This window comes from Brienomyrus brachyistius, chromosome 20 (genome assembly GCF_023856365.1).
Source record: "Brienomyrus brachyistius isolate T26 chromosome 20, BBRACH_0.4, whole genome shotgun sequence".
In the NCBI taxonomy this organism is placed as follows: domain Eukaryota; kingdom Metazoa; phylum Chordata; class Actinopteri; order Osteoglossiformes; family Mormyridae; genus Brienomyrus; species Brienomyrus brachyistius.
This window is the reverse complement of record NC_064552.1, coordinates 19,176,481-19,237,428: the sequence shown is the minus strand read 5'-3', so window position 1 is coordinate 19,237,428 and position 60,948 is coordinate 19,176,481. Positions and strand designations below refer to the sequence as shown.

General features: G+C 43.7%; 2 protein-coding genes, 1 long non-coding RNA gene and 1 pseudogene across 5 annotated transcripts; 1 reads left to right on the top strand and 3 right to left on the bottom strand.

Moving 5' to 3' along the window:
- Window positions 1-3,012: 3,012 nt before the first annotated feature.
- Window positions 3,013-9,202, bottom strand: LOC125716041 (zinc-binding protein A33-like; annotated as a pseudogene).
- Window positions 9,203-15,871: 6,669 nt separating this feature from the next.
- Window positions 15,872-31,966, top strand: aars2 (alanyl-tRNA synthetase 2, mitochondrial (putative)). Of its 3 annotated transcripts, XR_007384156.1 has the most exons (23): window positions 15,872-16,143; window positions 18,088-18,276; window positions 18,488-18,633; window positions 20,380-20,571; window positions 20,937-21,081; window positions 21,408-21,553; window positions 21,839-21,947; window positions 22,413-22,451; window positions 22,555-22,666; window positions 22,735-22,862; window positions 23,180-23,324; window positions 23,759-23,928; window positions 24,577-24,690; window positions 25,183-25,323; window positions 25,413-25,550; window positions 25,737-25,840; window positions 26,978-27,086; window positions 28,472-28,594; window positions 29,644-29,754; window positions 30,198-30,281; window positions 30,365-30,475; window positions 31,101-31,330; window positions 31,589-31,966. XR_007384156.1 is itself a non-coding variant. In XM_048987579.1 (22 exons), the coding sequence occupies exons 1-22, from the start codon at window positions 15,907-15,909 to the stop codon at window positions 31,266-31,268; spliced, it is 2,961 nt and encodes a 986-aa protein (XP_048843536.1). In that variant the 5' UTR covers window positions 15,872-15,906; the 3' UTR covers window positions 31,269-31,524. The 3 variants fall into 3 exon arrangements, 2 of the variants coding, with proteins under 2 accessions (XP_048843536.1, XP_048843537.1); XM_048987579.1 differs by lacking the exon at window positions 31,589-31,966 and having other exon boundaries at window positions 31,101-31,524; XM_048987580.1 differs by lacking the exons at window positions 26,978-27,086; window positions 28,472-28,594; window positions 29,644-29,754; ... (2 more) ...; window positions 31,101-31,330; window positions 31,589-31,966 and having other exon boundaries at window positions 25,702-25,828.
- LOC125715723 (calpain-2 catalytic subunit-like) lies at window positions 31,386-43,804 on the bottom strand. The gene is made up of 20 exons (XM_048987581.1): window positions 43,551-43,804; window positions 42,715-42,784; window positions 40,726-40,844; window positions 40,052-40,185; window positions 39,633-39,801; window positions 38,972-39,055; window positions 38,807-38,892; window positions 38,385-38,459; window positions 37,460-37,620; window positions 37,123-37,304; window positions 35,631-35,842; window positions 35,288-35,324; window positions 34,560-34,625; window positions 34,302-34,359; window positions 33,998-34,062; window positions 33,520-33,588; window positions 33,146-33,224; window positions 32,022-32,138; window positions 31,823-31,881; window positions 31,386-31,645 (listed from the first exon to the last, which is right to left on the bottom strand). The coding sequence occupies exons 1-20, from the start codon at window positions 43,791-43,793 to the stop codon at window positions 31,622-31,624; spliced, it is 2,109 nt and encodes a 702-aa protein (XP_048843538.1). The 5' UTR covers window positions 43,794-43,804; the 3' UTR covers window positions 31,386-31,621.
- Window positions 43,805-55,223: 11,419 nt separating this feature from the next.
- Window positions 55,224-56,756, bottom strand: LOC125715728 (uncharacterized). The gene is made up of 2 exons (XR_007384159.1): window positions 56,572-56,756; window positions 55,224-56,260 (listed from the first exon to the last, which is right to left on the bottom strand). It is a non-coding gene; the product is annotated as an uncharacterized LOC125715728 (long non-coding RNA).
- Window positions 56,757-60,948: the final 4,192 nt, after the last annotated feature.

Below are 60,948 nucleotides of genomic sequence, written 5' to 3'. Positions count from 1 at the left end.
ACTATCGATGTAAATGTCTGCTGCAACAGTGATGGATCAGTCCCTGACAATCCCTAATCCACCCAGGGATTACAATTAGAACTAAGAATTAGTTTTCTTTATATACCCCATCCCTCTGCTCTCCAGTACAATACATCTATATTTATTATTACCCTATATACATCAATGGCTCTACTGTCAACTCAGCAGAGTATTACATTTCTGTGTATGAAGCATGCTGTGGAGTCAGCGTGTATCCTCCCCGACCAAGAAGGTGTAACAGCTGGCTCATTTCCTGCAGCACTTGAGGCAGGCAGGACTGCCACCTCTGATCTTGTTCATCTTGTACAGATGCACTATGGAGAATGTCCTTACAAACCATATCACAGCCTGATTCAGGTCCTGCAATGTCTCAGATCACCAATCCCTCTAGTGGACCATTAATACAGCAGAGAAAATTGCCAGGCCTACTTTGCTTTCTCTGCTGGACAATTACAATGGCTGTTGTGTCCAAGGGACCACTGGCATCCTCAGTGTTGTGAGTCCAGAGCTTTCAGTCCTTTAACAGACTCAGACTTAAACTGGGAAGGGCACAACAGTTGAATAATTTGAGGGAAAGAGTAGTTTTTAAGATGGGGATGTACAGGGGGTATGGTAGGTCCCTGATGATGTGTAGGGGATATGATGGGTGCCTGATGATGTGTAGGGGCATGATGGGTCCCTGATGATGTGTAGGGGGAATGACGGGTCCCTGTGGATGTGTAAGGGGTATGATGGGTAACTGATGATGTATAGGGGGTATGATGGGTTCCTGAGGATGTGTAAGGGGCATGATGGGTCCCCGATGATGTGTAGGGGTATGATGGGTCCCTGATGATGTGTAGGGGGAATGATGGGTCCCTGATGATGTGTAGGGGGAATGATGGGTCCCTGATGATGTGTAGGGGGAATGATGGATCCCTGAGGATGTGTAGCGGGTATGATGGGTCCCTGATGATGTGTAGGGGAAATGATGGGTCCCTGAGGATGTGTAGGGGTTATGATAGATCCCTGAGGATGTGTAGGGGGTATGATGGGTCCCTGAGGATGTGTAGGGGGAATGATGGGTCCCTGAGGATGTGTAGGGGGAATGATGGGTCCCTGAGGATGTGTAGGGGGAATGATGGATCCCTGAGGATGTGTAGGGGGTATGATGGGTCCCTGATGATGTGTAGGGGGAATGATGGGTCCCTGAGGATGTGTAGGGGGAATGATGGGTCCCTGAGGATGTGTAGGGGGAATGATGGGTCCCTGAGGATGTGTAGGGGGAATGGTGGGTCCCTGAGGATGCCAGTGGTCCCTTGGATGCAGCAGCCATTGTAAATGTCCTGCAGGAAAAGCAAAGTGGGCCTGGAAATTTTCCACAGCTCTAATGGCAGAATTGAACATGGCGGAAGGAAGACGCATTGAGCTGCTGTGATTCACGCAGAAACTAGAGTCGGGATGCATTAAAATTTGTTTGTGGATTTTACTGGAAAAAACAAGACTACATGGGGCCAAAAAGAACAACGACAGCTGAGGAATGACTTTTTAGCTGAAGAAATTTCTGCTGTCAGGCTACAGTAAAGTCGCTTCGCATTCAGAATGCAGAGAAGGAGAAGCGGATTGCTTACCTGGAAAGTAGGGTCGCAGACCTGGAGCAGTACACTAGGATGAACGACGTGATCGTCACTGGACTCCACATAAAACCTCTGTCATATGCTCGGGCCGTGACTGCTGACAGCAGAGAGGAGCCCTGGGAGCTGGATGTTATTTCCACGGAGCAACAGGTTGCTGCTTTCGTGCAGTCAAAAGGGATCGACCTGGACTGTGGTAACATCGAGGCATACCACCCTCTGCCCAGGAAAATGCTAGCGACAAACCAGCTGTCATTGTCTGATTTGTAAATAGGAAGCACAAAACTGCACTGCTGAAGCAGGGGAGAAAACTAAAAGGATCGAACGTGTATACAAACGACCATTTAACTAAACACAACGCTGACATAGCTAAGAAAGCACGAGACCTGAAGAAACTGGGTAAAATGAAAAAAAAAACCTGGACTACAAACTAAAATATTTATTAAACTAAATGAAACACCAGAGGAAGTCAAAGTGCTGGTTATAAGACATATCAAGGATCTGGAAAAATACTAATGATCATCATGTGATACACCATCCACAAGAAAATACAAGCCACATGTACCATAGATTGCAAGGAGCTGAACAAATAATCTACAGTCATCAGAATATAAAGGTAATTATGTGCGTTAGCATGCCACTTTCGAGAGTGTTAATGCAAGTACTGCTGACACATTCTGACCCTTTTGGTCTTCCATAGACACACAGGTGGAGCATAGTAAGTCATCAAAGATGCAGGGCTGCATCCCAAAACTGTTTTTTGACGGCTCCCTCACTCCATCTCCTGACGACTTGCTCTTTAATGTTGAAATTTCATGAAGCTGACTAGGAATGGAACAAGTGAGTGAGTAAGCAAGGTAGCGCAGACAAAAAGCAGTATTGGGAGACAAGTGCATCCTACAAGTACTTACTATGCTCTACCCATATGTATTAAGTCATCACAGGAGTAAATGCTTTTTATGCCCCCGTCCCCTTTAAAAAAACAGCTGTTTAATAGGATTCAGTTCCCATTTTTCTTTCCCTCCTTTTTTGCAGTTTCCCCTTTTCTTACTAAAAAAACGTCCAATTAAATGATTAATGAGCATAACCATTAATATATAGATCTTTACTTCAGAGAGACACTGCAACTGTAAGATGCTCTTTTTATACCCATGCAGTCATGTTACTGACCCGTTGCCAATTGACCTATTTAGTTATAAATTGTTCCTCCAGCTGTTGATTTTTCGATCACTAACGTTTCCAGCCTCTTTTTGCCCTCGTCCCAACTTTTTTGAGACAAGTTGCTGCTATGAATTTCAAAATGAGACAGTATTTTTCATGAAATAGCAAAATGTCTCAGTTTAAAAATCTGATATGTTTTCTATGTTCTGTTGTGAATAAAATATGGGTTTGAGATTTCCATATCATTGCATTTTCTTCTTATTTACAATTTGCACAACATCCCAACTTTTTTGGGATTGGATTTGTATATTTTAACGTCCTAACATACCTTAGCAGCTTTAATATACATTAATAATAAACATTATATGGTTTTATGATTATAATGTCTTATCATGTTATGTTTATTAACAGTGAAATTACAACTGTATTATCAGTATACTTTAAAATGTATTGATTTGGTATATATCGGTACAACAATTGTCAGTATTAAAAGGGAAAAGCATAGCTGAACTCACACAGCCCTAGGGCACCAATATTGGCTGTATTAACAGATGAAAGAGTTTTTTTTACCTTTACAATCTTAAATTTGTTTCCTTGCTAACAGAGTTATCAATAAATAAAAAAGGGATTCAATTCTCTCTGGGTCATTTTTGCCACCAAAATGTATATTAGTATTATATTAAAAGTTAATGAGAAATCGAAAAAGAGGGTTCTCACATAATTATGAGGTTTATCTAAGTGTTTAGAAATTATATGAACCAGAGTAGCCACAGGACCCTCTGTACCACAACCCTGCCTATAAGCAAATTGGTTTGCGGTAAAATTCATTCTAATGATTTCATTACTGAGGTAAGAGATCTTGGTATAAAATCCTTAAGTTCTTTTGGACATGGAATTTTGCGTAATGGTTTTATATGCAAAGTAACAGCGGAATAGTACGTGTGTCTACAAAAGCCTGAAAAATTGGTTGCCACACTGGAGCTAGTGCCATTGCAAAATTCTTCAGAAGAAACGCACTGGCATCACCGACGGCATCACTGCCACAGACACCTTTACTGGGCAGATCTTCAGGGCTCCAGGGTTGCTTCCATTATCATTCACACAGGGAGAGAAAAATGGAAACAGGGTCCCAGTGAATCTGTCTTTAAAGGTGTAGATGAGTGACATGTCAGTGGGATTAAAGAAGGACACCTCCCCCCTGTTATAGTCCAGCTGCACTCTGATCCTCTGCGGTTTCCTCTCCAGTCGGAAGGAGACTCTTGGTGAGGTACCTGCAAAATACTCATTGCCATTCCTCAGATACACAACCCAGAATCCATTCTTTGGGCTGTATGTAATGTCCCCCTTCCTGCCAACAGACTCTTTTGCTACTCCTACATCCCACTTGGGTTTGTCTCCCACCTCCACCTCCCAGCTGTGTTTTCCTGAGTTAAACCCCTCAGAGCCCAGCACACCCACACAGGGAGAGAATCTCTCTGGATTGTCAGGAAGTTGCTGTTTCACTCCAGTGTTTCTCACGCTGGTCAGATCATCAGACACTGAGAGCCAGGGGGCTGCAGTGTTTGGGTCCAGAGTCACTGGAGCTGCGGGTTCAAGAGAGAAAGCTGCAGTTAATGATCTTATATAATGCAGTAAAATCAACCTTATAAGACTTACAATTTACAATGAGGTAGTATTATGATATATTATAATGTGATTAAATGGAAACTAGAAAAATAAGAATGGGTGAATATTATTTTGCATTATGTAACATAGAATATAAGCATTATGATATTATTAACAAGTATGCCAAATATCCATGATGTAATTAGTACAATGTAAACATTATAAAGTAATCAATACCGTATAATCGACTGAGTAGCTACTTCATGTTAGTCCCGAATCTATGAATATCCACTTTTATTAGCGTATATTTTATCACTATGTTAAAGGACAAATATATTATCAACCTTCTAGTTAGACAATGTACAACAGGCTGAAGCTGCCAAGGTTACTACTGAAGGGATTCGCCTGAGTTCACTAGAAATTCACGGCTGAGCATTTTTAAAAAATCAAGAGGAGATGGTCACACCGCCATTATGTTCAGCCGAGGGACCAAACGGTAAAAGAAATGACTGACAAACTTATCACCTAGGGATGTGGATCAAGGGAAAAAACAATGTGAATGGTTGAAGGAATGATGATGCGTAAGTGAAGAGATATTGTTAAATGATAAGAACTTGTATAAAAATTGGTGTAAAATAGTTTTTGACACACTCTAAGTGTCCGGCCTTGGTTGTAACTTCATTGTTGCAATAAAGACAGAATCTGGATCTACGCAAGCGGCTTCTGACTTCTGATTTAACGGGGAAGGAAAAACCACAACAGTGATAATAGCAGGGTACTTTAGATTAAAGTGTCTATTAAGGTCAAATACTGTATGATGAACATTGATAAGTTTGTGAGCAATCTGGAAATTATGAAGCATGTAAAACTTTTTGAACTATTTCAATATGTCAGTATTTTTAGAATGCCAATAATTTGATGAACTCTACTAATACTAATATTAATACTAATAAAATTAGATGCAGTCAGAACAACGTATTTCCAGGACGTCAGGGTTGGGGCCATTGCGGAATGCATTGATCAATTCCAATCCAAACCAGGAAATGGTACTAGAGTTGGGATTGGGGAAAAAACGATGGGGAACAGAATTGGAGTGGAATTTGAATTTCAGGGAGGATTAAATTCCAGCTCCAGTTGCATTTCCTGATTTGGACTAGAATTGATAAATGCATTTCGCAATGGCCCCAACCTTGCTGGACATACTTGTCACCCCCTATCCCCCCCGCTGTACTCCTCCCACCCCCTCAACCTCTACAATCTCTAGCCGCCCCCCCCCCCCCTCCCTTGCACTCTGCCAAGCCTACATTTTTGGAGAAGCCCAGCTTTGTGTGACCTTTTTAAAACATTCCTAAACATATTTTATGTTCGGTAATAATCAATGAAACATATTGAAGTTAATGTGTACAGTGAAGTTAAATATACAGGTATAATGGATAAGACATATTGCTACAGTTAAATAATCTAATGAAACATATTCGGAGATGAGGTTTCGTATGAACGCTGTCATTTCTCAAGTTTTCCAGAAATTACAGAAATAACGAAAACGGAGTAGCTGATGATGTATCTCCATAATTTACAGGCTGGATTTGCACGTTAGGAGAGCTAGCTTTTGTTTTCTAGCTTTTTCTTTTTGTATGTTTGTGTTTTGCACCTCAGAACCGCTTGTTATTGTTTTTGTGCTTTGCACGTCATTGTCACTATAGTGTAAGAATAATTACAGAATAATTTTGCTGAGATCTTGAGAAAATGAGAATTATTTTTCATAATAGCAGAATAATTTTCTTGGGACCTCATGAACAACGAACACTGTTTTTTCTGATAGTGGAATCATTTTGTGGGCTGGTATAGAGGTTAGCACTGTTGTCTCACAGCTCTGGAACCAGGGTTCAAGTCTCTGCCTCTGCTTTACCTGCATTGATTTGCATGTTCTCCCCGTGTCATTCTGGGGTTTCATCCAGGTTGTTTGGCTTCTGCCCACAGTTCAAAAACATGCTACAGTGAATTGGAGTTACCAGATTCCCTATAAACGTGAATGGTGTGTCAGTGTGTCCGGCAGTGGGTTGGCACCCTATCCTGGGTTGTTCCCTGACCTGCCTCTCTAGCTTCCAGGGTATGCTCAAGACCCCCATGACCCTACATCAGACAAGCAAACATAGGAAGTGGATGCATGGAATGATGCGGCAGCACAGGCTATATGTTCTGTTCATTAAATCAAACCAAGGATCCCTGCATCACTGCCTGGAAAGACAGAGGGATACCACAGGAAACCCTAAAAAAGTTACAAGACTAATAAGTCCAAACTCGTGGACACAAGTGGAAATTAGCGGGAGAACATTTTAAAACAAATTTGAGGAAGCACTTCTTTACACAGCATGTAGTAAGTAGTATGGAATAGTCTTCCTGATATTGTAGCACCAGCTAAAACCCTGGGTTCCTTTAAATCAGAGCTAGAAAAGATTTTAATAACTCTGAGCTACTAGTTAAATTCTCCCCAAATGAGTTTGATGGGCCGAATGGCGATAACACATCACAGGCATACAGCTGTCAGGGAGCCAGCTAAGGTACCAGTGCTGCTAGGCTGAGTTCCCAGTGAGTGACAATATAACCCATTCAGATACTTTTCTCTTTATATAGCAATTTCCCCTAGTACTCAGTGTACCAATGCTGCTAGGCTGAACCCCCAGTGAGTGACAGTATAATCCACTCAGAAACTGCTCTCTGCTTTATACTGCCATTTCCACCAGTATTCACTGTACCAGTGCTGCTAGGCTGAACCCCCAGTGAGTGACAGTATAATCCACTCAGATTTTGCTTTCTGCTTTATATTGCAATTTCCACCAGTATTCACTGTACCAGTGCTGCTAGGCTGAGCTCCCAGTGAGTGACAGTATAATCCACTCAGATACTATTCTCTGCTTTATACTGCCATTTCCCTCAGTACTCACTGTACTGCACAGTCCACAGCATCTTTTCCCAGACTCTGAAGTTCAGACAGCCCAGGTGTTTGGCCACATCTATCAGCACCCCTGAAGCCAGCTCTGGGTCCTGCAGTGAGCACTGGGCTCTGCAAAGACAGTGACAGGCAGGAGTCAGTGATGTTGTGGGGTCTGAAGGGAGTCAAACACACGTTGGGAAGGTGGCTGAGAGCCTTCAGCATCACTAACTGCACTCAGTCCAGAAAGCTTGCTGATTGGATTAAATACTGGCTGTGCATTTGTCTGACAATGAGAGAGAGAGAGAGAGAGAGAGAGAGAGATGGGCAGACTGGGCGTTTTCATCTCATTCTCTACAAATCATGGTATCGTCTACTCCTGATTTCAAATTTACATAAGTAGTAGCTGAAAATATATAAATGATTACTTTTCATTGGTGTCCTTGTAGGCCTGAAAAAGAGGAAAACAAATCAGAAATATTTTATGAAAAATATTCTATAGTTTTTCATGACAGATCACCGGGGAACACAAGGAATGAAATTACATGGTAAAAATGATCAGTGTCACTGAGATGTTGAAACTTCTTATATCTGCTTCAGACACACATAGAACTGTATAGCCAGCAAACACATAGAACAATGCAGGAAAATCATCTCCTACCTCGAGGAAGGAGATGTGCTCAACTTCCATGACCTTCTCAATTTCTCTGATTTTCTCCGACAGGGTAGAGACCTGTTTGGAGTCGTTTTCTATCTTCTCCTTCATCCTCTGGCTCTTCTGCACCTCTTCCTCTCTCAGTACAGCCAGTCTGGTTTCCTCTTCCACTCTCAGGAACTGATGGAGTTTCTCAAATTCCTCCTTTATCTTCTTCTCAGTTTGCTGGGACTGGCGCTGAAAGTGAGAAATTATGCGTAAACCTGAAGGTAATTTTCACAGTGAAGTTTCACTTTCTCAGAATAAATCTCCATACCTTGATGTGTTTGGCTGTTTCCTCAAACTCTTGTTTAACTTTTCTAAACTTCTCCAGCTTTTCCTTTAATTGAATCAATAAAACCCAGAGGTCCATCTGAAATAAAACATAGCAAAATGTAATAAGAGATAGATTCAAGATTTTATTGCCATGAGGTATACAGTTTGCTTATTTAATATTATTGTTGTGAATAGAAACAAAATTAGAGCCATCCATTTTCCACACACACACACACACACACACACACTATAGGCAAATTCAGTAGGTAAATCAGCTCAAACAAAGCTAATTCCCAGGGTGATACATGGGTGAAAGTAAATAACCTATGTTTTGCATACAGGTATTTACAAACTGACAGTGAGACATGATGCCTCTTCTCAGTCACGAGTCACACCAGGACAAAGGTCACTAAAGTAAAAATTAAGTTAAACCTCCAATAAAACTTTATCAATGTATGATATAGAAGAGAATACCTCCTTATCCTCCGCAGCTTCCTGCAGTGGACATAGCTGGTGGTTTCTGTGTTTTCTTGAAGTCTGACAAACAGCACAGAGGAGCTCCTGGTCGTCCTCACAGAAGAACAGAAGCTTCTCTCCATGGTGACTGCAGCGAGGTTCACTCTTCTGTGGAGTTTCTCTCTTCTCTGCTACCTCTCTTTCAGTCTTCTTCTTTAAATATGACTCCACAACATTTCTTAAGACAATGTTGACAGGAGGAGCTTCCACAGAGGACGTCCTCCTGCATAATGGACACTCCCGATAGCTTCTCTGTGCCTAGAACCTCTGCAGACAGACTCTACAGAAGCTGTGGGCACAATTCAGGATAACAGGATCCTTAAAGAAATCTGAGCAAATGGAACAACAGAGCTCCTCATCCAGGTATGAAGCTTCAGCAGCCATTTTACAGGTTCTGTCATGATACGTTGACAGTCATGGAGGAGTGTTTTTTATTGTTTCACTTTCATTTAACTGTTAAGACACACCTTTGTGATTGAGCTATATGATAAATATATTAGCATATTCAGAACAACCTATTTTGATTGAGCTAATTAACTTTTTGAGTTTAACCATTTAGGTCAATCAGGAATTAAGCAGTTCTGATAGTAATTCCCATAATTTCCCCTTATGTTACTGTTAATAAACCAAAACATATTTTTTACATGAGTACATACAAAGTGCTGAATCATTTAGCAACCTTTGGTCTCTAGTGGCAGGTATGAAGCAGGTCAGAACAGAATAAGCAGCACGTGGTCTAAGCACAGGATGAAGATAACTGTGAATTACTGTATTATTATAAGATTTCGCATTTAGTCCTGATATCAAATGTACAGGTTAATGGATAGGGAATCCCATCACCTAGAACAAGAAACCTAAGATATTTATTTATATCCATCCATTCATCCATTTTCCAAGCCGCTTATCCTACTGGGTCGCGGGGGGTCCGGAGCCTATCCCGGAAGCTACGGGCACGAGGCGGGGAACAACCCTGGATGGGGGGCCAGCCCGTCGCGGGGCAGTGTAATAAACAAGAAGATTTTATCCTGCATTTAATTGTAGTTGCCAATAATTCTGAATAATTCAATCTAAAGTTCCAACTGTCATGCCCGGCTCGTGCGATCCTCGTGTGTGCCACGCTCCCTGATTATCCACATGTGCTTCTCCAATCTTGCCCAGCTGTGTCCGATTATTTTCACCCAGTCTTGTCTATTTGAGTCCACGTCTTGCCCTGGTTTCTTGTCGGTCATTGATGTTAGGTATTGTCAGTGATGTCCCATTCCTTCCCCTAATAAAACCCCAGTTTTCCCAGTATTCTGCCTCCCTGCTTTGCCCCCCTTTGTCCTGCCTCCTTCCTGCCAGCCTGCCCGTCCGCTACCCACAACTCTGACACCATCCATGTCAGCAAACTTCACACATTATAAGACTGAGATACTGCCAGATATAAAGGGGTGGTTGACAGGAGTCCCGTTTGCCATGTGGATGACTCTTGCTTTCAATGCTTGCATGTCTCTCCTGATCTTAAATTCTTCCATTCCTTTGGATATGGATGTTATTCACTGTGTCTCAGCGGGGTTGGACACACCTCTGCTCTGTGTATATGGAGTTTGCCTGTTTTTTCTTTGTCAGTTGGGTTTTCCATGTGTACTCCGGTTTCCTTCCATGGTGGAAAGACATGCATTTCAGCTAATTGGTGCCTCTAAGTTGGTCACAGTGTGTGACATGGTTGTGCATCATTCATAACTGACTCAAGAATGGACCTGAAATTCCAATTCAATTCATGAATCTGAAGTGAATTTGAATTGTGGTTGAAAACTAAATTGAATCTGAATTCAACCAAATTCAAGAGATATAATCTCTCCAGCATGTCTAGGGTCTGCCTTGGGGACTCCTATCAGTTGGAAATGTTCAAAGCACCTCCCTGTGGAGGCGTCCAGGGGGCATCCTAGATAGATGCTAGAACCATCTCAGCTGGGTCCTTTTAATGTGGAGAAAACAGAGGCTTTACTTTGAACCCCTCCCAAATGTTTGAACTCTAAGGCTCCTAAAACACATTTCCGCAGCTTGTATCTACAATGCCATTATTTTAGTCACGACCCAGAGCTTGTGACCTTAGTTGAGAGTAGGAACATATATTAACCGTTAAATCGATAGCTTCACTTTCTGACTCAGCTTTTTCTCTTCACTATGACAGACTAGTATAATGTCCTCATCACTACTGACAGTATACTGACTTGTCGGTTAATCTCCTGTGCCGTTCCTGCTTCACCCCAAGTTACTTTAATTCCTCTGCTTGAGGCAGTAACTCATCCCCCACCAGAAGAGGACAATCCATCCTTTTTCAGTTGAGAACCATGGCCTCTAGCTTAGGGCGCTTTTCCACTGCACCAGGTACCTTAGTTTTGATACAGTAGTTTTGGTATATTCTCTTTTCCACTGACTTCTGCTCGAGTACCAATATCAAAAGTTCCAGGACGTAAAGTGCCAAACCAGCTGGGGTACTTTATGGTACTTCAGGGTGGAACTTTTTTTGTCGATTAGTTACGCAACAGCCTTCCTCTGAAACACAACAATTGTTTTGAAAAAAGTTATAAACTCAGAAAACAATGATGAATGAAGTAAAAAATGAAAAGTAATAACAATGGATGCCTGGACAAATGAAGAGACCCAAGCTTAAATTACAATTTCAAGATCAGGAATCATGTCTATAAATTCAAGGAAAAAGTATTTTGTATAATATACTGCATTACCCGGCTCGTACGATCCTCGTGTGTGCCACGCCCCCTGATTATCCACGTGTGCTTCCCTGATCGTACCCAGCTGTGTCTGATTATGTTTGCCCAGTCTTGTGTATTTCAGTCCGTGTCTTGCGTTGGTTCCTGGTCCGTCATTGATGTTTGTCGATGCCTGTGTTCCGTTCTGCCCTTGCCCTTAATAAACCCCCAGTTTCCCCTGAAGTTTGCTTACCTGCCTGTTCCTTGCTCAATCGCTTGTCCGCGATCGTGACAGAATGATGGACCAAAGAAAGAAGAGACGGCAGAGGAGAAGGAGACCGGAGGAGCCAACGATCCTGGGGGGCTTGCTCTCTCGCCAGGCTTTGGCTCTCGACTCGGAGCGAGGAGGAGGAGGAACCCCTCCTACTCCGGGAACCGGAGCCAGTCACCGCGGAACTGCCACCGCCCCTCGAGCGGTACTGCTTCAGGCCCGAGCAGCTGGCCAACAAGGGGGCCAGCGCTGTGCTGGACGCTAATCCTTAAAGGGGCCACGCCTGGTTCGCCCGCACGGGACTTGCTAGTACCGCCGCCTGCGGCAACGACCCCTGAAGCGCTCCCTTCGCATCTGCCTGCTGTAACCGCTGCACTCCCGCTGGAGGTTCCAGCTACGCCCACGGCCCTCGCTAACCAGTACTTCACCCTCCAGGGACTTTATTGGAGGGTGATGGACGACCCGGCCGTGCAGGGCTCCCCGGAGGAGGACCAGCTCGCCGCACAGCTGGGGCAGGATTTCACAGCATTCTCTCCCGCCTCTCCTCTAGGCGACCTGGAAAGATTGGCAGAGGATCTCCAGAGGCTGATCCTGCTCCGGAGAGCAGCAGCTCCGGCACCCATGCAGCCCCCTCTGCCTGTGGCTCCGGCACCCATGCAGCCCCCTCTGCCTGTGGCTCCGGCACCCGTGCAGCCCCCTCTGCCTGTGGCTCCGGCGCCCGTGCAGCCCCCTCCGCCTGCGGCTCCGGCGCCCGTGCAGCCCCCTCCGCCTGCGGCTCCGGCGCCCGTGCAGCCCCCTCTGCCTGCGGCTCCGGCGCCCACGTCCGAGGCGCTCCCTCCGCCTCTACACCGAACTGTAACCCCAGTGACTCCTGTTCCTTGCCCCATTCCTGTCCCTCCTGCCCTATTCCCCAAGGAGGTCCCGGACAGTTCAACCACCGCTCCTCCCTCCTTGGAGGTAGAGGAGCTGGAATGGGACCCCTCAGGGACCCTCTTGGTAAGCCCTCTGCCCTCACCTTGGCGAGCTGGACCTCGGCCAAGGACCCCCATGTCCGTGTCCCGGAAGGGGAGAGGACACAGGCGCGGGGTTAGGGTCCCTCCCGCCCTGCCCCCTGGCTCGCCCTCACTTGCCTGTGCTGGGGCTTGGAGAGCGCCTGCGGGTCCTGGCCCCCCGGGTCGGACGTCGCCTGCAGGTCTCTCTTCAAAACCTCGTCACCCTGCCTCGGTCCCACCGCTGACTCCTCGTTGGTCGCCTGCGGGCTCGCCCGCTGCGGCTCCTCAGTCGCCTGCGGTCCCCCCCCCTCCAGTGCATAGGAGGACATCGCCGCCTGCTGCGGCTCCCCCCCTCTCCTTGCCCTCGCCAGTGGTCCCTTCAGCTCCCTCGTCCCCTTCCCTAGTTCCCCCTTCGACTTCCTCCTCGTCCCCTCCGTCGGTCCCTTGCCCTGCCTCCTCAGCCCCTCCGGCTCCAGCCTCCCGGCCGCCTGCAGCCCCTCCGGCTGCCACCCATCGCCCGCTGGGGCTCCCTCGGGCTCCCCTTTATTCCCCCACCTTCTCTCCCTACTCTCCTGCCCTTTGTTCCTCCCGTCTCTGCTCCTCGTCCTCCAATGTTCCATCCGTTCACTCCTGGCCCTTTTGTTCCACCTGTTCCCTCTCTGTCCCCATTCCTTATCTGTCTATCTGCCTTCCCCATCCTTAGTCAAGTCCTGTCTTGGTTTCTTCCCTTGTGCCAGTTCTGTCTGTCCGTCCTGTTCCCTGTCCCTTGTTAATGGGTTTTTTTTTTTCTTGTTTTTCAGGTCCTGGTTCCCCAGTCTCGTCTCGTCCATCGCCTCCCCTGAGGCGCGCCCAGAGAGCGCGCCTTTGGGGGGGGGGTTCTGTCATATCCCGCTCATACGATCCTCATGTGTGCCACGCCCCCTGATTATCCACGTGTGCTTCCCTGATCGTACCCAGCTGTGTCTGATTATGTTTGCCCAGTCTTGTGTATTTCAGTCCGTGTCTTGCATTGGTTCCTGGTCTGTCATTGATGTTTGTCGATGCCTGTGTTTCATTCTTCCCTTGCCCTTAATAAACCCCAGTTTCCCCCAAAGTTTGCTTACCTGCCTATTCCTTGCTCGATCACCTGCCAGCGCGATCGCCCGCTTTGTCCGCGTTCGTGACATATACTAGGGCAGCACGGTATTGAAGAATTTTCAAATATTGCAATGTGATTTTGTTGTAATAAATACTGAGGTATTTGTAAAGCAAAAAAAGGAGGACAACATAAATTTCTCACAAACCGGAGTGATTTAAACCGCAAAGATGAAAATGATTATGATTGTCTCTGAGAATCAGCATTGTGCTCAGGCAAAAGCGATGGAGTTAAATTATATACTAGACAATCTTGAAAAGAAATAATCATTAAACTTGAAAAGCTTGCTATGTTATTTTCCCTATGACTGAGTAATAATGTTTTAGTGAAACTTGAAATCGCCTCACACCTCTGGGACCCGGGTTCGAGTCTCCGCCTGGGTCATATGTGTGTGGAGTTTGCATGTTCTCCCCATGTCGTCATGGGGTTTCCTCCGGGTACTCCGGTTTCTCCCCACAGTCAAAAAACATGCTGAGGCTAATTGGAGTTACTAAATTGCCCATAGGTGTGTATGTGTGAGTGAATGGTGTGTGTGAGTGTGCCCTGCGATGGGCTGGCCCCCCATCCTGGGTTGTTCCCTGCCTCGTGCCCATTGATTCCGGGATAGGCTCCGGACCCCCCGCGACCCAATAGGATAAGCGGTTTGGAAAATGGATGGATGGATGGAAGTTTTTTTTGTGTGTAATTATATATTTAAACTTACCTGGCAATTGCACTTGTTTTAAGTGAAGGAGGCATATTTTTGGTATTATCACAACAGCTCAGAGCAACGTACAGTATGCTCTGCGTCATTACGCTCTGCGTAGGTTGGCGAACTGTTTTACAAGTCGCCGTGAGCGAGCGGGGTATAAGCTGAGCGTTGCTGCCGACAATTGTGGCGCCTAAACTACTATTTCGCTATCAAAATCTGCCTCCCTTGCCAGCCTCCTTTGTCAGGACGAGCGGCTGAGGAAACGACTCCGTCGCCATTTCGTCTCTCCCTTCCCGCCGAAAGACATCAAGAGTGCCAGTCTTAATTTTTTTTTTTTTCGGACGGGACAGTGAGGAGCTGGCCAAATTTTCTTTTATATTTCACGCTTGGATACCCAGTGAAAACTATAAATATATATATATATTTGTATTTTAGTTATCGGACTATTTTTTTTACTTAATTATTGAAATTATATACGATTTTGTTTTTGATTTATATACTGGGATTTTATGTTAAATTAAATGGTTAATTGAAATGTTATATTAAAAAGATGGCTTTGCAGTAAGGCATATCGTGTCCACATCACATTTCTTTCCAAAAACCCCAGTGATTGGACTCAGACTATATAAAGAGATTAAAGGACCCGGTACCCTACCCCTGTTTTATTTTATCTATATTTCTTTTGGTTCAATAGAATTAGGGGTTACCACAGCACACTGGGAAATGAAGCTTTTAATTGGAATAAAGTGCTGTGACGCTACCTACACTCTAGTTCTTTGTAGATATTACCTAATCACTTTAGGGAATCTTGCAATATTTCGGCAACTATATTTGAGCTTGATCAAACGTTCGGTGCTTGGACCAATAAACATTTTTGTAATGAATGACAAACCTGCAATTTGATGGAGCTCTCCTTTAATTATCCTCCGAAGTTTATGTCCGTGAGAACAACAAAAATATTTAGCAGCATTTGAATTCTAAGCATACTTTGCAGGCAGGCCGATATACTGTTGCTTTGCCGTATTATATAAGTGCAAAAAAATACATCCGGCATACTCCAAACCCGTTTTGGTTTCACGAACACTCCCGCCATGACTCAAACGCGACACGTGCCTTTTGTTTTGGGATTTTACGCTTCTTCCTTTGGGGCATGTTATTGGTCAGTACGCCACTCCGTCCATTAGGGCGGGAATAATTTACAGAAATATCCAATCATAACACGAATATCTTTAACGTTTAAGCTTGATTGGTTACAGGAAAATGTTAACTTTGACCCCTTAGCAGCTCCGGCCCTTCTACTGTAAATATGGCCGCTGTCGTTCCTTTTAGAATCTCGCGTAAATATATTTCTACGATAACATGTACGAATGGACGTAGATTATATTCATCCACACAGAAGAACAGTGTACTTACATCGAGGGATGTGCGGCGTATGTTTATAGATTTCTTTAAGGATCGACATCAGCACAGGGTCGTGCCGTCCTCCCCCGTGCGCCCGCGCGGAGACCCAAGCCTGCTGTTCGTCAATGCCGGCATGAACCAGGTTGGTCTCAGCTCTCTGTTTATGTGGCCGGGAGTTTGACAGCTAAGTTGACGGAGTCAGTCTGTTTTGTGTTAGCGGTATTGGAGCTACTAACCTGCACGCCTGGAGCATGTTATAAAGGCATATCAAGACTGATCTCTTTGATATTGTCAGAAAGCAATTCTCACATAATAGGAATTAAGGAGTGTTGTTTAAAATCACACCGAAGCTCTAAGCATTCGATTTGATCACCTATTAAATTGTTTGCTTCGCTCTAACATTTTAGTCTAAATGTTTTTTTTATCATGTTTTATCTTTATTTTCTGGCATTTTTAAGTTTTTTTTTATCATTCACAAAAAGCATTCATAAAGAAATGAAAGCAGTTCATCCATTCAGCTTTCCTAATTATTTAATGTAACGTTCATTTCTTATATTTACCCAGTTCAAACACTGAATCACTGTTATACTGTATATATGCGTGCTTAATAGGAGCGTCAAAAGTCAAGCTAAAGTTTCTTATTATCCGCTTCAGAGACATGATTTGTGGAGTCATATAATGAGGTTAATATAAATATTGGGACATATACTCTAAACATGACTGTTACAGGTAACTACCTGATTGGTGGGGAACGATTGTGCAAGTTTTGTAGGAAGTTCGGCATGGAGAAAAATGTAAAAGAAATAGGTTTAGATTCAGAGCTATACCTCCAGTGTTCCAAGTTCCTTTAACAGACCCAGTCTTAGGCTGGGAGTGGCCAGACTGCTCAGCAGTCCAATAGTCTGAGGAAGCCAAAGTTTTTAAGCCTCGCTCTCCTGGCTTTTAGGCTGCAAAAACTCCTCCCAGACTTGAACTTTATTGTCATCTCAGCTGTGTACATGTATGAGACGAGATGAGAGAGCTCCAGTTTATACAGATTACAATAATAAAAAAGGCACAGACAAATAGCAAGAAATATGTAAATAATTGTAATAAATACTCTCCACAAAAGTTTAAGACAAATGTGCAGTTAAGTATTCAGGAGTTGTGCAAATGTTGCATTCAACGGCTAGAGTAAAGGACAAATGCAAGCATAATGCAGTGTAATTTTGTGTGCATGTGGTCAGTATCATTTCAATACAGTCTACAGTACCCGTAACATTGGTGTGCTTTACGCATGTAGCACTGTAGCGGCATATAGACTGATGTGTAAAGTGCATAGATGAGGTCAGAGTTCAGGTATGTTCAGTAGCGCAGCAAATAGCCTGTGAGAGGGATGCAGCAGAACCTGGAAGTGTCCAGCAGAAAGGCAGAGTGGCCTCTGTCACCAGTCTGTCAGGCTTTTTACATAGAAACGTTGATGTAATGTGTAATATTTTAAATTTGAACAAATACTTAAGAAAAAAAACTTTAAATGTTTTTTCTAAAATGTTAAAAATGGGAAATGTGTTTTGTTGGCTTAAATTTTATTGTTGTATTAATTCTTTAACTATTGATGTGAAATGAAAATGAAATTATGCTTTATTTGCCATTTGTTCAAGTCTAAGTACAGATACATTGGACTTATCCAGTTACTGCATATCACACCTTGCTCTCGATTTTACGACATAAACACACATACAGGTGAGAGGGCAAAGGCTACGCTATGGTGCACAGTCAGGCCGTTTACCCAGGACCACTGGCACATTCTTCAAGGTTAATGACCTTGTTCATGAGCCAAATAGAATCACAGCTACTATTCCAACCATACAGAGTATGTTTCCCAAAAGTTACCATTAGTGACTTAGATGGTTGGAACGTTTCAGTTGAATGAGAAAGGTACCTCATGGGATTCTAACCGGCAACCTTCCGATCACAAGCACAGAGGCCTAATCGTCTGAGGTGCATACTGATGCTCCATCGGGGTTTTAGCTCAGGGCAGCGTTTGGTGAGGCGTGTTCAGCAAGTGGCAGCAGGTGACTTGATCCTGTGTCCCCCCCCTTTCCAGTTCAAGCCCATCTTCCTGGGCTCGGTGGATCCCCGCAGCGAGATGGCGAGGTACCGGCGAGTGGTGAACAGTCAAAAGTGCGTCCGTGCAGGAGGCAAACACAACGACCTGGACGACGTCGGCCGGGATGTCTACCACCACACCTTCTTCGAGATGCTGGGAAACTGGTCCTTCGGCGACTACTTTAAGGTTAGGCAGTCTGACATGCTGTGGTCGCCATAGTAGTGTGACCAACCACCTGTAGAGAAGTGGCCAAAAGGGCATGGAGGACGCTACCGTGTAGGACTGCAGTGTTCCTTTGGGCTCCCCCTTGTAAATATTCAGCCATTCTCTCAAATCGTAGAGCTCTTTCATCTGTTCATGGTGAGACTACAGAGCGCCCTGTTGTGCAAACCTCTAGGAAGAGTCCTGCGCCATGGCTTGGCAGCTTCTGACCGAGGTTTACGGCATCCCACCGGACCGGCTCTACGTGTCCTATTTCGGCGGTGACGAGAGACTGGGTCTTAAGCCTGACAGAGATACACAGGAGATTTGGCTAAGCATGGGGTATGTGTTACATGATCTCGTCACATGATCTCACCCCTTCACATGTTCCTTTTGTGTGGACCTGTACTGAGGATTTTTCTCAGGTGTGTTTTATTTGATGTCATGCAGTTTTTAATCAGAGTAATTGGTATGTTTAGGGTAATTGCGGCTCTATATCATAAGGAGCTTTTCCACCACACCAAGTACAGTACTTACGGTATGGTACTTTCGGTACTTTCGCTTTTCCATAGACTTCCAGTCGAGTCTCAGTACCAAAAGTTCCAGTACCAAAAGTGCCAGACCAACTGGAGTACTCCTATGGTACTTTGGTACTTTGGGGAGGGACTTGAAACGCTTTCTTTGTCGATTGCTTATGCAAACAGCGTGCCTCTAAAACACAATACAAACGCCGCCTTCAAAACAGTCGCAAACTGTATTATTATAATAACAATGATAAACGAAGTAAAAAAAAAAAAAAAGAAAATCTATTTGGTCGTAAGAACAAATACAAAAAAAGACCCAGATGGCATGACAAGAAATTATAAAGTATTTGTTGAATAGACTAATACAACAGGCGTGTTGTCCTAGCGATGTGATTTTGTTGTAATAAATATTGAGGTATTTATAAAACAAAAAAGGAGTTCATAAATATCTCACAAACCCGTCTTCGAGTGATTTAAAGGATCAAATGAGGGCGGCACGGTGGTGCAGTGGTTAGCGCTGCTGCCTCGCAGCAAGAAGGTCCTTGGCTCAATCCCTGGGTCGGTCGTAGGACCTTTCTGCTGTTTGTGTGCGTTTCCGCCAGGGGCTCCGGTTTCCTCCCACAGTCCAAAAGTGTGCGACTCTAAGTTGGCCCCGTAATTGGTTGTGTGTGAGTGTGTGTGCCCTGTGGTGTGTGGGCACCAGCAGATGGTTGGTTCCTGCCTGCACCCCTTGTTCCGACAATAGGCTCCGGTACCCCCTCCACGACCCCAGTTGAGATTAAGCGGTTACAGTGATGGATAGAATATGATTACGATTGTCTTGGAGAATGTATGCAGCGCTCATGCAAAAGCAGTGGAAGTAAACTTTAAACTGATTTTTAAACGTATTAGAATCTATAAAAGGTATAATAATTTAAATTGCAAAGCTTGCCAAATTTTTTTCTTTTTTCCAGTGACAGAATAGCAGAGTAAAAATATTTTTGCAAAAATGTAATGCCCTGCGGTATAATTTTTGTATGGAACTGAAAGTAAGAAAAAGCCTTATTTTTATATAGCTGGCTAGCAGTGCAGAACTGGAAGTGCATATCATGCGATGTGGGCATTAATATCGCACATCGCTCAGCCCTATAATACACTACAGCCATTTTTCAATTTCAGTACAAAATACTCGCCTCACGTTATGATGTCATTCGGCACCGGTACCAGTTTTTACCCCAGTGGAAAAACACCCACAGATAATTCAGTCAGAACTATGCAATGCATAGTTAATGCAATCGTATTTCTATAAAGACTAAAGAGTTTAAAGACTGAACTCTGTTTTATGTTAAGAAGTTAGAATTAGGGCTAAGCAGTGTGGTATATGGTGGTATGTGGCCTCACATCTCTATGGTTGTGGGTTTGATTTCTGATTCTGCTCTGTGTGTAGAGTATATCTTATAGTGTGTGAGTCACTGCCCTGTGATGGACTGGCATCCCACCCAGGGCGGCCCCCTGCCTTTCTCCCTCTGCATTCTGGGATAGGTTCCCTGGTTTATCTCTCCCTTTGTTCTCCCCTCACCTGTAGGGTGCAGCCTAATCGAATTTTGCCCTTTGGGATGAAGGATAATTTTTGGGAAATGGGCGAGACAGGCCCTTGTGGCCCTTGTACGGAGATTCATTACGATCACGTCGGGGGGAGAGATGCAGCCCGCTTGGTCAACGGGGACAGCGCAGATGTGGTGGAGATCTGGAACTTGGTCTTCATGCAGTACAACAGGTAGGAGAGCGGTGACCCTGCCCTGCTTTCGACGTCCATTGACACGTGTCCTTACTGGATGATGTTCTTAAAGCACCACGTGGGGTAATCGCTACAGCAGGTCAAGATGGAGTCTGGGTGGCATCATCATCCTGCCACACCATAGGCCAATTGGCACCAAGGACAGCTGCTCCGCTCTGATTGGCGTTTAGATGAATGTTTCTCCATCAGAGAAAATGTGCTGATCGGTAGCGAATTCCACTCTGGTCGGACAGAGCTGGTGTAGACGGAGCCGGCTTGAGAGCCACCAGGTCTGCTTGCTGTCTGGAAGGGCACCTGTATTTAGGGAGCTCACCTCGTGCTGCTGGCTGTTGTCCACCTCGCAGGGAGGCCGATGGGAGCCTGCGTGCGCTGCCCCAGCTCAGTGTGGACACCGGCATGGGCCTGGAGCGGCTGCTGGCTGTCTTACAGGGCCACCGCTCCAACTACGACACCGACCTCTTCACACCCCTGCTGGCCTCCATCCACCAGGTGTCAGCACTCAATTACGCTGCATGCACCACACGTTCATCTAAATCTGCCTTTATATCCAGACTAACAACCATCTGAAATGGAGTTTGCATGTTCCTTTATGTTATGTGCTGGTGTTTTTCCATGTACTCCTTGTCCAGATACATTGGGTTAGCCGAGCTTCTTATGTATGTAGTCCCATGCCTGTGTACATGCCATTGCTGCAGTGGGTGTGTCATGGGAAATGTAGTTTATTTGGATTTTATCTAAACCGCATGAGCCCTGTCAGCTGTCATTCTCCTGTAAGCTCAAAGCTCGGATTGTTCTTCATGTCTCTTTCACCTCAGTGCTCCAAATGCCCAGAATACCGTGGCCAGACCGGGCAATCAGACGTGTCAGGGGTGGACATGGCGTACCGTGTTATCGCCGACCACGTCCGCACTCTGACAGTTTGCATCGCTGATGGAGTATATCCAGGGATGTCGGCAGCTGAGTGAGTGTGTCTGTCATTTTAGCTTTGAGGCTATGCCTCAGGGTATTTGCTGCGGAAATTAATCTATCTTTGCGTGTTTGTGTTTGTGTGTTTGTGTTTGTGTTGTGTGTGTGTGTGTGTGTGTGTGTGTGTGTGTGTGTGTGTGTGTGCGTGCGTGCGTGTGCGTGCGTGCGCGTGCGTGCGTGCGCGTGCGTGCGTGTGTGTGCGTGCGTGTGTGTGCGTGTGTGTGTGTGTGTGTGTGTGTGTGTGTGTGTGTGTGTGCCCCCGCCCACACATGGTTAACAGGCTGGTCCTGCGGCGGATTTTGCGCCGGGCTGTGCGGTTCTCCATCGAGGTGCTCCAGTCTCCCCCAGGGTCTCTGGCTAGACTTGTGCCCACGGTGGCCGACATCCTTGTAAGTGTGACCTTTAACACCACATAACATCATTTCAAACCAGTTTTGTAAAAAAGATTTTATGACGGTGAACCACCAAATACAAGTTAAGGGCTTCAGGTACCTGAATGGGGGGTGGTGGTAATGAGCAGTGCTGATCATGGTTTTTAATCTCTCTGGGAATCGATTAATCAGCGAGCAGGATTTACTTATGATTTACAGACCTGTCATGGATTGTAAAACCTATCTAATGTCGTGCTTGACAAACTTACAGTAAACCCTAGCCACCTGCCACGATAATGACTGATATTTGCGTACACTGATACCTTTGCATACCATACGAAGAGTCAATTACTGAAATTATCATCATATCGCCCAACTCCTCATGTACTCATTTTGGTGAATTTGATTGACTAATCAATTTATCGATTGTTATGTAAACGAGTGTCTCATGCCCTGTTATTGTGACTGTTTCTTCCCCGAAAGGGTGATGCTTATCCTGAAGTGGCCAAAGAAACTGAGAGGGTAAGGTGATACACACAGAGAAGACGAAGAGAACTTCACGTCGTACTGTAACTGGGCGTCTGGTGACCACAGAAACTTATTTCGAAACATTGTTTGTTTGCAGATCATGGACATCATCAATGAGAATGAGGCCCAGTTTCTGTCCTCGCTGAGTCAGGGTCGGCGTGTCATCGACAGAACCTTGCAGAGGATGGACGGGGCTCGGCTGTTTCCAGGTTAATCTCGCCCTTTGACGCGCTCTTTGCGCTGCGCAATGCAATACTCTAACCCCGACTTCCCTCAGGATCCATCGCCTGGTCCCTGCATCGCAACCTGGGCTTTCCCCTCGACCTTGTCAGCCTGATGGTGGAGGAAAAAGGCGTTGCCATGGACACAGAAACCCTGCTTAGGTTAGCAGTGGAGGAAGAGAAGGTATCTCTCAGTTTGGTCCCTCGTCCATCACAGGCCTTATTTGGTGTCTTAGTTCATCAACCTGAAACTTAAAGATCTACAGGCTTCTATAAAAGAATGTTCCAGTTCTAGAAAATTTCATGCTATTTGATAACGACTTCTGTCCTTCAGATCCCGTAGCGTTAGCATGGTCTCTGCCTTTTATTGCTCAGCATCAATGACATTCTTAGCCCCCTCCTCCATTCAGGAATGTGGATCCTGAATTTGAACCCCCCCGAATTTTATGTCCAATTTAAGTGAACCGGAAGTGAATGAGGTCGTCGTTTTGTTCTCACCAGTTGAAGACCGAGGCCCAGGCTTCTGACACGCAGAGCTGCACACAGCTGGACGTCCTCACCCTCACTGAACTGCAGAACAAGGGTGTTCCCTTCACAGAGGACTCGCCAAAGTACCACTACAGTCTGGGGAAGGATGGGAAGTATGGTAATCAATCATTTCGGCTCTTCTTTGTGGATACGGGCTGTGCTTTGGACCTCACGCTGAATAGTGTTGTATTGTTTGTAGTGTGTGCGTCCTTCTGCTAAACCTCCATAATGTATGATGTCACCATCGGCATCACATGTTACCCATATGCTATTGACGCATCGCAAGTACTGAGATACTCAGCTGAGTTGTAATTCGTTTGGGTGGTATCTAATTATACCGTTCAGCCATTGTACAGCAGTATTTTCAAAAGGAAATCATCAGAAGGTTACAAAATTCTAACTTAAAGCATCTTTACTTTGTCACAGGAAACGGCATTGCAAAGCTTCACAGTTTTAATGATTCTTGCTTTTCAAGATTTAGATGGTATATGTTAAAACTCAGTGTAAAGTTAAGTGTTAATGCCTGTATACCCTGGCTGACTCTATCCTCAGCATTCCTGCCCTGTCAGGCCACCGTCCAGGCACTCTACTGTGGACAGGCCTTGGTACAGGAAGTGTATGAGGGCCAGAGGTGTGGCGTCATTCTGGACCAGACTTGCTTCTATGCAGAGCAAGGAGGACAAAACCATGACCAGGGATACTTCACCCAAGACAGCCAGCCAGTAAGATGCCTCACGACCACACGTCTGTGTCAGTAGCATTTGCAGGCAAATCTAGCTTATCTAGGCGCTTATAAGACAGGTGTGTGTAGGTACACAGCACTGTGCAAAAGTCAATGAAATGTTTAAAGGTATTTATCTGGGTAGTAAGTGTATATAAAACACTATTTATCCTTAGAATATATTGAACTATGACACAAAAAAATAACTAGTGTTTTTCTCTTCACCAAAAAGTTGCTTATATCTTGCTGGATGGCTATAAGCAGACAGCTTCAGTTCACAGAGCTCTCCTCAGTCCATTCCATCCATCCAATTTAACTTAATTAGCTCAATAACATGATGAGGTATTGAATAGCCAAGAAAGGTCTGCAAGTGGCCAAATCAACAAAAGGATGGTGTGTATTGGACGGCTGCTGCAAATACTGGGGTGACTAGGCAAGGTTTTCAGATGTAATATCACAGGTTCACATCAAGATGAAGATCATTTAAGCATGATTTCCTTTGACTGCCTAAGACTTTAGAACAATATGTGTATATTCTATGTTTGATTTATTGAAGGGTCAAGTTATTTGGCAGATGTAAGGGCACATCAGTGGGGTCCCTCTTGGGCCTCCTTGCTGAGGGCTGACATGCCTCTAACCCTTTGTGCAGGACGTCCTCTTCCCCGTGGAGAAGGTGCAGCTGGTCGGAGGGTACGTGGTTCATCAGGTCACTGCCACTGAGGCCCTCCGGAAGGGAGACCAGCTTCAACTCTTTATAGACGAGGTAGAGCACCTGCTGGACACTTTCGGCCGCCAGGACAGTCCCCCCCCCCCCCCCCCGTAATGTTCTTCCTCGCCACACTGAGGCAGTGGGGGCTGTGGTCTGCTTTTATTGTCAGCAAAATAAAAGATGTAATGCTACAGAGCCGCTGTGATTTGTGACTGCTTAGAGACGTTTTCATACGATGTTGGCCCAGTTGGGTGTATGTGCAGGTGTCTTAGATACTTACTGGGATAAGATCTAGATCTCTGCTGCTCCAACTGGATATTGGTTTGGAGATGGATGGAGTCATGGGAGTAATAATGAAGAGGTGGGTGGATGAAGACACGGAAGGGGTAATGGATGAAAAGATGGTTGAAGGGGTCTTAAGAGTGAGAATTGTGAGAATAAATTGAGATGAGCATCACAGAGGCCTACATACATATGCGATGTTCCTGTTGGGTTTCCTTGCTGTATTTACCGAAAGAATGAGACCTGCTCCTATGCTGCTCACAGGCCCAGAGGCTGGCCTGCATGGTGAAACACACAGCCACACACATCCTCAACTTCACCCTCAGGCAGCTGCTGGGAGAGGAGGTGGAGCAGCGTGGCTCTCATGTCACGGCGGAGCGCCTACGCTTCGATTTCAGCATCAAGGTGCGTCGGGCTTCAGTGATGCGGTGCAGCAACCCAGTCACAGTGTGGGTAAGATGCCTCAGCGTGGTCTCCTGCTTCCGCCTGTACAGAAACCACTGAGCACCCAGCAGCTTCAGGAGGTTGAGAAGATGATGCAAGACATTATAAAACGAGACGAGCCTGTTTACGCGGAGGAGCTGCCCTTACTGGTAGCCAGAGCCATACCAGGACTGCGAACTGTGGATGAGGTAGAAACTTGATGATCCATCAACTTGTATTAGATTCTTTGTAGCCCACTGTTTGTGATATTAAGCCCATTCTTTTGGACTCCTCTTCAGCAATAGAGGATGTTTTTGTGTCCAAAACATAGCCTTTAGTGTGCTTTAATTGTTCCCAAAGCAGTGACGTGACCCAGGGTGATGTCTGCACTGCAGGTCTACCCTGATCCAGTGAGGGTGGTGTCAGTAGGTGTCCCTGCATCTGACCTGCTCCACGGCCCCAACCCCAGCACAACATCTATTGAGCTCTGTTGCGGAACGTAAGGCCTAATGCTAATGCTAATTCAATAAGTACGGCAAGCCGTGTAGCCCAAAAAGGAGTTATTTCGCATCTGTTTTTGCGAAGTCTATACAGTTCTTATACATGGTTGTACTCTCACTCTGTACATCAAAAGCAGACTGTGACAAACACAACTTAAAAGTCATTGGTGTCACAGTAACTAATAAGGCATGTTGGTAAATCTGTAAGTTTAGTTTCTTACGAACCATCCTCACAAGTTCAAATTCCTCATTTGTCCATTTGAGTGTCAATTGAAATTTCCCGGATTTTATGGATGGATGGACTTTGGTGGTTGTCCCATTCGTGTTCAGTACGTTTCAAATGCCACTACTCAAAAATAGTGTGGCCAGTTTACATGAAAGTGCAGGAAGGTCTCATTGTTCTCAGCTGCTTTCCCAAACACCCTCATGGAACACAGCCTTGCCTCTTTGCGTAATTTTAAATTATCCCACATCTGACTTTAGCTGTTCAGTTGTAGGTCTTCGCTCCATCACAGCAAGCAGATGGCTTAATTCACAGGTGCAATGTAAAGCACAGGGGTGAATAAAATAACAGAGGCAGCACATGGAAAAGGGCATGATGCTAAAGCGACAAAATCACACTTACAAACGCATCTACAAAGGTCAGTCATTAAGAGACCTGATGGTCAGCACTTTGATACAATAGTTTTCCATATGGAACAACAAAGAAGTTTTGGAACTGTTGATTCCCAGATTTCTGGGGCATTTGTAACAAAATTTGCTAAATTATGTAACATGTCAAGAGAAGAGCCTGAAAAATCATAACTGCTCATGACGAACATGGACAGATTGTATCTCTAAAGAGGAACAACGACTGCAAGTCCAAGCTCATCTGCAGGGATAGATGGACACTGAGTACCTCCCAACCTTAGCAAAAACTGCACAACCTGAGCTTAGGACAGCTGGCAATTATGACTGGACTTGTGTTCGGAAAGCTGGTATCCAAACATGGGTCCCATATGCCATTACACACAGGTCACACACACGGTTGGGTGCTGTGTCACCATAGCATGTCTCTGGGCTCGTGTTAGCCGCCAGCGCACAGGCATCGCTCTGCTCAGTGACCAGGCTCCCTGCCTCCTCCCTTACTCTTTCAGGCACCTCCTGAGGACAGGGTACATCCAGGACTTCGTCATCGTGTCTGAGAGGCAGATGGTGAAGGGAATCAGTCGCGTTGTAGCCGTCACAGGAGAGGAAGCAAATAAGGTGCAGATGCTAATATCACGTCCCATTTGGGAATTCAGTGAATGAGGTCCTTCTAAGCCAGAGCTTAAGGTTCGCTTTGCTTTACCATGCTTTCTATCACCGTTCCGGAACTCTGGGTATTTCTGGGTTTCTGTTAATAGTAAAGGTCATAACCATGTAATGCTTGCTGTGGACTGCATGTGTTTCATTAGCGTGTAACTGTTAGTGTCATTTAAATCAGTGGTTCTCAACCTTTTTTTGTGCTGCGACCCAATTTTTTACCATGCCAGCTGAGTCGCAACCCTACGACAGAGTTTTAGGGCCACTATTAATAGAAATAAAAATATAAAACCTCGAGAATAAAGTTGGAATTTACTAGATTAAAGTTGTAATTTGCCAGAATAAAGTCATAATAGTTCAAGAATAAAGTGAAAATAAAGTAAAAGTTACGAGAAAAAAGCATACCCCAGTGCACACCCCTTGGATTTTCAGAATAACTTTCTAACAGCTATTAATTAATTAAATTTAACCGCAGTCTCAAACCCCCTCATTTTGCCACGCAAAGTCCTTACATGACTCTGAACCTTTTTGCATAGTTTTGAATGACTTTATTCTTTAAACATTGCAGGTTTTTTTTCTTGTAACTTTATGATTTTATTTTAGCAAATTACAACTTTAATCTAGAAATTTCCGACTTTTTTCTTGAGGTGTTTTATTTTTATTAATAGTGGCCATAAAACTCCATCGTACAACCCTATATCAAATATAGGTCTAAATTAATGCTATGATCAAGCATGCAGGGCACTCTGCAGTTTAAGCCAATCAGTGCCTATCACACAAATCTGAATGGATGTGCCAATGAATTTTATATTAAACCTCTATGGATTGGCTTCTTGGATTGGTTCAGTGTTCACTAAGTTTGCGATAAACAGTTGCAGACCCAAGACCCCTTTATATAAGTTAATTCTAGGACTGGGGCTGGGAAATCTGATCGTGGATCAGCAAAGGAACTTGCGGGTTTTAAAATGTCTACATTTCCAACTCTGCCTTGCAACCCTTTCAGAACTTGAGTCGTGACCCATGGGTTGAGAATCTCTGATATAAATTGTTTGCTTTCCTGTCTGTGCCACTACTAGTAATTAACAACAGCTGTTAATAGAGAGCAACTTACATTTTAAGAGCTGTTGACTCCTTTATTAAAATACACTCTGCTGCACCGGCAACATTCTGGACGCTCTAGATTTGTGTCATGACAACGAACAAGGTGGCAGCGTCGTAAGTATGTGACAGATTATTCTCCCCGATGTGTTTGATGTTTTGTCCGGATGTCGTTTGAAGTATACAGCTACCTTAAAGTCACATGCCCTGACATATGCTCTCAGCCGTGCCTCCTCCCTGTCACGCAGGCTCGCGACGCCGGCCACGCCCTGGCCCAGGAGGTGGAGTCCCTGTCCACACGGGTGCCAGCGGCACCCCCCTGCTTGCCCTCCGCACACGGCCTGTCCAAAGAAGCGGGTTTGCTGATCGATGTGTGTGTCACTTCCAAAGCAGGGTGTCTCTCATTTATCAATCGCTTCATTAGCACCATAACTTTGATACTTACAAAACAGGTTTTATTAAATAATTACAGTAAATTTGCCTGCTGGTTGAACCAGTTGGTAAAGCATAACAGGTTGGAATGAGAGACGGTCCACCTGGAGCTGAGCTTGACTCTGCTTTGCTCTGCATTCTTGACCCACAGGTATTTGGCTGAGGGTAGTGTGTGGGTCAGCAGGTGACTGTGACCAGTAGGTTACGTTCAAATCCTATAGGCTGTACAGTGATTTTCACTAGGTCCGACAGACAATGGAGGAACCTGATTTTGAACATTATTTTTGTAAGATTATATTATTTAGTTTGTTATGAAGTGATTTGACTTTAATTTGCCCAGGATGCATGTGGTAACTGCTCATTGAATTTAAACTCTTATTCTGTTGGAATAAAAATGTGTAGGGGAGAGACTGTGAGCACAAGTCGATTAGCTTTAATGCCAGTTCCTGGTTGCTTGGGTTAATGATTGTTTGGAGTGTTGACCAGAGAGGTGGTTTGAAAAATTCTATTAAACAGTGTAATAGTCAAGGACAACCATCAAATAAGCTTTCAACAGGCCCTCTCCATGTTACGAACAAGATCCATTTTCTAAGCCTAACTTTAAGTCAAATTTGTAGGTAAGTCTAAAAAAAATAAAAGTACAGTACAGCATCAGTAATGATTATACAATAACAATAAGTACATATAGTACTGTCCTGTACAGAACCGACAAACCGCTGAAGCCGTGCAATGTTTTCACAAGCATAACAAAGTAGCACATGCTTTCGTTATTATGAATTATTGTATTTAACCCAAATTTTTAGTGTAATAGGCTTTATATCCTTCGACTGTTGTATGCACTGCAGCGCAATGAGTGGCGGATAAGGCTCATTAATGGCCATTATAATTATTGAAAGTAAGTTGTGCGTTTGCTGAATGTATTCATTTTTATAGCTTTCGCCTCACTTCTAATTGGTGGGTGGGTGACAGTGAGTGTGCTCTGGTCCAGGCCGTGGAGAACACCGCCATCCCCCAGTGGCAGAGGAGGGAGCTTCAGAGCCAGCTGCGGGCTCTACAGCGGGCCACCAACACCATGGTTAGGAAGCTGGAGATCGCTGAGGTACTTGGCACAACCAGCTGGAAGATCCGCACTTGTTTATTAGGGTGCTGGAACCTTTGGACGTCCCTGATTTGTCTAGATCTACGAGTCATTGATAGTTTAAACCAATGTTTCCCAGTCCATTCCTTGGGGGACCTACAGCCGGTCCACCTTTTTGCTGTCTCCCAGTAAGGGCTAGGAGGGAGCAAAAAACGTGGACTGGCTGGGTTCCCGGGTACTGGATTGGGAAACACTGATTTAAAGTGTCCACAAGATATAAGATATGCTTATCCTGGCCAGGGTCCCGGGGAGCCCTATTTACGTTGCTTTATATTGCATGAATAAGCATATTTGTCTACATCACACTGCAACTCACCTCCTCCTTTATGCAGTTTGTTGGTTTGATTGCAGGGCCAGTGAACCATAGGCTTTTGTTCTCTCACTATTTTATTGTCAATCCTCAGGCAGCCAACAAAGTTCAGGCATTGCTAACAAAACACCAGGAAGAAAAGCTGGTGGTGGACACCATGGACACGGACTCGATATCAGTATGCTCTTTCTTTGGACGTCTGCTTGTGAAAAAGTGACATTGTGCCCAGGTGTGCTACTTGCTCCTTGCTGGTCACTGCAGGTGCTGATGAAGGCAGTGAATCAGTACAGTGACCAAGCCCCTGGGACGCTGGTCATGTTACTGTCACAGCAGCAGTCTGGAAAGGTCCTCTGTGCCTGTCAGGTGCCCAAGGTAAAACATCACAGGACCAGCTTGCTCTGAGTACTTCTTGTCTTTGAAGGTATTGATGATGATTATGGGTGGGGGGGGTGAGGTTAATATTTTGTCATTTTTTCTACAGTCATTCTTGCATTCATTCCTAGGAAGTTAAGAGTTTCAACAACTAAGAACATTTAGAAATATGTAGGAGTTCGCCGTTGGTAATACAAATCCACAAACATACACATCCAGGTAAAACCCATGAGAGCAAACACTGGACAGACACACGCACACAGCCGAGGGCATGCAAGTCCCAAAGTGTGAGAGCACAGACCTTCCCCTGCGAGCACCAGTGCCGATACACAGCTTCATTCAAGCCGAGTTTGCTGGCCTACTGGCCGTTACACAGGAATAGATGTAGATAGCTGTTAAGCTAGTGTTTCTCAAACCGGTCCTCGGAGACCTCCATATGATCCACATTTATACTCCCTCCCAGGTCCCAATAGGGAGCAAAAATGTGCAGTCTGGAAAACAGCTGGGAGGGAGCCAAAACGTGGACTATCTGGGGGTCCCTGAGGACCGGGTTGAGAAATGTTACTATAAACCTTCCTGTGTGACAGAAGTGTTGCATCACAAATGTCCCCTGTGTGCCCCGTAGAGCTGCGGCCCTCTGTCCGCCAGCGACTGGGCCCTGGCCGTGTGCACCTACCTTGGGGGAAACGCCGGCGGCTCCACCACTGTGGCCAAGGGGACGGGATGCACCACAGATATTACAGAGGCTATCCACTGGGCAAAGGAGTTCGCAAAGGGCAAGAGGCGGAGCTGAGCGCACTGGGACATCACCTGCTGTCTGTTTCTCATAGAAAACTACCTTGATGTTAAGGGACTGTAAGTAATTGCTGTATAACATTCATGGAGGTTACTCACATATAACTTGCAAAAATGCATTTTCAAGTTTTATTTACTCCTTTTAAAAGTACAACATTTTATAGAAAGTCTTTTAATTGGGGTAAATATTTTAATGATTACAATGATAAAATCCCAAAACACATGTACGCAAAATAAAACAATTATATAACTGGTATTGTTTCAAATGCTATATTACTATTGCTTTCCTATATAATTATTCTTAACGGTATCCTGCAGGTGGAGACTGTGAAGGCTTCCATCTCTGAAGCTTTAGAGTAGAGTGAAAGTCAGCCACTAGAGGAAGACAAAAGCAACACTCAAAAACCAGAAATATCCATCATAGACAATGCACCCACAAACATTACTTACAAGATTTTAGTACAGAAGCTGCTTCACTTGCTATTTATCAACAGTTTTTGTGCTACGCTGCCCAGTGCTAGCAGGCCTAGCTACCTGCTTCCGATGACTTACCTGTGCAAAGTTAAAGCTCACCATTCCAGAATCTTCTGTGTCCAGGCTTTTAAATATTTCTGTTAAAACATGTTTATTGCGTGTTACAATTGAATTGAAGCATCAAAATACATGTGAAACAGTATTAAAACAGTGAGATTGTCATGAAGCTTAAAAATAGGATTTATGTACACAGCAATATGTTCATGTTGCTACTCACTAAACATGGCCTCAAGGCGGATCAGGCACCCCACAAAATTATCGAAATCAATGGTCAGGTCAGCTTCACTGTATCTGGCCACCACGATCTGGTGCAGAGGGTTGTTCAGCAAGAACCCTGAAGACAGAAGAAGGTCTCAGTGGGGCTCCTTCAGATGCAGACAGAAGTTATTTATGACTATATCTAATTGCTCTCCCATTCCTCAACATGGCACGTCCAGGGGAGAAGACAAGCTGAGCTAAGCCACTGGCATCTTCCCTTGCTATAGGTTGTTGGTTCTAATGAGCAGTGTGCTCAGAGGCCATTGGATGACTCTGCCTACGACATGCAGGTGCCCAGTCAGCAGAGGTCGCAATTTCAGGTCCAGAAAGTAAAAATCCAGACTATGATTTACTTTCAACCAATCAGTTGACCATAAAGAGTCACAGAGTACTCATCTGGTTGGAAAGTAAATTATGGTCTGGATTTTCACTTTCTGGACCTGAAACTACCACCTCTGCCAATCGACAGCAAACGCTGCCGTACAGGTGGTGTAGAGAGAGACACCCAGCCAGAATGAGCCTGTTTGCATTCTCAGGAACTCCAAGCCAAAGACCACAAAAGTGACACAATAACACTAATAGATGGCAGGATACAGCTCAAAGGATCCATCCCATAGATGCAGTTTCATCAGGCATTACAGCTTCCAGCAGAAGTGATGGAAGCTACTACCTAAAAGGCTTGATCGATTGAACTGGTGCTGAAATGCCACTTCACTGAAATTTAGTCCCTCCCGTAACTTATCAGATCCTCTGCAGAATCAAGTATAATTTTTACCAGCCTGTTAAAAATCCCAATCCTCAGGGCCACATTTTTGTTGTGTCTCAGGTGTGCTGGGATCTAGGAGGGTTCAAAATATTTGGACTGTCTGGAGGCTCCCAAAGACTAGGTTGAAAAAGAAGGGTTTAAGCAAATCATAGCTTTGGCTTAAAAAAAATCATGCTGAAAACGTATTTGAGATACATACAGGGTTAGAATTCTTGTGCTGAATTCTGTTTGTAAAGGTTCTAACCCATCTGAGTGTCTCAGTGCAGTGTCAGTGACGTGGTAGCATCAGTTGTGTCGTTTAAGGCCACTCATCCTACCTGCTTCCTCCACCGCCAAACGCATTTCTGCAGAGCTTATGGTGCCCGAATGGTCAGTATCCTTCTGACAGTAGATTTCCTAAAACGCAACAATTATAGTACCACATGTCATGGTGCGTTACATTACGTTAATGTTTGCATAACGTTACAATGACAGCCACAGTGCAGTTAGCGCCAATAAAGCATCATGAGCCTATAATACAATAGTTGTCACTTTTCTCAGGTCTGAATTGTCACATTTTGCGACACAGCCAACCTCCTGGGTTATTCCCTGCATTACACCTGTAGCTTTTGGGACAGGCTCCGGTCCCCCACAGGCCTGACTATGACAAGCAAGTACAGAAAATGGGAGCATGGATGATTGCAACACAAACCATGTATTTTTCAATTTTGCTCCACAAAATCTTGAATTCCAAAAGGCCCAGCTTTCCACTTCCATCTTTCTGTAAAAATGTCTAAGGAACAGCAACATGAGTGCAGTTCGCTAGAGAGGCTTATCATCACCATATACAGCATACACAGCAAGGACGTGGCCTTATGGCCATATAAACATGAGCAGCCACCTGATAAGAAATGGACCCTGGTAATATCCAGCTTACAGACCACACTTGAGGGATCTAGAGGCCATAATTTTATTATAGTTATACATAATACAGTATAGGGATGTATGAGGATTGCATTAAGGGCCAAACGCCACAAGAACCCCGGGTTTAATCAATATTCATTTTCCTGAGATACCAAAAAGGACTCTGCTGTGAAAAACAACATAACCTCTAGTGACATCCCTCATCTTTTTAATTGGCAACAACAGTTAGATATTGCAGCAATATGTTGGAAAACAGAAAAGGATACATCCAAAAGATTGATCATGTTGCGGCACGTTTCAAGGCTAAACCCGTCTGTCCGGACTTCCTTCCCTAGAGTAGATATAGGCTTAATGTTAGGAAGAAACAAAAATATGAACGAATCACAGTCTATGGCCACAATGTATGCATTGTTTGGAATGTTCTCGGCAATCTGATATCATATTGCCAATACTAAACACTCCTGTTCATAGTTCACACTCCTGAAGACTACCTGTTCTCCAAAGAAATGGGATTTAAAGTGGGAGAGTTACATGATTATGGCACTTTGAGGAATACAGACAGCTACTCACGATTGGACACCACTTTATTCAAAATTCTCCTTAGTTCAAAGGCATTGATTTCACAGTCCTATAACATAAGGGAATGGCATAAATATTGAAGTCCTTATGAGCAAAATTACTACATTAAGCTCCTCAAGCTTAAGCTACTTATTTCATTGAAATACTGATATAATCCCATTTTACACTCAAAACATCTCAAAAGGTCTTTATTTTAGCATTTCTCAACATTTTTTCAGAATATACGACTATTAAAATTAAGGTACTCACAGATCCAGCCAATTTCCCAAAAAGATTTTTAAATGTACTATCAATCTTCCCTTCAGTTATTTCCATCTGCAACCACAAATAAGAAATAAGTCACATTAAACTCACTGAAGGTTGTCGGTAATTACAGGACTCCATTGAGGAGACAGACATGCTGTAGTTCTGTATGTTCTATAGAAGTAATTTGTATAAACAGCGGTGGTTTTAGCTTCTATAGCGCCCTGGGCAACCCCCCTATGCCAAAAAACACTATTCGCCACAAACTGTCATTTTTATGAAGATATTTGGAATGATACAAATAAATCATTTTAAATTTAAAGCTAATTTCAGCAGTTGCATCAGTACTGTACAAAGACGTGCTATTTGACAGATTTGCCTGCCCACCCTACCTCAGGCTTTCGATGAGGTGACCTGAGGTCAGCCCAGCCTGGCCCCCTCCCCATCTGGTACTTCTGAGTGGTCGCCTGCCCGGCTCTCAGACTAAAATCAGGGCGCCCACTCCCACAAGGGTAACTAACCCACACGGTGACATGATGTCATTGATGTGATGTGCAAATAAGCAATAGAAACCTGATCTCATAAATGTTGCAACCAATTCCTTTTTTGTGTGGTTGCCCGTGGCGCCCACATCTAAATCCACCAGTAGCTATAAAAGTACTACAAAGAATAATCAGAAAACAGCAGAACCGGAAATACGTTTGCAACATGAGCTGCAAGCACGTCGTCTTTACCTCTCCCACATTTGACTCAACGGGATCGTCCATTTCTCTGAAACACAAAGGGCATGCAGGCTCTTAAAGGAGCCCAGCACTTCATCTGCCGGTTGATCACACCCCTTTCTTTACTTATCGTCCTTAAAAACTGATGATGCAAAGACTCAAATATGACAAAGGTTCAAAAGCTATAACTATTGTGTCCAGAACAACTTACGATTTGCACTGGTGTAACAAACTGCTCCCAGAAAATAATAATTCTTAGCGTATAACATCTACTTCATGTTGCTCAGTGACAATACAGTTAGATTCTTTCCTGTGTCTATCTTTCAAAAGTCTATCTTTGAACAGGGTCGCTTACTGAAACTCAGTCTGCTTCTTGGAGAATATGCGCAGGCAGAAGTCCCCGTTCAGGTGGGGCTCGAAGGTGGAGGGCACGATAAGATACTCCCCGGGGGTCAGACAGAAGCGACCGCACACCTCCCGCAAGTTGATGAAAGTTTCAGAGCGAGCCTTGGACCCATGCTGCATGAAGAAGTTCCGGTTCAGGTGGACTTTCCTTTGGCCCACAAACTGGAAAGGGGAACCAGTATGTGTCAGAGAGGACATGTCTGGACACCCACATTACAATATAACCTGTCTAGAGAGACAAGATCATCCATATCAGGGAGGTAAATTAAAAGGAACTGGGCTTTAACTTAAGCACTGAGTTCTTTTTGTGTGCTGATTGGTCAGTCTCCTATAATGATGCACGTGTCATTATTGTTAACGTGAAACACCTGGATGAGTCTTTCAATCAAGGAAACCAGTCAAAGCACAAGAACTGAACTATTTAACCAAGCACAGGAGTCTTTCAGTTTTAAAGTAGTTTATAAAACCTGAAGTAGCTCAAAGTGTCCCCCCTGACATGGATTATCTAGTCACTCTAAACCTACCCTGCAATACTGATTATCGTAAATGTTTGCTGATCTCTTTCCAGATATCGGTAAGGATACTAATTTCTTAAATCCAGGTAATTAACAGATTACAGCTCTAATCTGGGTGTGAACAGCTGACCTAAAGGTTATCCCAAAAACCTGCATACACTATGGATAAGACATGCGCTTTATCGATAAGATTAGCCACCCCTGCAATATTTGATCTCTGCTAATTTCACGTGGGGCAGTGATGGATTATGAGACAGTGAAAATGAGCAAAGACGCCCAGACATTAACAACACAAACAAAAAGTTCTGTACATAACCATAATTCCACTCCTTCTGACACATACCTCCTGAGGGACCTGTAGATGACAGAAAACAAGGAAGGATGTTGAGTTCAACACCATCACTAGAAATTTTGGGAAGGTAACACTACATGATGCAGAAGGTGTTTCTGTGATCAGCCACACCTTTTAACTTGAATAAAGACATCAGCCCTCCAACCCCTGACCTGCTCTATCTGGGATCCATTGGCTGGTCTCTTGATTATCTTTGATACTCTTATTTGCACTTGTCTTTCATTTGAATAGCTCTCCTTTTAGGTTTTGCTACGTTGTATAGCTTTTGCTCCAGCTTACACTTACTGGTTACTGGTTGTTCACTGGAAGCTCAGTCTGGCTAGGTGGCTCCTTGACAGCTCTATGCATATAATGGGCTACCTGACTCACTTGCACATCACAAAAGCATCTGCTAACTAAATAAATATAATACAATGCACTTTTTTATGTTGTCTTTTGGCCAAAACCTCCTGGCATCAGCCACATAACTGGTAACCCTGTGTCTGTCTCCAAAGCCAATAACAGTATTTAAAACTTAGCGGTAAGCCTACAACACACCTACTAGAAAACATGGCTGTTGGCTTCATGGGAACCACCTCCTTCCTCACCTCGTAGATGGCGAAGCCGATGGTGAGCATGTCCTCCCCCATCTTCCTCATGCGGCGCCGATTCTTCTGCATCAGGCCAACCACAAAGCTGCAGCCGACCTCCTCATCGTCAGGGTCATCGTCCTCTTCCTCCAGCTTAATCACAAACTGTGGGTTTGTCCAGAAGGTGTCTGCAAAGAAGAGTAATGGTGCGGTTTTTTTAAATACTTCTGTGAATAAATGCCAACCTTCCACAAACACTATCAGGCGGTTCATCATTTCAAAGTGCTTTTGCTTGATTAATGACATAGAATCATTGAATCTGGTTTTTGGGTTGGATTGGTACTTGGATAATTCCTGCACCCCCCGGCGGTGGAGCCTCTCCTCCAGGTCCCATCAAATTTGGACAGGCTCCATTTCTCGGTGTCCTCCTCAGAGAGAGCATCAGGGGTGAGGTTGCAGATCTCTACCCGGGAGAAGTGTTGCAGGAAGTCAGAGAAGGACATCCTGAAGGGCAAACAGGAAACGACCAAAAAGTAGATCACAGTAGGGTGAGAGAAACAGAGAGGCTAGGTAATCACTTATCTGCGCTAACAGACTATTCCCCTTTGAGAACATCCATCCATCCATCCATTTTCCAAACCGCTTATCCTACTGGGTCGCGGGGGGTCCAGAGCCTATCCTGGGCAATGGGCACGAGGCAGGGAGCAACCCAGGATGGGGGGCCAGCCATCGCAGGGCACACTCACACACCATTCACACCTATGGGCAATTTAGCAACTCCAATTAGCTTCAGCATGTTTTTGGACTGTGGGGGGAATCCGGAGTACCCGGAGGAAACCCCATGACGACATGGGGAGAACATGCAAACTCCACACACATGTAACCCAGGCGGAGACTCGAACCCGGGTCCCAGAGGTGTGAGGCAACAGTGCTAACCACTGCACCACCATGCCGTCCCCCTTTGAGAACATTTTACCTTAAATTCTGATCTTAAATTATGACAGAAATTGCACTGTCAGAAAAAAAATACCAGTAAGGGTACAGTTACTCATCACTGAGGCTGGCAATTCATGCCAATTGTACCCTAGATATAGGTAAATCTTTCTTCTAAGGTACAGAAATGGACTCTGAGGAACACTTGTGTACCATTGGGGGTACATTAATGTAGTTTATACCTTTGGGAACAAAACAGTACCAGGACAATACTCTTTTTTTCTGGATGATGAGAAGAGGGACATAGAGAAAGGACGAACAAGAATTCGATTTACCAGAACTCTCCATCCTCAGATCGGTTGGTCAGCCTCGCTCTGTCCTCATCGCTGATTTGACTCCACTGAGCGGAGCTGTAAGAAAAAAGATGAACTGGGAGCATAAACAAGCATCAAGGTGAACAAAATTAACCTCCCTATTCTACTGTACATTAAAAACAAACATTTCAGTTTCTGAAAAGTAAAATAAAATGAAGAAATAGAATGAGTGGGCAGTTCATGATTTAATGTAACCTGAGTAGCTCTTAATATAGTGATGCCATCAATCCATGTTTATCACAGCAACTCAGCTTAAGCATGAAGCCAACAGGTGCATTTCTTCCTCTTTTAGACTCCTCCCTTTCCTGGAACTTTGCCAAATATCGTCAGCGGCAACACTATCCCATCCCTCTGCCAAGCAGTGTCAAACAGCAGGGCTGTACCTGTCGTTCCAGTCGCCTGTCCACTCCACCTGTCCCCAGGGATTCCTGATACGGATCAGCTTCGCCGTGGTTCTTTGGTAGCTCACCTTTACAGTGACAGCACACAGAAACCTGAGCTCCTCGTCCTCAGTGATACCACACCCAGTCGTGAAGCAGGCAGCTCACCTCCTCGGCGCCGGTCACAGAGTACGCGTGGCCCTTCACCAGCTTTTGGGTCGTGATGGCCTCCGAATCCGCCAAGCTTGTGATCTGAACCAAGAGCCCATTTCCTGCGATTACCCTCCTCAGTTCTTAAGCAGCGAATTACACTGTTTCCACTATAAGTGTTACATCATTACTTCATCCTCATAATGCCACCCAACTGCACCTCTACAAACAACTTAGACATGAAACTTAGTTGATTCTGTTGAACTGAGCCCTGCGTATATATTAGTGTACATCACTACCTACAAGCCTCTACCTGTCCACATTAGATGACGACAAAAATCTTGACAACAGAAATCTAAGGATGTTCATTAAATAGCTAATCTAGCTGCTAGAATGGATTGTGAGAATATCATTTAATCACTAAAAAATGTTCACCATACCCAAGACCATACACACTGTGTTTACTATATATTCAATAACATAATAAAGCAGCGTTTTCCAACCCAGTCGTCGGGAACCACCAGATAGCCCATGTAGGGAGCTGGGAGGGAGCAAAAATGTGCACTGTCTGGTGGCCCCAGTTGGGAAACAGTGCGTTAAAGGAGAACGAGAACACGAACTGCTGATGGATAGTGGCTGGCTAACTGGACAGGGGCTGTGTGCGGATGTGTTGACGCACGTCAATGGAGCAGCCCAGGAGGGACCCCCTGCGCAGGGCTTTCTGGATGATTTTGAAGAGGTTGGGGTTTGGGTTCGTTAGCTCGTGCATTTCAGTGACGCCCCCAGTGAAGTCCTCGAATCCTTCCGTCGTGCTCCCCCCTGACAGAGCCTCATAGCTGCCGTTCAGCCTACAGCAAGCAGGTGACATTGCTCAGTGCAGCTAAATGCAGCTAAGGATACGAACGCACGAGGCCGGATGATGGTGATGTGAGTGTCTCTAATTACAGCTTTTCAGGTAGGTAGAGTTTTTAATACTGTGTTTTACAGTTACGGTATTTTTAAATAAGTGTAAGCCGCATGCAGCTGAAAAGCCGCTCAAACAGGAAAAACAGCTGAGTGGACAGTTTGCATACTATCGGCAGGCACGGGCTCACTCACTTGGCATAGGCCTTCTCCAGCAGGGCGCTCCAGAACTCAGATCCTTCTACTGAGTGGACGAACTGCAGCTCCCCATCTCTGGCTGGCAGCCGGTCATCGATCACCACGTCCACCCACTCACCGAACTGCCAGAACTGTGGCAACACAATGGTTAATACTTTTGGATAATTTACAATTTAAAAACTCACGAACGGCACCCCACCCAGGGCAAAGCCAAACCTTATGGCCTATGCTGCCAGGGTTATTTTCCAGACACCCCCACGACCTGTCCTGGCAGGGGCAGATAAATGCATAACCTATCCTGGACTATAGCCCCTGTCTCCCCCCCCCTTCACCAGCTTGGCTAGTTTTACTGCCAAAACCCAGCATGCTGATGTAACATTGCTTGTTCTTCTCTCTTGTTTCTCCTTTCAGCTCCACAACAGCTTCATTGGCCCTTGGGAGAACACTTTCTAGCCAGTAGCCTCCAGGTTATTTTAGTTAGTTAAATCAGCTGATGTCAGCCTAGGGCACCCAGATAAGTTAATCTGCCCCTGCATGCTGAGTTTGTTGTTACCAGATGGATGGATGAATGTCATTCAAGGTCACTTTTTATACTCATGACAACATTTTTCTGAAGAAAGGTTTTTCCCAAACACAGAAAAGTTTGGTTCTCAGACTAGTCCTTAATTTACCTGGAAGTGGAAGATTCCAGCATAGTTCTCCTGGAAGCTCTGGTCACGTGGAACAACGCGAGCCAGGACCTGCTCATTCAGGGTCAAAGAGGCGATAGCGGCGAGTAGCCAGCAGTCCCCTGAGAAAGGCCAATGTTAATGCCATACTACAGTTATTAAAGAAAGCACATAGATTTATGTCATTTCATTCTGTGTATGTGTATTTTGTGTGTCTGTCTATGTATGTCCGTGGTGTGTCTGTATGTGTGTGTCTGTCTGTCTGTGTGTGTGCACCTGTCTTTCTGTCTGTCTTTCGGTCTGTGTGTGTATGCCTGTCTGTCTGTCTGTCTTACTGTCTGTCTGTGTCTGTGGTGTCTGTGGTGTGTCTGTGTGTGTATGTCTGTGTGTGTGTGTGTGTGTGTGTGTGTGTGTGTGTGTGTGTGTGTGTGTGTGTGTGTGTATGTGTGTGTGTATGCATGCATGTGTCTGTCTGTCTGTCTGTCTGTCTGTCTGTCTGTCTGGTCATCCTCACACTAACCAGCATGTCAGAGTAAACCTAAGAGTTACAGCCACCAAATGGAGAAATAACTAATGGATAAATGGGTGTCTGAGCAGATGGATGAATGTATACATTACTAAATGGATTATCTGTACTCCCATCTGATTATAAGGGCTATAATAATAATACAGATTCTAATATAAACCATAAAGGCTGGAAGGAAGGTGGAAGCTTTGCTTAAATCCTGGATCCACTGAGTTTGGAAAGACTTTTTGTGTTAGACCATAGGAGGGAGACTGACAGCACATCTGGGGTGATTGCGCCGGCCCTTTAAAAATGAGGATTAGTGATTCCCTGAGTTTCCTGCTCAGCTTCCATCAGCAGTTTTCTGCTCTAATATCACCCATTAGCAAATGGGCACATCCCTTCCGCTAACTTATAAAGAGTGAGACAGAATGGGGCAGTGGTGGCTTAATGGACAGGGAAGTGCACTTATAATTGAAACATTACAGGTTTGACCCAACCAGCAAGGAAGCACAAGGTTCCCTGAACAACTAAGTGCCCCCTGCTATGTCGCATATGGGTTAAAGGTAGAGGACACATTTTGCTGTGGTGTGTCAACAATGACAAGCCAATCTCTAAAAAATTTAAATTCACTCAGCCCCAACCTCTTAAACCAGAACAGTTATTTACAGCAACAGCTTTTTAAGGGTGGCTCTCTGGGCACCACTACTGCCCAGGGCGTAAGAGGGTCCGTAATTCATAGAGAGGGGCCAACCTTATCGTTATCCAGTTATACAATTTGAATCTGTGAGTGACAAGGGAGTGGGCACTCCGGGGGCCAATCAGCTTTCAGCTGGGATCAGCACACCAATCATCATTCTGCAGGCACGCATCTCATTGTGCTTCACCCCTATGGTACCAGAGATATTCAACCCAGGATTAAAGCTATTTCAACTAAGTAATGATCTTAATTAAGCAGCCCTCAACTTGAAGTCTTACCACAGTGGTAATGTTGAACAATTCAGAGCTGATCAGCAAATTAGCTTCCCAGCATTTATCTGTGATGAACCGAGTCCAGGGGGAATAACACTTTATAAATTCTGAGCTTCTCTGACACTGGTAGAACACTATAGGTCACTGTGATCAGCCTAATGTCCATCAGGCTCCTTTTCAGTGCCAGTAATGCAGAACACTGAACTCATGCGGCCTAAAACCTGTGTTTACAGTCCTGAGGCTCGCACACTCCAGCCCCTGTACTGGAGTTTGCTAGTTAGAAAATACTTCCTGGCGGGGAATCTGATCCAAGTGCAGCCACAAGGCTGCGATTCAGCGCGACCAACCCAGAATGGGAGCCGCACCCCCTTTCTCCAGCATTGCATTTTTAAAAAGCAAGAAACATTTATCATCAGCCACAGCCCCTTTCGTAAACAAGAGAAGGGGCATCGTTTAACTGCAGGAGTGAAGCTCAGCAAAGACGAAGAAGTGAGCGGATAGCGGTGATGACAGACCCAGCTCTCCCTGGCAGATATCTGTCCTGATGGCACCGCCAACGATGAACTGTGGACTGGGACATAGTTCCTTACAAACAAAAAAGGCCACAAAATATGTATAAGCATAATTGTCAATTTGTGGTTTTTGGATTTATATCTACATTTAAACATATAAAGAAGGCATAAGGTGTCCTGAGAAGGTTCAGTAAAATAAAAAATTTTTTCGCCGATTGTATTTGATTTATTACAGAACGTAGACGTTTGTAATTAGGTTATTCCCCGTGCAACCAGAAAACTGTAACTTTACTTTCTTAGTTTGGCAGACAACTTTCGTCTGCCACAATATTGTGTTATTCAGTTCTGCAGTCCTAAAAATAACGCTACGCATGAGTAACACGCAATATTAAAATGTAATGGCAGGGTAATTATTTTTACATATGAAGCTACCTTTGAGTATCTTAACATATCCGCGCAAGCATAAAGCTGGGAAAATATAAATGAATCAATATGATGTAATTTAGAAGATGCATTTCCCCCTGGTGTTTTCCTATTCCCTTATGATCCGATTAAACTGTATGGGATACGGTGTTTAACAACCAAACCATCGAATCGTGGATCTCAAACAGTTTATTTGTGTTTACTTTAAATTTATATGACCAATTCAAGCCATATCTTGATGTTGAATTATTTTAAATATATACGCAATGATCTGTTTCAGTAGTTCACAGGTATGTCTGTACTGCTAAATAACAGTAATATGTACTTTAATAATAATAATAATAATAAGAAGAAGAAGAAGAAGAAGAAGAAGAAGAAGAAGAAGAAGAAGAAGAAGAAGAAGAAGAAGAATGTACCTTAGGACGTTTCCAGGTGATGCCGCGCACCTTCGCGGATTTCGGTCCCAGTTCTCTGTAGCCAAGGGATGCCGGATCCGCCGGGAAAGCGTCATCCTCGAACAGCTTTCCACTCTTCAGGCACTCTTGTCTGAGCGCCTTGAAATCTTGCTCCAAGAACATCACCGCTTTTTCATTGCTGCCGATGCCCTGAGCTCGGTCACGGTTATGCTGCAACTTAGCCGCGATTCCGGAACTTAGCATTTTTGTGAGTTTTGTTCACGACCCTGGGATGCGTATCCTTTGTTGTAAAAAGTAACACGATTAATGAAGCTGAAATGAACTGTGTAAGGCATATGGGTGTGTCTCACTGCCTCTAATTAGTGTGTGTGTGTTTGTGTGTGTGTGTGTGTGTGTGTGTGTGTGTGAGAGAGAGAGAGAGAGAGAGAGAGAGAGAGAGAGAGAGAGAGAGAGAGAGAGAGAGAGAGAGAGCATACATGCACCACGGAATGACAAAAACCTGTAACTTTTTACTTTGTGGGGACTTTTTTTGGGACTTTAAATTTTGTAAAAATCTGTGAATGCAATCAAAAGCTAAAATAGTGAAAAGTCTTGTATTTTGTTTCTGCCATGTCCAGAAGCCAAAGGGCAAAAGGGCAGATGTCAGGAAAACAAAAAGGTGCTTTATTGAATAGTACAAAAGCAGGGAATTAAAACAGGACCACAAGGGGTCAAAACAGGAAGGCTTGGCACAGTGAAGGACACAGGCAGCAGGAGAACAGACATTAATTACCAGACTGGAGCTAAGGAGACAAATAGGTATTTAAATAAAAGGACTAATGAGGGTTAACAAGCATCAAGTATGGCAGATCAGAGCCACATTATTACGCATGCAGGACGTGATGGTTTGGTTACTTACGGTTAAGGTTAGAGCTGGGTGGGGGTTAGGGTTCTTATGGGTTATGCCCATAGAAATGAATGAAGAGTATCCATAAAGATATGTGCGTGTGTGTGTGTGTGTGTGTGTGTTTAATCACAAACAAAATCAGAAAGTGTAGCTGTTGGGGAAAATATATTTTTTCATACTTATTGTATATTGCATATAAGTTCACATTAGCCCATAAAGTTGTGTAAGTATATGGTAATGAAGAGTGTGCATATGCCAATATTCATGTGAGAATGTGCAGTGAAGCACATTCACTGTTTCGCTAATATCCAGGATCTTTCAATGATCAGTATAATACAGTTTAAATTTTGAATTTAAAGTTTCATAAAGGAAAGAGAGGTAAGTAGCACATGCTGATACAGCACATTGCCACACCTACCACCTCAGGGACGTGGAGCTTGAGTGCAGCAGGTGACATCTCAGCATCACACTAGCTCACATGGAATGAAGCAGCATGAAGTTTTTCCTGGTGGCTGGAGTGCCAATCCTGCCACCAACCCCAAATTGTCCCTGAAAGTCGGAGGACCTGCTTACAGGGCCGGACACAGATTAACATCATACCCAGGATGAAGCATCTGCAGGTTAAGGGCCTTGCTCAAGGGCCCAGTGGAGCAGAATCATTCCTGGCATTCATGGGATTCAAACGGGGTACTTTCCGATTGCTGGCACAGATCCCTAGCCTCAGGGCCACCACTCCACCAACTATCAGATCTGTAAATAGGACTGAAATTTTCTGGCCTTTAGATACCTTTGGGTTACAAACTGGAATGAATATAAGTGAGAAGTAACTTCAATAAGGGCTCTTGCCTTTTCCACAGCTGCTGACAATGTTAGAGCTGAATTTTTTTATATGTATGTAATATAAGATCTATTTCTTTTCCACATTGTCAGCTCTTCTTATAGTGTGGGATTTTTTTTCCCATTCACACAGAACCTGATTAAATTACACGACAGGATGAACAAGTTGTGAAGTTAGGCCAAACACAGGTGAGCTCTGATGAGCCAAGGAGCACTTCCTCCTGTGCGTAAAGTGATTGTTCAGAGGCTTGGCTCCTAGTGTTGGGTGTCAAAAGGAAACAGTGGACTTTATCTAGACTATTGCAACCATGTACGAGTAGTCAGCAGCCAATGATCACTGTGGCTGAAGCGCTGGTGAAATACAGGTGCATATCTCAGTAATTATCAAATAAAATCTCTGCTTGAACGATATTTAATAAATGCTGTTTGTTCGTGTTCATAGCTTGTTTTTTTATTATTGTTCATAAAACACTTTATCTATTCTAACAAAACATAATGAACTTAACACTTAAGAACTACATCTAGATATCATCCATTTTAACAGTAGTTTTTGGCCATTGAGATGGCTGTGAAACCACGAGTGACAAAATCCCAGCAGCCTTCTTTCTACAGGACTTTAGAAAACAAACTAATTGCGCTATTATTTTTTTACCTTAGCTGAATGAGAGTTTATTTTTAAGCCAAATGCTTAAGTAGTTACAATGAGATAGATGTTTGAGGTACCTGCAATGTAAAGTTAAAATATTAATATTGATATAATAAAGGTTTCTAGAACTACAGAAAAACATAAGTGTGAGATTTAGAAGTTTCCTTTGAACTGGATTAATATCAACATTGAATCAATATTGAAGGCTTTGAATAGCAAACTAAATGGAATCAACGGAGCAGAACAGCAATGTGTAAGAAGCATATAAATATTACAGCCACTTAACATCAAGGCAGCATCATGTATGTAAACAGAAAACATGATGAGACCTAGAATGGATTCTTGAGGGATACCTTGAGTTATTCCTAAATTCACAAACTGAGATTTATATAAACCATTTATATGCAGAGGCATAAAAACCAATATTCATCAGCAAGAGAATATGGCAATGGCCTGTGATAAATCAATGAAAAGGACTATGCAATGTTTTATATTATCAAAGGCAGAAATGATACTGCATACAGCCAGGGAGGTGACAGACTACGAATACCCTAAAACCAGACTGGTAATGAACAGGAAAGGAATGATTTGCTCTACATTTACTCTAAGACTTTGGCCAAGCTTGTTGATTTAGAATTAAGATGCAAGTTTAGAATTTTGCATCACCATCTTCTGTACCAGTCAAAAGTTTTTGCACGCCACAGGTTTTGCACAACACTTTTCCATTTATTTTATAAACTGCAGATTTTTTATTCTCTGTCATGCATTGGAAAGTGAAGTGGACAACTATAAATGAAAATATAAGCCAAATAATACAGGTTTCCTTTATAGCAGGAAAGGGGTATGCAACTCTGCATGTCTGACATCCTTTTAACTGTTTGCATAATAATGGAAAAGTCTAATTATAGGCTGTCCTTTAACTTTAAAAGCAGTAGTTTACTGCTTCATCCCATGAAACAGAGCAGTATTTAATGTCTTGAATGCCTTGACTAATAGTGTGTGTGCAGGGATGACATACGAAGCGATTTTGCACGAGACAAGAGTCACATGGAGCTGAGGTGGGAGTGGATCTAGAGTGTCGTTTGAGAACCAGTTATGCAAGAAATGTCCTGAATATGTCTCTATAAATTTTAAATATGAATCTCAAATAAAGCAGAACCGATGAAACTGATATTGTCCTAAATTATCACACATACATTGTTTCCTGTGGCTGCTGTACCTGCCACTGGCAAAAGCTATTTAGTGTTTTTATGTTCAATTAACTAGTGCAATACATTAATGCCCTATGTTGGGAGGGGCACCACAAGCACAAACTGAATAATCAGATATCCCCAAGATAACACTAAACATGCACACAGAATCATATTCACACATTATTCCAGTTGTGGAGCATCTACGTTTTCATCCAATTCACTGTTTACATTGAGTGATGTATAGTACAGTTTTCTGCTGTACAGGACGCACCTGAGCAATAACTTTTCTTTGTAAGATGTATGAATAATTGAGATCACAGTAACATATGCCAGGCCCTTTCAGTTTATTGCTTGAATGTGAAATCAAAACCCATTTCCATTATTTTCAATGTAAAAAATTATAATGTGTTTCCAGCCCAATCCAAAAACCCATACAATATTCACAATATCATTAATACAATATGAAAAACTTACACAACAATTTTAATTTAATAAAAATATATTGTAATTTGATTTAATGACACTTAACTGTACCAAGTTTGGCAAGTCAAACATTTTACTGTTTACAAAAGGGTCAGGGTCATTCATGAGTTTCAATTCTGTCTTCCGGAGTTTTTTACAGTTGAAATTCAAATCAGAAATAGAAACTGGAATTGGAAAAAACCCTCGAGAAGTATAACTCGAATTTCAGGAAGCATAATCGAATTTAGTGAAATTCTGTTCAGTTCCATATTTGTAAGTTTCCTTAGCATGCACAGTATCTCAGGTACATGTGTAATGAGTAACTGTATTGATTCAATAACATCCAATAACAAGTTGCTAAACATCAACGCTGGCCTATACACTGGTACACCGTGTCTCTTCGGAGAATTCTTGGGTTCCGCTGGTTTGACTTTGTGTTGAACAAGCGGTTGCTAAAGGAGTCACGAATGAGGCACATTATCTGCATTGTAAGGGAGCGTCAGTCACGGCACTATGGCCATGTGGTGTGTTTCCCTGGGGATGATCCTGCTCGCAGGATCCTCATTGCCGAGAACCTGAGCGGCTGGACCAGGCCAAGGGGACGCCCTGCTAGCACCTGGCTGCGGCAGATGGGTGTGGACCGTGTGTCTGCCTGGGGGTCACCAGCCGGGAGCCCGGGGGGTTTTGTCATGTGGTGGGTGTGATAAGATGCTGCATCGGCACATGCTTCCCGACCTGACCTGACCACTGAAAATGTGTTTACAGGTGCAAATGAGGTAGGAATGGCTGGGTAGTGAGATGCAAGTGGGGCCAAGAAAGAGAAGCAGTTCTGGTTCTGTTTACAGTACTAGCCAGGATCTGACCCCTGGCCATGGCCTGGGCATGGCAGGCTCAGATGAACTGGCAACTGCTCTGATGCTAACGTATAAAATACTGCATAAGTTACAGTACTTACATCTGAAAGTCAAAGTCAAACTTCCACCTTCTAAACCAGTGTTTCACAACCCAGTCCTTGGGGACCACCAGAATTCTCACAAAAAATGTTCACAAAAAAATTATAGTGAGTTTGTAAAATTATAATACATAAATAATGATCAAATGCATTTCTTTCACTTTTTATAAAGTATTCAATATTACAGGTGTAATAATCAAGATACCTAGTTAGATGTGGAATTTCTTGCAATTTAGTGGAATTCAAATGTTTCCTGTATTTCAAATTCAATTCCAGTTCTGTTTCCCATGAATCAGAAGCAATCCAATTTCAATTAAAACTCCACGAATTAAACTGGAATTTACCTTGCATTCTTAATTAATTCATGAATCGCCCTGATCTTGCTCTAAATGCTGTTTCTGCCGACAAGAAGCTGTACATATAGCCAGACTCAGTTATTTGATCGGGGCAATGAAATATACATAAAAAGCCTGTCAGGTTGTCTCATGCAACAGTTAGACCCATTGTCAGAGAATTCAGCACGCAAACATTGTAACTGACACTTTGTGCTAACATATTAATTGGGTTACACCCTAGTTTAAAGTTGAGTAGTAACAGGGTTTTAGGTGCACTGAGTAACAAACAAAATATGTGGAAAGGATATACGTTTTAAAATATATAATTCTTTTCACAATATACTGATTAAATAAAACAATTAGTGGTCATGGACAAAAATGTGATCATAGACAGAAAATAGCAGCAAAAAGTTACAAGCGGGAACTAGCAGACATCGTCTAATTAAATGATAATATAATTACTTTTGGCTGGAATATTCTGCTTAAGATTTACACAATGAGCATAAATTACTTTACCATGCTGTGAACGAATGCAATACTGATGTGGAGAATTATATCTAGGCTTCAAATAACCCCCTTTGTGCTTAAACAAATGATAAAACTGTAAATGAGAAATTAGATATTTTTCTACAAATCACTGCAAAAATAAAATAAAATGAAAATAAATTAAATTAAAAAGAAAACATTTAAGAGAAAAGTGCATAAGCTAAGTTGGGTATTCAGTTTTAACTAAATCTACATTTGGGGCACATCAAAATCTTTATGTTGTCACTACAGTGCTGTGCTATGGAGAGCAGCCACCAGTGGCCAGTGACTGCACATACTTGAAGACGGTGACAGGTGACAGAACAGCATCACTGATTATAAAATCAATAAGCGACAGGTGGCGCCAGCAGTAGGGTCCGCAGCAGTAAAAGGAAGCAGCCAGAGTCCTGCTGAGTTATATTGTTCGGCTTCAGAATGCCGTTTCCCAGATCATGGGCAGCGTAGCTCAGAGCATATCCGACTCTGAAACCGGGGGCTTTGGTAGGATTCTAACCAGCTCTCTCATGGAAGACCACAGCACCCAGTGGCACCCCCACTTGTACGCCAAATACTCACACTGCCTACCCTAGAAGTAGCACAAGTCGGGAACAGTAGGAATGGTGACTCACCCGCATATAAAACTTCACGATGCCTTGTCCCAATTATTATAAAATGTGTGGCAACGCACTGTAATCAGTGCATCCTCCTTACCTTACCTCTAGTGGAAGGGCGCGAAAACTGGTCTGGTAGAGCACAGGCTAAAGGAGCCTGTTAAAAAATGATTATAATTTATAATTATTATAAAATGTGCAACGGATAATTTGGGATCCATCATTTCTTATATATTTGCATCTGTAAAATCTGATTTATTCATGTAGAATAGTGAGAAAATCATTTTGCTTTATTAATTTCATATAGTTTATTTAGGGATCAACTGGTGTTATTATTGTTTTTAGTGGTCATTATGTTTCCAGACCACCAGAGGGCATCACAAACCTGCTTGTGTTTGTAAGGTGTTGCGCACAAAATCAAGCTCTATTTTGTGGGGGGAGCTCTTTTGTGTCTCTGCTTATAAAAGTGAGATATGGTTCCTGGCTTATCCAATCTATAGGGGAATACAACTGAGCCATCTGTACATTTATATATATATATATATATATATATCTTAATAAATATATATATTTCAAAGAAGTCGCAGTACCCGGTGTGGGAAAGTTCATTGGCAGTGAGTTCTTTTGGGGCAAATACATGTAAGCACTCTTTCGTGTCTGCGAAGGGAGAAGAATCGCCATCTTGTTCTTGGGAAAGTGCAAATCTTTAACTGGGCCAGCACCTCGCTCACCATGCTACGTGACATTACTTTAGGGGCTTCCTTGGTAGCGGTTTTGTTTAGGCCTATACTATAAATCCCAGGGTGAGTCCGGTGACACTCCTTTAGCCTGTGCTCTACCAGACCAGTTTTCGCGCCCTTCCATTAGAGGTAAGGTAAGGAGGATGCACTGATTACAGTGCGTTGCCACACCCACCACACAACAAACACCTCAGGGGTGAGAGTCTGAATGCAGGTATGTGGCAGGTACTACCTCAGCACCACACTAGTTCAAATGGATCAGTGTGAGGTTTTTTCCGATGGCTGGAGTATCAATCCTGCCACCAACCCCCAAGTTATTCCCTGTAAGTTGGAGGGCCTCCTTATAGGGCTGGATGTAGATTAACATCATAACCAGGACAAAGCAATTGCAGGTTAAGGGCCTAACGGAGTAGAATCACTCTGGGCATTTGAACCGGCAACCTTCCAGTTGCTGGCACAGATCCCTAGCCTCAGAGCCACCACTAGGTGGCGCATAAATCAATACATTCCAATATTGTATTTGTTACACTTTCAATCACTTCATTATTTAACTTTTGAATAAATAAGGGAGCGACTGAATGTTACATGCACTGAGAATAAATAAAAGGAGAGGTTGAAGTCACACTGCCCGTTAGGGACGGAACCATACTAAAAACTCACGGTACGATAATATCGTGACAAAAGGTTCACGATGCGATAATTATGGCGATATTAAAAAGAAAAAAACTCTTTTACTAATTAATAATTAACATGTTTATTTATATCAAATTAGCTCTTCCTTTTAAGTACTTCTGGTTTTTTTCATTAGCGAAATATCCAGCTATGACCTTAAGCCTTTGTCAGAACTTAGCAGTAACTGCCCTTTGCAATGAATGACTGAACAATGCATGTAATTATAAAACAAAAACAAGCAGTCAGTAGTTTCTTTATAAAATATTAATTATCACTGCAGCAGCTAGATCTTTTAATCAAAACACAATCCGTAATTCCTGTTTTCTGCCATTTTTCCAGCGAGGTCTGTTTTCACCGGGTGAAATATAGGACACGCCCATACATACTAACACGCTAAATAATGCGTGAAGAGTCTGAAAACAGTGCGCATGTAATGTTGGAAAGGCCATCGCCGTAAACGGGATGCCGACGCGCATGCGCTTGGATCAGCGATTGTGCCGCACCGGATCATCCTGCCCAGCGCCGAGGGATCCTGACCAGTTACTCACCATAGTCAGGGGTGCAGTATTGTGTGACGAGGCTGAAATTGGCTTCTTATTCACCAGCTTATTCGTGATTTCGCTTCCACCTTAAATGTCTTGCAAAATAGCGCTGTGCCGCCAGTAGATTACAGTTTTCACTCGTTTTAACGAAGCATTTCGCAGTCTAACGAGAACTAACAAAACAAATTAAACATACAAGATACACAATTGCAACAACGAACGCAGAATAAACGGAATCTGCCTGCAATACACTCGGTAGCAGATCTCCTCAAAAGTTACATGCTAATAACTTAGCGATTGACTGTACTGCAATATTACAGCACCGAGCGTAATCAGTCCAGGACCAGTCACTTAGAGTTCATCAGCGACACGCAATAACGAGGCTGAAGTTGGCTCCTTATTCGCCAGCCACTTATTCGCCATTTCGGTTCCACCTTAAATGTCTTGCAAAGTAGCGCTGTGTCGCCAATAGATGGCAGTTTTCACTCGTTTTAAGGGGCCATACGTGTAGTACGTACGCACATTTTACCGATTTTTTAGACCCCCCCCCCTCTGCGTACGTATGCATGGGCGATCGTCAGTCGATCTTTTTGGTAAACCCAGAGGGGGCAGTACAAGGTATTAACTCTGCAGGGGGCCCAAACTTTTTTTTTCAGACACCATTATTTGGTTTTAAAATAAACTCCAACTTTTTTTGACATATTATATGAATGTCTCATTTGCATTTTGATGGCTTTTGGGGGTGTTTCCATCTTTCCTTGGCTTCTTTATGCACATTAATACACATTCTTACTTGGGATCAGTCACCCAGTTCATCAGTTTAATAATTTTCCAAAAGCAGGTATTGAAAAGTTTTTTTTAAACTGAATAATGCCTCAACATTGCTGTAGGTCCACTGGAAAACTGTTCCAGAGTTTTACTCCACAAATGGAAATACTCCAATTAAAATAGTTTTTAACCACTGTCCGTGCATTGTCTTCAAATTTAACTTTCTCATCAGTTCATAGTCCCCTTCTCTGTCAAAAAACATCCTCTGTACATTTCCTGGCAACATATAATATTTATACACAATTTGTGTTGTTTATATTTTATTAAACTACTTAACCTGCTCCTAAATAATTCTACTGTCTAGAGATTTTTGTTGTAACCCTGCAGAATTACATCTTGGTCTTTATCCAGGACACCTGCAATCTCAGATACTCACAGTACCAGTGTACAGGCCAGCCATGATGTCCAGCAATTTCAGAGGGATCTCGCAAAGTCTCAGGATGCCCCACTGGGCAACTCGATCAACAGTCAAATAGTTTATGAAAATTGGCCAAGGCTGCTAAGAACCTCTGCCGATATTCGCACCTGCACTCAATGAGAACCCTCAGTGCAAGGATGTGGTCGATGGTAAACTTCTTAGGCATAAAACCAGACTGCTCCGGTCACTGACAGACAAGCTGTTAAGGATGACCCTTGCAAGGACTTTACGCGGCACTGAATGCAGTGTTATCCCCCTGTAATTGCCACAATCCAGGCAATCACCCTTCCCTTTCCAAAAAGGGACCACAAGTCCCATTTTCCATTCAGTTGGGATGTTGCCTGTCTCCCGAATGTAACCAAAGATTGCCTGCGATGCCAGGAGGACAATCTTACCACCAGCCTGGAGAAGTTCACCCCGGATACCACAGATCCCTGCAGCTTTCCCTACCACCAGCTGATTCACCATGCATGCAGTCTCAGTGAGATTGGCTGGTTCCCAACTGATTGGAAGATCAGCCCCAAGAACCGTGAACCCAAAGATGTCCAATGTCACACGTTAACGTCAACGTTAAATCAGAGGGGCTGATTTAAACAACTGCTCAAAGTAGCTGGCCCATTAGGTCAGAATTGCAGTGTCATCCATAGGGATTCCTCTGTAAGCAGGATGTGGGTCACTAGACCACAGATGGCAGATGACCTAACAGTCATTGGTATAATGAAAGCAGGTACACAAAAAGCATTCAAAAGTCAATTACATAAAGTTCTAGCGCTAACTTACTGCTTTCGTTAAAATGGGTACGGTAACAAATAGTTTGTGATATGTTCAGCCTCCCTTTTCACTCTCAGCTTCCCCCTAGTGATGCTGCTTTAATGTCTGAACAGGTCATGACTCTGAGGGTACCTCAGACCAGGTTTCCAGCAGTGACAATCGGGTCTTGTACACCTTCACATTTCCGAATTCAACATTCGCAGTTTCGTTTTTTTCGCAAGTAAATAGTTAAATGGGAGTATCTTTGGAAATTTTTGAAAGATTCCACAAACTCTAACACGACATGCAAGCCAAAAACGATACTGAAAATGATTCAGTATTATTAGTAGTAATACATAATATTTGTTAGTGTAAATGCACATTTCATCTTTAATATTAAAAATCTAGGCTTGGGTGTGACGTTCATCTTTTATCTCGAAACCAGCCTTACTCACATTTTATGTGTCTATGCAACCGTGAAATCTCACGTTTCTCGTAGTAACTTTGAGAAACTTTGAGTGCCAGTAATTTAGTATTTTCAATAATGGGTCCAAAATGCAGTGTTCCCAGTGTGTCCAGTACTGACTTTGAAACACATATGCTGGGGTATAACTTAGAATTATGTGACCAGTGTCGACAAACCACAGCACACAACAATGAAATGTGTCCTTTGCATTTAAAGGCCATGGTCAAGGCCCGGCAGCTGTGTGGGTGCTGGGCTTGAACCGGCGACCTTCTGGTCACAGGCATAGTACCTTATCTCACTGATACCCGTGAGCTGCCTCTTCCTAATGAAATAACACTTAACTTTGGAAGAGGGGGGTGGCATGGTATACCAAAGAAAACGACAAGTGACAAACATATCTGTATCACCCCTCTACCCCAACCCCTCTACCCCAACAGCAAAGAGAAAGAAAAATCAGCTATGCACAATTACAAAGAAAAAACCTGCCATTTCTCAACTACACAAATAAATCCTACATAAAAAACGTCCCTCCAGTTGTCACAGCAAATGAGACTAGCACAAAGATCACACCTCCTACAAATGGAAAAGCCAAACCGAATCAACAGTAAAATGGGCACTGGGTGAGTCAGATCTGACTGACAACTCTCAGTTGTAATGTCGATAACTAGGAGCTTCTGCAGATGGATGGATGGATGATGTACCATAATAATGGCAAGATTGCCCTTATCTGAACCCAGTGCCACATGTTTTACAGAGCGAGCAGGGACGTATTAGAAAACCTCACAGAAGCCAGAAACAGGACAAACGTAATTGTTATTCAGTCTCTCTTAATTCATTATGCAAATTAAAATCAGCGTATGCGCTGGTGTACATGATCCATTCAAAACAGCACTTGCATCAACTGAAATATTTCACAAGAAGCACAAGACTTTTAAAAGGCTTTCTGCAATTAAGTGAGGGACAGCATCCGTCATCAGATTCCAGAAACAAGTCTTAGTGATAAGCAAGAGGGAATGAGCCACCAATAAAACGGGACACCAAAGCCTGAGAACATGTTAATAGGGTAATCAGCGAGAAAGGCTAGTTAATTAAAAAGGCAGTAACACTCTGTGCAAAAAAGCAAGACAAGTGAGAACACGTAAACAAACCATAAAAAATACACACATCACATCAAGATCGTCCAACAAATCTTAAACCAAAACAAAATGTGAAAAACACGCACATAAACAGACTGTGAAATGGTTAAATTAAAATAAATTTTTAAAAGTTTCATTTTAAATGTCTCTTTAAAACGTCGACTCCCGGCTCAGCGGGGAGCCCTGGCGTACACTGAGCAGTAGGTAGTGTCAGCATGCGGGCAATGCCGCCTTGTGTGCGCCTTGGGCCCAGTGGCCAAGCACAGCGGACACACGTACTCCCGTAAGTACGGGCAGCTCACACCGCCCGCTCGGTCCCGGAGCCAGTGCGAACGAAAGACGAGCTCTGACTCCCCATTTTTCCTACAAAAACTGCAGAAGGGGCGTCTCGACTTCTGGGATTCCTTTTCTCGGGACTGCCGGGGTCCAGTCGCGGGTTCACTGGAGGCTCTCTTCCCCCCGCCATTCGCACAATATCGCTCCGTTGAAAGATGTTGTCGGCCAGATTTTAGCTGAATTCCGACCCGATCTGGATCTTCCGGCGCGACACTCCCGGATTGTATGGCCAGGACCGTATCCGCCAGCCGCAGGTAGTCTCTCCAGAGATGGAAATCACTCCTTAACTCCATCCGTCCGCAAACCAGAGACAACACAGAAAATAATATCCTGCCGATTGCGGGGCACACCAAACGTTGCGAAATGACCTGCAAACTGATAAGAAAATATTAAAGCAAAAAAAAAATGAGTTTACAAGCATCTATTAAAATACCGAACATAAGAAAATGTGATTAAGTTAAGAACCGATTAGAATCTCTATAGAATTATTTACTAAGCCCTCCGGGTCCAATTTAACCTCCAAGCTAAAAGTGAGAAGCCATGCTATTTGAGTGATTTCCGATATATACAGGCTTACATTTTACAAACAAAGTATTTGGCTGTTGAAGGATTTGGTTTACAGTTTGTCATGTTGTTGCTTGAAAGTTTGCACGCTGTCAACGAACGCAGCGGCAAATAAATCTTACCTCAAAATGGCCAAAGTCACAGACACCCAGCGGAGCCCGAGGTCAGACGTCAACTACTAATTTATAGCTGGTTCCAGTTTGCTTCGTACTGCGGACACGTCGCCACGCGCGCAGCTCTTATGACGTAGTTTGGTGTTGCCCCCGTTTTTATATACATTTACACACACGCACTGTTGTGTGCTTGTGTGTGTGTGATCGTGTGTAACTGTTTTGGTAAATCAAAGTACTCTCTGCAATACATTTTTTAAGCATGAGTTTTGGTGTTTGTTTTGTTTATTACAGTGTTGTTACTGTTAATTTCATTGTTTTAGATTAAAAACGAAGTTATTAAGAAATTGATCGAAATTCTTTTTCTACTTTTAAGATAACGGATATCTAGGAGTATTTTCTAATTAGAATTGAAAATGCCCCCCCATGCCTAGATTTTTTTCCTTATGGCCCAACTCAAAATAATTTGTGCTGCATAAATAAGTCACAAATATCAGTAAGTCTGGTGTCTTGTCACACCCCAAATTCCTGCCCCTCATTCTCTCCCTAGTGGGGCAGCGTGTGGCTCAGTGGGCTAAGCCTGTGTGCCTGTAATCAGAAGGTCGCAGGTTCAAACCCAGCCTCAGCTTGGTCCTTGAGCAAGGCCCTTAACCCCCAGCTCCCTGGGCGCTGATATGGGTGGCAGCCCTTCGCAGACAACTTCCTCTATGAAAAAAGAGCAAGTTGTGGGAGGCGTAAAGACAATTTCCCTACAGGGATCAATAAAAAAGTGTCAATTATTATTAGTGTGGTGCAACACATGGGTGGCATCATGGCTGGACGACTTGCAGTGTAGCTTATCTGCTTATCTGGTGCAGGCCTGATACTTGGGTAGAAAGAGTAGCTAGTACCCTAACCACGAGGCGAACATGTGTCCAAGAGTCCCCTCAAGTGCACGTGCCACGCCGGTTCTCCCCCCCCCCCCCATCTTAACACTAGAGGGGACTTGTCCCCCCTAATGCCTAGGATGGAACTCATGTTCCTATCACTACATTACAGCAGTATGTAAAGGATATTATGTGAACAGGGAACCTTCAAACAGCATAAATGTTCAAGTAGAGTCACTTGAACACTTTTTTCCAGTTCCAGTTTATTTCCCAATGTGTTGTAACATATTACCTATATATATATATATATATATATATGACCACCTTGCAGACCTCAGAGATGGCAAATTTCTCAGGGTCATGAATGCACATTTCCATTTTTCTTATAGCAATCACTTCAGACAAGCAAAATAAATTAAATTAAGTTCCCTAATGATGTTTTTTTCAGTGAGCATTAAAATACTGTGACTTGAGTAAAATCTGTTTTAAAGCTCATCCAGATGGTAGGGGTACACCAGCAGTGGTCCCAGGGAGGGGCTTGATGCTGCTCTGGCCTCTCCTACAATCACCATTGTGTAATATATTTAAACTGAATGCTCTAAAAATGTTTTGTGATGATTCCAACATTTGCAGTCACCCGAATGGGGGCTCTCCTGCTTCATCTGTTCCAACTTCTCAAGTAGAATTGAGATGGTTAGCACCAACACTCCCGAGAAGCCCATTCGGTCAGACTGTAAAACGTCAACAACCTTGGCCAAAGGCATCATAACCTTGGAGTACAGACAAATCAAAATAGTAATGCCACATCACATATTGCTAAATAATTTCATTATCTTAAGACCTTGTTTGCCCTGCCTTTCTGCCCCCCCACCCACATACATACAGCATACTGCCCCCCCCATCACTGCAATCACCAGTTAGCCCATTCTCCACATACACACAGCACACTGCCAACTCCCCCTTCTACCCCACTGTATCACCAGTAAGCCCCTTCCCCACATATACACACACTGCCCCCCCCTCCACCCCATTGCCCCCTTATCAGCAAGCCCCCTCCCACCCCTACATACAGACTACCACTCCACCCCTGCCTTCACCATAATCCCCCTCCCCCATACACTCCACCCCAGACATACAGTTGTGCTCAAAAGTTTACATACCCTGGCAGAATTTGTGATGTTTTGGCCATTTTTCAGAGAATATGAATGATAACACAATAACCTCTCTGTCACTCGTGGTTAGTCGTTGGGTGAAGCCATTTATTATCAAACAATTGTGTTTGCCTTTTTTACATCATAATGACAACAGAAAATATCCAAATGACCCCGATCAAAAGTTTACATACCCTAGTTCTTAATACCTTGTATTGCCTCCTTTAGCATCAATGACAGCTTGAAGTCTTTTGTGATAGTTGTGGATGAGACACTTTATCTTCTCAGATGGTAAAGCTGCCCATTCTTCTTGGCAAAATGTCTCCAGTTCCTGTACATTCTTGGGCTGTCTTGCATGAACTGCACGTTTGAGATCTCCCCAAAGTGGCTCAATGATATTGAGGTCAGGAGACTGAGATGGCCATTCCAGAACCTTCACTTTTTTCTGCTGTAGCCATTGACAAGTTGACTTGGCCTTGTGCTTTGGATCGTTGTCATGTTGGAATGTCCAAGAGCGTCCCATGCGCAGCTTCCGAGCTGATGAGTGCAAATGTTCCTCCAGTATTTTCTGATAATGTGCTGCATTCATCTTGCCATCAATTCTGGCCAAGTTCCCTGTGCCTGTGTAGCTCACACACCCCCAAAACATCAGCGATCCACCTCCGTGTTTCACAGTAGGGATGGTGTACTTTTCATCATGGGCATTGTTGAGTCCTCTCCAAATGTAACGTTTAATTTTAGTCTCATCACTCCAAATAACTTTGTTCCAGAAGTTTTGAGGCTTGTCTCGGTGCTGTTTGGCATATTGTAAGCGAGCTATTTTGTGGCATTTGCGCAGTAATGGCTTTCTTCTGGCCACTCGACCATGCAGCCCATTTTTCTTCAAGTGCCTCCTTATTGTGCATCTTCATACATCCACACCACTTTTTTTCAGAGACTCCTGTATGTCAGCTGAAGTTATTTGTGGGTTTTTCTTTGCATCCCGAACAATTTTCCTGGCAGTTGTGGCTGAAAGTTTTGTTAGTCTACCTGATCGTGGTTTGGTTTCAACAGAATCCCTCATTTTCCACTTCTTAATTAGGGTCTGAACACTGCTGACTGGCATTCTTAATTGCTTGGAAATCTTTTTATATCTTTTTCCTGTTTTATGAAGTTCAACAACCTTCTCCCGCAGATCCTTTGATAATTCTTTTGCTTTCCCCATGGCTCGGAATCCAACAAAAATCAGTGCAATACTGAATGACTCATGTCAGGAGCCTAGAAACTCATTGACTTTTTATACACACCCACTAATTACAAGCAAACAGATCACAGGTGAGGATGGTAATCTTTAGTAGTCATTTACACCTGTGTGTGTCAACCTGTGTCTATGTTATCATGCCAGAATTTCCAGGGTATGTAAACTTTTGATCGGGGTCATTTGGATATTTTCTGTTGTCATTATAATGTAAAAAAGGCAAACACAATTATTTGATAATAAATGGCTTCACCCAACCACTAACCACGAGTGACAGAGAGGTTATTGTGTTATCATTCATATTCTCTGAAAAATGGCCAAAACATCACAAATTCTGCCAGGGTATGTAAACTTTTGAGCACAACTGTACCCACCCACCGCACACGCACGCACACACACACACACACAGACTCCCTCTTCCTGCATGACCCCCAGCAGTTGGGTTGGCCCCTTGAGCCGTGTATCTGCCCAAGGTTTCTTCCTTGGACAAGGGACTTCTTCCTTAACCCTGTTGCTCTTGAGTGCTCCTTGTTAATGTGTGGGTGTATTGTAATTTGCCCCCCACACCCCCCTAGCCAGCCACAAAGCTCTTGCCCTTTGTCCACACCATTCATCACCTTTACATCATTCACCCTCCCTTAGCCACCCCCCATATGCACTTTATCCTGCCCCTTCCTATCCCCCCCCCATTTATGAACAAATAAGCTGAGAAAGAGATACAATTTCAGTGCATTTTTTACACTCTGTAACCATATGCATGTGACAATATAAATATACTGGGCTGAGAGTAAAGGACGGGGTCATAGTGAGCTAGTTAATTATGGGGCCAGCTCAGTGTTGTGTTTGCAAGATGTTTGCCATTCTGGATGCTTGCATCCAGTCGGACTTTATCTGTGAGTGATGTAAGTTAGTGGACTCACTCATGGTCAAGGTTCGGGACCTCGAGGAGCAACTGGCTCTCATCCAACACAACAAGGAGTTAAAGGAGAGAGATAATACACCTTTTAGGGAGATGGTGTGTATGTCATAAGCTGGGAGGGGGGAGAATGATGAACAGGTAGGTCTAGAGAGCTGGGTGAACGTAGGTCATAGACATAGAACAGGGCCTACACAGTTCACAGAGGCGGCATCACCT

Coding starts and splice junctions, on each gene's coding strand:
- aars2 (XM_048987579.1), top strand. CDS start 15,907: ATGGCCGCTGTCGTTCCTTTTAGAATCTCGCGTAAATATATTTCTACG. Junction 22,452..22,554: donor TGGCCAAAGAAACTGAGAGG/GTAAGGTGATAC, acceptor GTTTGTTTGCAG/ATCATGGACATCATCAATGA. Junction 30,476..31,100: donor GTGCCTGTCAGGTGCCCAAG/GTAAAACATCAC, acceptor TGTGCCCCGTAG/AGCTGCGGCCCTCTGTCCGC.
- LOC125715723 (XM_048987581.1), bottom strand. CDS start 43,793: ATGCTAAGTTCCGGAATCGCGGCTAAGTTGCAGCATAACCGTGACCGA. Junction 40,845..42,714: donor TATCTGCCAGGGAGAGCTGG/GTCTGTCATCAC, acceptor GGCCTTTCTCAG/GGGACTGCTGGCTACTCGCC. Junction 38,460..38,806: donor ACAGGCGACTGGAACGACAG/GTACAGCCCTGC, acceptor TTTTTCTTACAG/CTCCGCTCAGTGGAGTCAAA.